Here is a 72,089-nt window from a genome sequence, read left to right as displayed (position 1 = left end):
TTTATAATATCATAAAAATTTGTCACTTATTTTGACAGGCGCAAAAAATACTATTCCTCTTTAATAAAATATGATAAGATACTTTATAAAGAAGTCAACAAAGTTTTGAATGTCAATAATTTCTAACTGCATTGACTCTGGCGCATTTTCAATTGAAATTGTGAAAGGATTGCTGAATATGTCCAACAGAGGTTTCACTTTTTTAAACTACGAAAATCTGTTTTGAAAAGATTGAATCAAAATATCTAGCTTTTCTACATAACTGAAATTAATCGCAGTTTTGTTGAATTTTTCTGCCTTTTTCTTATAATTCGGAAAATGATTTTAATTTCCAGAATTCAATTGTGATCTGAAAAGGGTCAGCTTGCATTGAAAGGATGATACATAAGAAGCGTAGAGCTGGGATATCAGTTGATTTTTGCCTTGAATCCGTGTGTTTAAGACATTCAAATGATTTGTAATGTCAACTAAAAAAGCCAAATCACACAACCAATCAGGATTTTTAAGTTCCGGAACATCCCTTTGCTTTTCCGCCAGAAATATTCCTATTTCTTCTATTAAATTTAGAAAACGTTCCAATGTCAATTCACGACTTAGCCACCTTACTTCTGTATATTACTGTAAATCTCCGTATTCGCTTTCGATGTCATCGAGGAATTTACAGAGTTACACTTGACGGGTTCACACTGCAACAGGAAATCGACGCTGATTCTGGATCAAAATATATGACACCGGCTAGTCGACTTAAAACTTACACTAGAACTATTGCCTTCCCAAAACACTATTAAACTGCACTTATTCTCAATAACTTATTATTTTGTTTTGTATTTTCGCGCTTATTTCTTTCTGTTGACACTTTACTCTAATTAAAACCGAACTGTCGGTCGTGCGGTGTGCGTTAGCGTGGTAATTTTAACGTAACGAACGTAATTTTAACACATTCAGAGTGTGGAGCAATAGTACTTGGGAGATAAAAAAAAATATACATGCTTTAATTTACTTACTTGGGTCCTAAAATATTTATCTTTAAATTCAAGTATATCCTCTGTTTCAATTTCTGGAAAATCTAATTGCTATATTCTATTTTAAATACTTAAATATGTTATTGTTTGTAAAATTAGCGTTGCAAAAATGTTAATTAACATAAAATATATTGTATTTCGTAAGTGAATAAATAAAGAGTAATGAGAGAGTTAACATAAAAATTATATAAAGTAATAATAAGTGATAACACAATAAATACACTATATATATATCTGGCTCGAAGGACCAAATATTCGGGGGAGAACTGCTGCCCCCTATATTTGGCTTCTTCACCTAATATATGGGAGCCCAATTGTTTAATTTTGCCACTGGATAGTACTAGTGGACTATGTTTATTTAACGTTTTATTTTCGTTAAATTAAACAAACTTGTACAATACAAAAAGTGAAAAAGTTGTTCACTAGGGTAGGTGTAAAAATTTGAAAATATAATGGAATGTCTTTACTGTCTTTACGTATACTTAAGTTATTATTATAGTTTAAAGACAAATAGGTATTGGTCCTGAGCCACTTCGACTGCGACTCGCGAATCGACTCACATACTTACCAACACGTCTCGGCGACAGTGCCTCAACTTGATTGTAAATGCCACTGAGATAGACTTTAACAACTCAACATTGACCGTATTTCTTTTTACCACCTGTTTACGTTGTGACTGCAAAAGTGCTCATTGAGTGCATATTTCTGAGTCTATCTGAGAGAGTTTTATTGAAATTTCATGTCTCTCATTCAATTCTTATGGTATTACCGTTTAGGAATTACTACTTAAAAATTATTGTTTCATGACATGTGAGAACATTTTAAGGATCGATGATGTCCTTAAAATTGTGAACAAAAATCAAATAATAAGAAATACATTCTTATGACAGAAAAGGTTGTTATTGTGTTATTTCCCAACACATATTTTAAACCGTAATCTTGCTGGACTGATTTCGATAGTATATTTTTCAGGATTTTTGCAAGAAATATATATAAATTTATTATTGTCTTTATTAATATAGCTGTAAACTTAAACTTTATGAAATATATTAAGTTATTAGATATAAACGAGTATTTTTAATTATTATTTTCTTACTAGGTTCCATACCATCCATCAACTACACCTGTGTCAATGGCAATGGCAGCCGTACAGTCTTCACAACAAATTCAAGGATCATCTCAAGCGCCAGATTATCCTTCAACATTACAAAATTGCATGACATTATTCTAACACATACAGATCAAAAAATAATAAATAGGATTGTTTGATTTCTAGTAAAAATTCTTTTATTTCCTGTGTGAGAAGAAACTAATTATTGAAAAATATATAAAGTTTGTAAACTTAAACAAAAAAACATCGAACAATGTTTTATAAGTAAAAATATTTGAAATAAGAATACCGAATATCCAGGGAGACTAGGGAAGGTTGATTTATTTAACATAGTATTTAAAAATAATGTTTCATAAATGGTTTCAGAACCAACTAGCTTGAAAATAATTATACATAGATAAAGTAAGAAAACTCAGATCATGGATCATGATACTGAGGATTTTTTTTAAAACTGCCAAGTGTATCGATTCTCCCATAGTCGAGGAGGTTTGATACAGTGACTGGGAGCCTTGAAACAAGTGATAACTGATACTGTAAAAGACTGCGAATTACTTTAAAAACATTTATTATTGTTTAAATTAACTACATAAAAAAATTATTTACTAGTGAACATTATCAAATTTCTCAAATCGTACAGAAACAGCTAATTTCTTTGTAGGTCTGGTCGTTTCACCAACAAAATTTAGAGGTGGCAACTTCATGACATCTTGTTTTGATACTTGAGAATATCTCTTATATTATTTACAAACGAGACCGCCCAAAGTAACAAATAAAAACAAACGGCAAAGCATTTCTAATAATAATCGTCGCGGCAAGCCGCCAAAGGCAATAACATGGAAATCGAAGCGTTTTTAAGAAACGGCTTTCTTTGCGGTAGTTCCAGGTATTCGAGTTCGAAGCCGAAATGTTGATGTAAGAACAAAATCGGGGGTTTTTAGTCTCTGTTTAGATTTGAGTAGCGAAAGTTGCGCGGCGGGACGTTAAAAAATATTACGACGATAACGTCGAAACGACGTTTATATATTAAAAGTTTTTCCCGAAAAGACGGAAAATCAAGAGACGCTTGATTTATTATCGGGAGTGCTTTTATCTGTCTTGACATCATAATCTAGACGGGGTTTTGGTGTTATGATTTATTTAAGATATAAGACGAATAAATTTAAGAGGTTACTCAAGACGTGAGTACAGAAGTATTCTTTCTTAGATGTTTATTTCAAATAATCATCCGTTGTTCATGTTGGTTTGGCTATGTTACCGCTGTGTCGAATCTTTGTTAGATTGTTTGTGCTGCTGTTTGTAAAATATATAACGTATATAACCGTATAACTTTTGACTTTATTATTAAACCTTATTTAATTGATACCAGAAACTTTTATTATCATAACCCTAGACATTGATAAATTCCTACATTTTTGGGGGCTCAGCCGGGATAAGGTTAGATAAAGTTAATACGGATTTCGCAGGACTGACATGAACGAAATTTCTGTGCCGAAGAAATTAAAGACGGTATATCACGGTAGTGACTTTTCTGTGGACACTGCAATGCTGGAGCTTCGTTGCATTTTTTTTATTATGAACTTGGACTGAGATAGGATCAGAGCGGTATAGCCAAAAGCTTTGTGACGTTGAAGCTTTATGTGTCATAGTAATTGGGTAATGAAGGTAAAGCTTAAGAAGATCCTTGACGTCGTAATAAGGTATGATGCATGCCCGTAGAATTTTGCTTGTAGCTGTTGTTTTTTGCTGGATTGTGCCAACAAAGAAAAATACCAAGGAAATAGGTATCGGAACTATATTTTCTTCTAAGGACAAATATTGTTTTAAAATATAGGTTAATCTTTAGGTTTTACCACTTTTACCTAAGATATTTTATGACTTGCAATTTTATATACATTGCAATAATTGCTGTTTTATTGTAAGTTTTGTAATGCATGAGATATTTTAATTATTTGTTTTTGTGTTTAAAAGACGTGTTTAATTTTAAGATTAAAGTAAGGCGCGAGGTTTTATTTTTGAGAATATTTTTAGCTTTTTTTTTTTAAGAAAAATACCGTGATCTTGTAACTGTGTGTGGTGTGTTAGATCTAAAATACAGTGGTACCCATGGTGAAGTGGCAACTAGATTGTGTTCTTTTCTTAATGACTTAAAATTTGACGAGAATAATGACGACGGCGAAAATGAGGGCCAGGAAGAAGACGAAAGTTCTGACGATGAGAACGCGATAGAGTTAGAAGACGATGAATCGTTAGAGGAATATTCTACAAATCATATTCCAAAAAGGACAAGTAAGAGTAAAAGCTCTTTTTCTCTGACATTTAGAGACATAGAGGACAGTATCCGCATTTTTGATGGCAAGGACGATTACCCCATCAATAAATGGATCACAGATTTTGAAGAAATAGCTCATATAACTGGGTGGAATGAGCTTCAAAAGTTGATTTTTGCAAAAAAATCGTTATCAGGTCTGGCTAAGTTGTACATTCAGACTGAGAGTGGAATTAAGTCGTGGGATGCATTGAAAAAGAAACTCAGACAGGAATTTGAAGTTAAGGTCTCGAGTGCTCAAGTGCATAAAATGCTTACGGCAAGGAAGAAGAATAGCTCAGAGTCAGTACAAGAATATGTTCTTGTTATGCGCGAGATAGGCAGTAGAGCTAATATTGAACCTGAAGCTGTAATCCAATATATAATAGATGGTATACAGGATGAGTCATCAAACAAGATAGTGCTTTATGGAGCACGAAACTTTATTGATTTTAAAGAGAAAATAAAGTTGTACGATCAGATTAAGCGAAAAAGCACACAAACTCATGGATCAAGTACACATATGAGTGCAAACTCAACTCAGAGGAAAGTAGGAAATAATTTTAATAAAGGATTTCAACGTGATGTAAAGAAAGAAATGAACTATGATGTAAAAAAGAAAGAGGTAAATTTTAGTTGTTTTAATTGTGGAGATAGAGGTCACAGATCTAAAGATTGCCCAAATAGGAGTAAAGGAGCGAAGTGTTTTAAGTGCAATGCTTTCGGGCATATAGCTTCTCAGTGTGCGAACAAGGATGTGAAATCTAAAAATAATGTTGCCATAGTTAATATCAAGCCAAAAAGTGCCATTTGCGTAAATTTTGGTGATTTTAAAGTTGATGCTCTTTTTGATACCGGGAGTGACATCAATGCTGTACGTGAAGATATGTTTAACAGTAACTTTGTAAGTGATGTGCTCTCAAAAGATGTGATTACGGTAAGTGGTTTAGGTGCAAAGAAAGTTTACACGTTAGGATCATTTTCAAGAACTGTAGACATTGGTGGAGAGGATTTTGACATTCTATTTCACGTTGTTCTAAAAGATATGCTTAATTTCCAGGTGATTCTAGGAAATGAATTGCTTGAACAAGCGCATGTACACATAGGGGAAGATGGAGTAGTGGTGTGTAAAAAGGAAAACCAGAATTTTCTAATGAAAATATCGATAGACAAAAACGACGTAATTGAGAATGCGCCTGACCTGACGCACCTCGAGTCGGTAGATCATAAGAAGATGATTAAACAAATGATTGAAGACTATCAGCCAAGAAAAACCAAGACGACAGATATCCAAATGAAGATTATATTGAAAAGTGAAGAGCCCATATATCAAAGACCTAGGAGACTATCTGTAACAGAGAAAATAGAAGTCGACAAACAAATTGCTGAATGGTTAGAGGATGGAATTATTAGAGAAAGTAGTTCTGATTTCGCAAGTCCGATCGTTTTAGTTCGGAAAAAGGATGGTTCTGTCAGAATTTGTTGCGATTACCGAAAAATAAACAAGACCATAATAAAGGATCGATTTCCTTTACCCCTTATGGAAGACGTTTTAGACCAACTAGGGAATGCAAAGATTTTTACCACGATTGATCTGAAAAATGGATTTTTTCACGTTGATGTGGCAGAAGATAGCATTAAGTTTACATCTTTTATAACACCAAGCGGACAGTACGAGTTTCTCAAATGTCCATTTGGGTTGTGCAATAGCCCGGCCGTATTTCAGAGGTTTATCAGTTTTATTTTTCGACCTTTAACAGCAAGGAATATAGTGACATACTACATGGATGATCTGATAATACCAAGTACGACGTATGAAGAAGGGATTCAGCGGCTTAAGGAAGTTTTAGAAGTAGCTAAGGATTATGGTCTGGAAATAAAATGGAAAAAGTGTCAATTTCTAAAGAAGAGAGTGCAGTTCTTAGGGTTTATTATTGAAGACGGAAAAACTCAACCATCGGAGGAGAAAACCCTAGCAATTAAACATTTAAAAAAACCCTCAAATATTAAACAGCTGCAATCGTATTTAGGTCTTACAGGATACTTTAGAAAATTTATTCCATCGTATTCATTAGTGGCTAAACCATTAAGTGATATGTTAAGGAAAGACGTTGTTTTCGGATTTGGAAGGCAGCAGGAACAAGCGTTCGATACACTTAAAGATCTGCTAACAAGTTATCCTGTTCTACGTATTTTCCAGCGAGGACTTCCCACAGAGGTGCATACAGATGCTAGCATACATGGGTATGGTGCATGTCTGATGCAAAGATCTAGTGACGATAACCAACTGCATCCTGTTTACTTTTTAAGTAAAAAAACGACGCCTGCAGAGGAAAAATATACATCGTATGAGTTGGAAGTATTGGCGGTAATCACTGCTGTCAAGAAGCTTAGGATATACTTGCTTGGTTCAAAATTTAAGATCATAACAGATTGTGCTGCATTCCAGAAGACAATGGATAAGAAAGACTTGACCACAAGAGTAGCTAGATGGGCGCTCTTATTGGAGGAATACGACTAGAGATTGAACACCGAAAAGGAAAGCGTATGCCTCATGTGGATGCACTAAGTCGTTTTCCTCAAATCATGATGATAACAGATGACGAAAGCACAAGACATAGAGTCAAGAATGCACAAGATCTAGACGAGCATATAATTGCTATTAAGAAGATTTTAGAAAGTGAAGAATATGGTGACTATTTTGTAAGAAATGACCTGTTATATAAATTTCAAGACGGCCTTGAATTATTGGTAATACCGAAAAAAATGCAAACTGAGATAATCAAGACAGTGCATGACGAGGGACATTTTGCGGTAAAGAAGACTGAGGAAATATTAAAAGGCCAATTTTTTATTCCCAAGTTAAAAGATAAGATCCAGTCTGTAATTGCGAACTGCGTACCCTGCATTCTAGGAAATAGGAAAGAGGGTAAGCAAGAAGGACTGCTACATCCTATCCCAAAGCAAGAAGGTCCATTGCACACATATCATGCCGACCATTTAGGGCCCATACCATCAACGAATAAAAACTATCAGTATATTCTAGCGATCATTGATGAGTTTACAAAGTTTGTGTGGCTGTACCCTACAAAATCAACATCAGCTAAGGAAACAATAAGTTGTTTTGTTAAACAACAGAAAATTTTTGGAAATCCCAATAGAATTATCACAGACAAAGGCACTGCATTTACTGCAAACGATTTTGAGGAGTACTGTGCTGAAGAAAAAATTTGTACTTTAACCATAACAACAGGAGTAGCTCGCGGAAATGGGCAAATAGAGAGAATTAACCGAATAATAATAGCAGTTCTCACTAAGTTGAGTATTGATGACCCAAGTAAATGGTACAAGTATATCGATAGAGTACAAAGGGCACTGAACTCGACTTATCAGAGAAGTATAAATACGACTCCTTTCGAAGTTTTAATAGGAGTCAAAATGAAGAGAAAGGAGGACTTAGAATTAAAAAATTTGATCGAGGAAGAAGCAAGAATACAATTTTCTGAGCAGAGGAATGAACTCAGGAAGGAGTGTAAGAAACAACTAGTAAAGGTTCAAGAAGAAAACACAAAAGGGTATAATTTGAGAAGAAAGAAAGCCAAGGCGTATAAGGAAGGTGATTTGGTCGCCATTAAAAGAACGCAGTTTGGAGGGGGATTGAAAATACATTCAAAATTTCTTGGACCGTATGAGGTGACAAAATCAAAAGGAAAAGAAAGATATGATGTTGTTAAGGTCGGTATCCATGAAGGTCCTATACGTACCACATCATGTGCTGAATTTATTTCTCTATTTGTTAGATTGTTTGTGCTGCTGTTTGTAAAATCCGTATAACTTTTGACTTTATTATTAAACCTTATTAAATTGATACCAGAAACTTTTATTATCATAACCCTAGACATTGATAAATACCTACCTTGATAATATATATATATATATATATATATATATATATATATATATATATATATATATATATATCAAAACTCTAAAATATATATATATATATATATATATATATATATCAAAACTATAAAATATATATATATATATATATATAACCGGCCTTAAGCCTATATATATATATATAGGCTTAAGGCCGTATATATATATATATATATATATATATATATAGCGGAATATATATATATATATATATATTCCGCTTACAAGCTGAGAAGGAATTGGAAAGCGCTGGAGCTGCCTTCCTCTGTGTGGCTGTAGTTCGGTTAAGACGAGATCCGTCAATCGCGACAACGTTACTGAATTATTTTTTTACTGCACGCTCGGATTTTTATGGGCTTTATCTTCTATTTGATGTTTCACAATATATAGGGACATAAATTAATATTTTTAGTTGCCAGCGTTTTCCAAAGAAAATTACGATTCAGACGAGATCTGTCAGACCAGCATGACTAATGTCTTTTAGCGGGTGATAAAAGTATAAATAGAGGAAATAAACGTTAATTCTCTAGAACTAGAACTTTTTTGCTTTTTACTCAAAACAATTGAAATTCTTAAATTTAACCATTTCGCGTAAAAACATTCTGGCCTAAAGTTCTGAACTAGAGAGTGGTTTTTTCCAAAAAAAAAATCAAATAAAAATAACTTAATCAATCAATTAAGTAAATTCGATTAAATGAAAATTTCATTTAATTTACCTACGTTTTGCCACATTTGGAATCTAAAATAATATATATATTTTTTAAATCCTGTACTTTAAAAGTTAAGACGTTTAGTACATATGTTTATAGGAACTTTCTTTTTTTTTTGCATCCAAGAAATCAGTACTAATAAAAAAATTTATGTAGATTGCCAAAAAAAGACGAAAGAAAAAAAAATCGATCTCTGTTTGGAGCACTCGATATTCCTTAAATATTTCTAATAATTTGAAACATTAAAAATTTGAGTATGTAAACCGATAAAACTTTTTATGAATTTTTATGGTATGTCCCATAAAAGATGCAAACTGCTCCATTTCGTTCTCGCTTATGTTCAAAACTTATATTATCGTCGCTATTTGTTTTCGCAGTCTAGTCGAAGTGAATAGGGACTTATCGGTAACATCTGATTTTTTCGCCAAGTTCTTTAATGTGTGATAGCCACTAAGCTATACATTTTCTGTTTTTGTATTTGCAAATAAATATTCATTTTTACTGTGTATGATTTCTGTAGATTTCTTATTTTTAGCAGCACAGAAATATATTTTTGCATATCTTGAGGAAATAAAATTGGAACTGGTTTGCTGCCCTTTCCAAGAGTAATAACTCTTTTAAACTTTTTGTTAAGGCTCTTTCGCACTCCGAAAGAGATTATTACATAAACTCTTCTTGTTGACTTTCTAATGTCGTTTGTGTATATGTGTTGACTTTTAGATACCGCACCTCTCCCATTCGTTTTCTATTCAATAATAATGTTAATCCTAAGACCAATTTTAATAATCGTCTGTAGTTTGTTTTGCAGTGAGCATCGTGTTTTAAAATATCCATCGCGTCATAAAAGTATCATTGTTTTCAGAATATTATTTTCTATCGAAATACGTAATAATATACCAAGCGTTCCATTTAAAATAAGAAAGTTAGTGTCTCTTCCTGTTAAACCGGTAGCGATGGTAAACAATAGAATATGTCAAAAGATGCTCTTATAACTATTCTATCGATATACCAAATTTCATTTGTTTATGTTGAAAAATAAAAAAGGTTACCACCCGGTATATTTATCAAGCAATCTTTTTTTTCCGCTGTCGTATACCAAGATTTAAACTTTGTCATATTAATTATCATCCTCCCTCATATTACTGCATTTTCGAGTTCTACAATTTTATATTTTCGCATCCTATGATGAATTCTGTTTCACGTGACACATTTTGTGTAATTTAACCATTTTCGAAATATTGACACTTCACAAATGCCATACGGGACTTGAAAGTGGTAAAGCTGAAACGACTTGAAGTAAAGCATACCGGTTTGCATATGCCTTCCTCTAGATTTTAATGAGCTAATCAATGGGACTAATAATAATAATAATAATAATAATAATAATAATAATAATAATAATAAATATTTTTTATTTGCATAGAAGAAACAAAAAAAATACAAGTTTACAAAATCTAGCAATAAATTTACGCAAATAAAAGGCCTACAAATTCAGAATTCTGCCATGGCAGATTCTGGTCTTTAACATTGTGGCCCCACACTTCATAAAAAAAATGGTAATTTCAGTAACGCTCATTAACAGTAACGCTTAACTAATAACTGATTAAATACAGCTTTTTCTTTAATCATATACCTAATAAACCTACATATAAGAGTTCTAAATTCTAAATTTGACAGTTTAACATCAAGCAAAACAATACACACTGCAAATACCCAAAAAACAGATTAAATTTTTTGTTAAATAACAAAAAATAGAAAAATTATTGCAGACAATAAATAAATAAAATGATCCCAATTCCAAAAATTGTAATAAATAAATTGTAATAAATAAAAACTAAATTCCGTTAATTAAACTAAAAATCCTAAAATAGTCTTTCCTTTTCATACCACTGGATACTGTAATAATAACTAAAATACAATGTGCAAATCATTTTATTTTACCTCAATAGTTCAAAAACATTTGAATTTTGGTACAGACTATGTCACGTGAAACATAGGATACGAAAATACAAAAATAAATATGGCACTTCATTTTAAAAAAGCCTATACGTTTCCATCAATAAGTCGAAATAATTTTAAACTGTAGCATTAAATAGGCCCTGCAACTTTTGTATGATTTTTTTCTAATTCCTATAATGAGCAAGCTATTTTACTGAAATGTCTATTGCACCACTTATACGTGTCGAGCAGCAAATGGCAAAATTATACGGCTATTTCTTGAAAAAATACTCTTAAATATCAGAAAAGTATCGAAACACTCCCTGCAATACATGAAATGATTTTATTCTGCTCTCCAAAAAATATAAAAGAAAAACTTTCCCGAAATAGGTATTTCGGCAGTTCTTTTATTTCATGCTGTATTGTCTATCAATAGGCCGACGAAGTATTACATTTCCGATTTTTTATCAAGAAAATGGTATATTTTTAAACAAACTTTATTATTAATGACAATAAATATTCATTCTTAAGTACACATAGTGAACGCATAACTAAATAATTAATTGTAGTTTTAATTTTAATAATTAATTAATTGTTTTAATGAAAAATAAAATGACATATATATTTTTGACAACAACTTACCAATCAATGACAATTATAAAGTACGTCATAACCAAAAATATAGCGTTCAACAGTTTGCATCAAAAGGTTGCTCTATTAAGCGCCAGAAATAATTAGTTTGATAACCTGTCAAAAAAACCTGCTTCCCACCAGTCAAAAAATGGTTGCTATATAAATAGCTAGTGGCAATTGATATATACCGGGTGGGGTGCGTCGCCGAGCGGAACATAGAAAAACCCATGTAAATTTTAAGGGGGTCAATTATTGGCTTCCCTGTACATTTTATAGAAAAAATGTTAGAAAGAAAGAAGATAACTTTTGTATAGAAAAAAGATAACTTTTTGAAGAGACCAATCTGGCAAACCCTTGTGCAAAGATTCAAAAAATTTTAATAAGCGAATCTTGAATTATTCAATTAAATGTAATTGCAAAATTAGCAAATTTTCGGTTGAGGTAAAACCAAACGGGCACCAGTAAAATGAATATTGTCACTGACGTGAGGAAAAGTGTCAATAAATCAGTGACAGTCGATATTTGAAAACAAGTATGAATTATTCAATCTACGAAAAAATAGCCATAATTAAGTGGCATTATGCGGGAAACAGTCTTAGAGCAGTATCTGAAATGTTTTCAGTTTATTTCCCCACCAAGCCCATGCCGTCCATTTCAACTATTAAACGTATTGTCAATAAGTTCGAGTCCAAAGGTACCATAATAAATAATTGTAAATGCTCAACTCAGGATAGCGAAAATTGAGCCGAAGAAAGAGAGAACAGAGATCTTAATATTCTACTGAGTGTGGAGGAAAACAAGGGCCCGGTAAAGTTAAAGGGGCGCCTAGAAACCGATTTTTTTTTTAATTTTTACATAGAATGTTGAGTGTGGTCAAAATATTGATACAAAAGTGAGGATGATTGGAAAAAATACAAAACTTTGGAAATTATGAAGGTTTTTCTACATACGTTAAATACGTAATTATTGCCGGCTTGCACAAGGTTTTTTAGCTCTTGATTTTGCTATAATTAAAAAATATATATATTGGGGCAATTTTGGAACTTTTTGGGGGCTATTATTGTAAATTTATAGCATTTTTTATCGCTTTGTACCTCTTTTAATTACATATTTTTTAATTTACACACAAGAAAAATAAAACAACAACCTTATTGACAAAAATGGCACTGGCTTCACTATGTGCTCAGTACTATTTTTTGGTTTTGTCTGGAACACTTTTTAGTTAGATGGGTTGCCTGTGGACTCAATTTTAGATAATAAGGCTTTATATTATATATAATATAAACGCATATATTATTTGATATTTTATGTAATTTAATATATAAAAACATAATTTAAGATATTTAATTATTAATAGGTAAATAATAACGATGAGGTTTAATGTACCGGGTGTACAACTAAGAGAGGTCGCCGGCCATATCTGAGTAACTACTCATCGCACAGCGTAGGGAAAAATTTTTTTTTAATAAAAGCGACAAAGAGAAATTGCTGGAAATTATTTACAAGTTCGTACGATGACCACTAGGGGACGTAATACAACATTGAAATAGAAAAATTTGGTTTTATTGAAAATGTTCAAAGTAAATAGAAAAGTAACTAGAAAATAATACTGCCATTTAAAAGTATTATAAATTCTAAACATTTTTTATTTCAAACTTTTTTTTCTAATCTGTCAAATAATAGGTGGAGGAAGGGTTGAATATTTATATCTAAAAATCTTGATAACTTTTGATTGGCCTAACCAATTTTAACGGGCTTACTTTTGTTTTCAAGAATAATTATCAGGCTTCTATGTGGCATAATTACTTAGCCGACTTAGTTGTTTTGTTGAGCGCTAGAGGGCTGTTTGTGTTATTTTCGACTTTTTTAGCGATTTTCTGCCAAATATTAAATACAACGATATAATTTTTTTTACTTAGGCTAAAAGAGCATGAAAAAACATAAAAACTGGCGCAAACCGCAACTTGATATCTTATTTTATTCCGAAATTATTAATTAAAATGTTTTTCAACAATAAAAATAAAACTCCAGAACTCAAATTTTTGCAATAAATAAACTGTTTTATATTTTTAATAGTATTTTAGATGCTCAAACTGTTTTCCTTCATTTTCAATACACAGTCAAAGTCGTTGCGTCGTTGACAGAACCGCTGTCTGGATTTCTGCTGTGGATAAGGAATTTATTGCATTACGTATTCGGTCCTGCATGTCGTTCTATGTTTTGGGTGGGGTGGCAAAAACTAAATCTTTAATTACAATCCTTGAAAAACTAATCCTTCCCCACAGAGATAAACCGAAGATCTTCTCTAACCATGTTCAACAGCCAATAACAGGAATTGAGTCTGTTATCAAAGTCTTTTTCGAGAAGCGCCTGGTGCAGAACGACGTGATATGGATGAAGTCTAAGTAAAAAACAATAAATATAAGATAATAGGATGCTTATTAGTGTTGTAACAAATAAAAATAGGTACATGTGCTCTTTCAGAATATTTTCTACTGTACCGAGGGACACTCCCAATTCCCTAGAAATATTTCGGATGCTTATGTAAGGGTTTATTTCAACATATGCAAAAATATTTATAACGTTTGCCTCTATGCGCCCTCGCCTTCGTCTTCGATGAATATTGCCGCGAATAATTTCTGGTAGCTAAACCGGTAACGACTCTATGATTATAGTGTCTTGTGTGTGATATAATGCATTTTGCATTAACTCAAAATACACTGCTAGCATATCAAAAGTTATGTCGGTTGCAATTACGTTTGGCATTTTTAAAAACTTACATGATTTCAAAATCTGTCTTCGACGTTACATTTGACATCTATTGTAAACGTTTTATCATGACCCCGAAAATATTTATCAAATTCATTTGTTTCCAAAGCTTACTATTGACTATACGACGCAATAATGCCAGCGCGGCGACAAATTTAATTGTTCAAAAACATTTTAATTTATAATTTCGGAATAAAATAAGATATCGAAATGCGGTTTGCGCCAGTTTTTATGTTTTTTCATGCTCTTTTAGCTTAAGTAAAAAAAATTATATCGTTGTATTTAATATTTGCCAGAAAATCGCTGAAAAAATTCAAAATAACACAAACTGCCCTCTAGTGCTCAACAAAACAACTAAGTCGGCTAAGTAATTAAACCACATAAAAGCCTAATAATTATCCTTTAAAACAAAAGTAAGCTCGTTAAAATTCGTTAGGCCAATCCAAAGTTATCAAGAATTTTAGATATAAATATTCAACCCTTCCCCCACCTATTATTTGACAGAAAAAAAAAGATTTTGAAATAAAAAATGATTAGAATTTATAATACTTTTAAATGGCAGTATTCTTTTCTAGGATTCACTTTGAATATTTTCAATAAAACCAATTTTTTTCTATTTCAATGTTGTATTACGCCCTCTAGCGGTCATCGTACGAACTTGTAAATAATTTCTAGCAATTTCTCTTTGCCGCTTTTATCAGAAATATTTTTTTCCCTACGCTGTGCGATGACTAGTTACTCAGATATGGCCGGCGACCTCTCTTAGTTGTACACCCGGTACATTAACTTAGTCAAAACAATAAATATCTTTAAATTCATTATAGGCATTAGGAATAGGAATAAGGCATAGCAATTATAAGTACAAACGCGGGGCTGCCGCCCCATGTGCATATTTTGTCCCCCACCCAATAAATAATATTTGTCACTCCCAATAAATAATGGGTATGTACCGTTTTCAACTGTCAGTACAGGATTGTACTGTGCTGATTTTACTGTATTTTGTCGTTCCGATTTTATACAGCGTGCTGTTTTGCTCCAAAAAAGGAACAGTTTTCAGCACTGTTTTCACAACCACAACATAACCTATAAAACCAAATTACCTGTTTCTGTTTTGTTTTCCGGTACGGTGTTTTGCTTTATTAAAACCAGACCACATTTGTTAATAAAATAAATATGACTGAAAAAGCAAAATGGTAAGAATAATAGACGCAGAAAATAATTTTGAATACCACATTGAAGTTACACGGGAAGAATACGTACACTAACCTGTTGGTGCGTTGTATGGGAGCTTTTTAAGTGGTAAATTTTATTATTGTTAAACATTTTAAAACCACAATTATTATTTCAGACATGATCTTTGCAATCAAACTGCTTGAAAATAATTCCCACAACGTAAACAAGAAGATTCAAGAAATCAACATTAACAACACTTCTGACAGTTTTGACATTCCCCCACTATTTTACTGTACCTACAGTATGACCCTGGGAAGCAGAGGGTGAAAGTGGGTGAAGTAATTTTAGGTTAGAAAATTGTCCCCCTTGACAAGTCTTTTGACGTATTTCGGCGTTTTTTTTTTAAACAGTGGTTTTCGATAAATCCTTGGTGGGATTTTTTCAAATGAACATCCTCTATATATAGGGTGTCTCCTTTTTATAAAAGATACGAGGGCGGTTAAATTAGAAAAAAGTTGCGGCATTTTATTTTGATTAAAAAAGTGTATTTAGATTTTTTATGCGACGTTTCATTTTTTAGATATCATCATGAACTTTTTTTTTAAACACGGACCTGGATTTTTTATTTTATATTTAAAAAGAATTTTTATTTTCCTTTTCAACAATGTATAACTTAAATGTCTGTCTCGACGTTTCGGTATAAAAATAGCAGTTTTCAAGCTTTTTTCTTTAATACGGACCTGATTAGTATTTACAAAATTAAAATATCTTTTAAATGCATATTTACCTATTTATGTTCAATATCAAATATAAAATTTTAAAACTAAAGTGCCCTTTTTTTTGTGGGTAAGAAAAAGAAATTCGAAAATTTGGTATGGTTCTTTTAATTTACGAGTGCTTGCTTTAGATTTAGAAGGGGAACAATAAATGTGTAAATAAAATAGAATTTTACACTTTTAATAAGAAATATTTTATTTACTTTACAAACAAATGACAAACGTGAATTAACCAAAAAAATAACAAAACAATACGATTTAACTAAAGAAACAACATTCTCTTTACCTACATTAGGCAAGAAAAGTTGCTGTTTTTCTTGCTTATAAAGCAGTTTTTTAGTTCTGAGAAGAAATTAAGCAGTTGTTTACAAATAAAATTTACACTATTTACAAAAAATTTTCGAAGTGCCCCCCATTATGTTCAATGCATTTTACGGTCCTTAATTCTAAATTCTCTATTGAGCGGGTTAAGTATTCGGGCTTTAAATCTCTAAATGCAGCAGTGACCCGATGTGTTAACACCTCCATATTATTTATTTCACTGTTATTGACCATTACAGTGAAACAAATTTACACTACAGTAATTAATCCAACATTACAGTGATTAATCCAGAGGATTAAGGCATGGGGAACGAGGAGGCTACCTTACAGGACCGTTTGTTCCTACCCAGCAATTAGGGAAATTTGTGTCGAGAAAATCTCGGGCAACAGCGGAATTGTGAGCGGCACAGCCATCCTGCATAAACCACCGAATACTTCTTAATGTTTCCAATGGAATTTCATCCATAACTTCTGTCAATAGGTTAAAGTACCTTTCACCATTTAAATTTCCATCAATAATTTTGGGACCTATTAGCCTATTACCGATGATTCCGCACCACATATTAAGACTAAATCGATTTTGAGGCTTAGTTTTTTCTACTAAATGTGGGTTGTTTTGCACATAGAAATGCTTATTTTTTCGGTTAAACATGCCACTATTAGTGAATGTAGTTTCGTCGATCCATAAAATGGTCGTAGAGAACATCGGGTCTGCATTTAACATCTCTTGATACCAACAGCAGAAAACAAGTCTGCGTTCTGAATCACCTGGATGCAGTTTCTGAACCGGTTGGAACTTGTAGTCATGATACCTATGTTTCTTTAAAATTTTTCCGACCACTGAAGGATGTATGCCACATTCAGAACCTATAATTCTTAATGAAGACTCTGGATAAAGATGAATTTGAGCTAAAACATTAACATCGTTGTGTGTATTCTTGGCACGGTATTTTCCGCGTTTTTTTGATACACATCCAAATTCGGTGAGGTTTCTTGAAACCAAATAAAAAGTTTTTTGCGCTGGAGCAGTTCTGTTTGGATATAATCTAGCATACTCCCTTACTGCATCATCAACCTTTCGACAACATCTTATAAAAACATCGTACATGTCCTTTTTTTCACTATCACTATACCGTACCATTTTACAGCTTGTATTTATTTTGTTAATATTGAACTAGGAAATTGCTAAGGAAACAACCAAATCTTTTAAACTAATTTAAGAAACTAACTTACGGCAAAACGTTAAAATATCAAAATAATATTTTAATAATTTTATTGTAATTAATAATAATAATTGTTGTCGTAGCTACGACATATTTTTGTTTTCATGGCCTACCTTAATAAGTCACAGCCGTAATAAATCTGACATTGTTATAAAGTTTGAACCATTCGGCAAGCACGGTTCCATTTTCATTAAAGGTGGCTCTCCATGCAGCTTTGAATGAATAATATTAGCAGCTAACCCAACTCAACCCAAATCTGCCGTATTTTAATTTTGTAAATACTAATCAGGTCCCTATTAAAGAAAAAAGCTTGAAAACTGCTATTTTTATACCGAAACGTCGAGACAGACATTTAAGTTATACATTGTTGAAAAGGAAAATAAAAATTCTTTTTAAATATAAAATAAAAAATCCAGATCCGTATTTAAAAAAAAAAGTTGATGATGATATCTAAAAAACGAAACGTCGCATAAAAAATCTAAATACACTTTTTTAATCAGAATAAAATGCCGCAACTTTTTTCTAATTTAACCGCCCTCGTATCTTTTATAGTCTAGGAGATAGCAATACTGTCCCTATGAAAAAGGAGACACCCTGTATAGAATAGATATGTTTGTTGTCATAAAATTAAAATTATTACCTATCTTAAATTTCCCCAGCAAAAGCCTGTTATTTGGTGTCACCTATAAGCGCTTTAACCGGTCAGAGTCAGGGTATATTCAATTAATAGTGTAATTAATAGTAAATTAGAAGATATATACTAGTATTGTTTAATAATTTGAAAATAGAGTTGCCATTGTAATCAAGCATATAATTTAGTTATGTTTTAAATTTTTAATTTTTTGCTGAACATTTTGCACATTTTTGCGAGACCACAAAATTTATGTGAATTTATTTAAGTTGGTGTGAACAAGTTTTGTTAACAAAAAAAAATTTGTGCGCGTAGCATTTATGCTGATTAGGTCCTAACCATCTTAAATTTTTCGATATAATTTTGTTCTTTATTTTAGTACCAACAAACTCGTGGTGTTGTATTTTATTAAATTAATTTCGGGAAATCCGCATAGATTTTTCGACAATCAGAGCGACATATTTGCTTGGGCTAACTAAATATGTTATTTCGTGTTCACCGTAATTCTTATTAAATAAAAATATCTGAGAGGATTCGCTTGAACATTTGCTTGAGTTCAGTAAAGTGGCACAATCGGGACAATTAAAATTTTGTAAAACTTTTTTTAACTAAATATCCGGCATAGTACACGTTTGCACAATCTTCCAAAGAGTCTTACAAATATAATAATATTATCTTTATTATTTAAATATCCCGGACAATAAAAATATATAATACTTAAACCTAAAATTTCAAAATCTAATTGCAATTTAATAAATTTACCCTTTTGAATATTTTCGATTATTTTAAGAGTTTCACAATTAGTGCTATCTCAAACTACATGATTAATATATTTTTTTAAAAATACTTCTTATATAAAACTCCTAAAGAGACTGCTTTGATCTGACTATTCTGTGATTTATCAAATACAACACCGCTAGTTTTACACCGTCTGTACTTAACCCAAGGGGCTTGTCACATTCGATCGTTTGTATATATTTAGACACTATAACATAGCCGTTATAGCTTGGTGCGTACTATTGTTTGAAATGTATATATCTGATATATATGTGTTATAAACCGTAAATACGGCATGAAAACCGATAGAGCAGTATATCGTTGCTATGAATTCTGTTCCTGTTACCGCTATACATCAACTATCACTATCAATTTCGGACAGTTTCGAGAAAGTAAGCCCCGTCACCCCAAGTGTTGGGACCGGCTTAAGCATCGTTTTTCCATGCATCTTGGTATATTCATTGAAGAAACCGGGCATGGATTATCAATTAGAATTATTTGGACTATCTACGGAAGGACCATAAGCAGGACAACAACAAAGATTAGCATCGTTTCTTATAAAAGGCGCCGATCACCGAATCCGCTGTCCGCAATCACTAGCATCGCACCCATTATCGCCTGTGATAACTCAGTCACCGCGCAGTTCATCGTTAGGTTTATTAATACGGTCAGCGTCATCATTTCACCCTGTACATCAGTAATCACATTTCCAATCACCAGTTGAATAGTTAGCTCAAGAGAATATAATTCTGCAGGAATTAATAATATAACATGCCCGCCACCACAAGGTGTGAACAATTTTTTTTTTCTACAAAAATCGTCAAAACGTAACCTTAGCTTTACTAGGAAATTAGGTACAAAAATAAATAAAAAAAGATGTATTTTTGATAAACAATAAACAAACCTGGCAATAAAATGAGACCAATTGTCTCCCCTAAAGGATCTGCAACTTACAACATTTTAAAGTTTAACTAAATTAATTTCAGACTTAAAATTACCTTATGAACGTTTATCAGTCAAAAATAGCCAACAGTTTATTTGAAAAGTCAATAATTTCATTCTAAGTGAAAATGAAATTCTTGTTTCTTTTGATGTATCTTCTTTGCTTCCAAGCATTCCTGTACCAGGAACTTTAGAATATTTGATCGAACTTTTAGAAAGTAAGGTTAATCGATAATATCAAATAAATAATTAAATTAATAAAACTTTGCATGTCGCAAAATATTTTTCAGTATAACAACTCGTTTTATGAACAACTGGAAGGTATAAGGTTTTACAGCTATGGGTTGCTCTGAATAACCTCTCTTACTTTTTAGCAGTTTAAGCAGAACCGTTTTGAGTTCAAGGTAAAAAATACTTTCCACGAGTTAGGTTAAGATATGTTGATGATGGGTTTGCCGTATTCGACAAAAACAAATGCAATATTAATAATTTTGTAGAACAAGTCAATAACTGTTTTCCAGAGATTAAATTCACCTTAGAACAAAAAACAAATAACCAACTTCCACTCTTAGATACTCTTGTCATCAAAAATAATAATCCGCTAGAATTTGATATTTATAGAAAAGAAATATGTAAATACTTTTAGATTTAACTAGTGACTCTAATCATTATTTTCAATATTAAATGGCTAGCATGCATTTATTGGTACGTCTTTTCTTATAATTTCCTCTAAGTAATAACATATTTAATAAAGAAAAAGTTACAATTAAAGTAATTGTCTATAATAGGGTCAATGGTTATGGCAATAGGATTGTTGGTAAGCTGATCAGAAGACATGAGCTTAAAGTTAATCTTGAAAACTCTACCACATCTCAGAAAGATGAAAACAGCAACTTTAGTTGCAATACTATATGATCCTATTTTAAGTCAAAGAATGGTCAAACGGAAAAAATAAAATAAACCCAATGAAAATGCCGAGATCTAAAACATTAATAAATTGTAACGATTGTAATAAGAATTACATAAAGAAAACAAGAAGATCGATTAATGTCAGATTTAAAGAATTTGTAGCTAATATGAAATATGGAAAAGATGAAAAGTCAAGTTTGACTAAACATGTTTTAAATACTGGTCACTTTGTAGGGATAGATAACTTAAAATTACTTAAACCAGTTAATATCAATAGAAAATTAGATGCATACGAAAGTTTAGCAATATTTAAAAATCAAAAATCCATTTTTAACAAGGATAAAGATCCAATCCTTTATATTCAATTGTATAGCTTAGTTAGTGTTTAAGATTTGTGTCCAACCTTAGGATTAGGAAGTTTAGGTATTCAGAATAGGTATATGAGGAAATGTTAGCATTCAAATCAATCTTAAAAATTGGAAATAATTTTTACGTGATATACAAAGATAAATAGTGTATATGAAGATTTAGTTTACCTATATTAAAAGTATTACTTAACTCTATATTAAAAATGACTTATTGTGTTAAAAAAAAACATTCAAAAGGTTATTACTTTTTCTAAATAAAACAGTATGGCTTTTGTACTAATTTCCATCACCGAAAAAAAAGTTTTAGCCTTTTACAAAAAATGATGAAGGATAAATAAATAAGTCCCTTATATGATTCAAAAACACCAAAACCTTTAACAAATTTTGAACGATACAAAACCTTAACCACAAATATTTTATAAAAATCCCTAAATTTTTTATCAAATATTCGCAGTTCAATAGTGTATTTAAGAATAACAACCAGATATATGTACAATGGAGGATGTACAACAGTTAGGGGAATTGTTGATTACACATTGTCCAAAATAATGGTAGCACCGCTTCTTTTCGTCGACATCCAATAAATCTAATCCCAACGAACATGAATATCCGTATACCGATAAAAGATGGTGTGAATCTACCTACAAGAATAATCACAATCTGTACCAGACAGTTAAAGATAAATATCAACAAGAAATTTGAAAAATAGTGCGATATTATATTTATAGAGGAAGGCTTAAACAAAAAAATGCCTTTATCCATTTAATAAAGCAGCTTGTTGTCTTAAAAATGCATGCGTCTTTAAAATATGAAAATAACATAAATATTAAAATAAGTAGGTTCAATGATTTAATTTTACACCTGTTTGACTCAATTTATAAATGTTCGTATAGAATATGTAAATGACTTTCCTGATGAATGAAATACTTGAATAGGAAAATCTTTGCCTGAAACTTATACTCCTGCTATTTAATGATCTTAATGTTATTATACACGTATTATGTTAACACTAAACACAATGCCTTAAGACTAGTAGAAGCATTTATATACACTTTATTATAGCGTACTATTTATTTCCAGTTAACAGTAGAAGTACACATATTTACTTATCTACTTACTAGCAGCAAGGGCTCCTTATACAGTGTGGTGACTTTAACTGGAATAAATTCAGTTAAAACTAATCAAATTTTATCTCGCAAAATTCCTGAGACCCGTCGGCTTTTGTTTATTTTTTTTTCACATTTCAAGATAGTTTTTGTATTTTTTCACCTACAGGGTGTCCAAATTAACCCAAACTTTTTTTTCAAATGGAAAGCCACTTTTTTTAAACTCTCATTCAAAAGAGCCCTTTTTTCTGATTAAATTGCCCTATTTACTTTTGTGATTATCTAAAGGAGAAATATGAAAAAAAAATAAAACCCATTAAATTATTAAAAATCTCGAAATATTTTGTGTTGGTAAATTTTTGGCGTGTTTGTTTATTTTATTGGTATCGAGACATTTCCTGACATTGTTGTAGTGTCACTGTTAAAGTGAATTTCAACCAGTTGTTAAATAAGTTAACTTATACTGAAAAAATGCCTTATTTATCCGAATCCCACAAGATTGAAATCTTAATGATGATTGGTTATGGGGACAGAATTCGTACTCAGCTTGTTTAGGTTGTCCACTTATTCAGGCAAAAATATCCAGATTTGCTACCTATTAACCAAGGTACGGTTAGTAAAATCGAAAGCAGACTTCGAAAAGTTGGGCACGTGAGGGATGTTTCAAGACAAAGGTCTTCTAAAATCGATGAAAACACCCAATTAAATGTATTGTTAGCGATGGAAGAAAATCCGGTAACTGCAGCCAGAAGAGTAGCTCGCGAAAACTCTATTCATCATAAATCTGTGCTAAAAATTTTAAAAAGTGCAAACAAACGACCTTATAAAATGCAACCCGTTCAAGAGTTATTGGAAGACGATCCAGATCGCAGAGTTCAGTTCTGTGAATTAATGATGAACGCCATTGACAAAAATCGCATATCTTCGGAGTAGATCCTTTTTTTCTAATGAGGCTACATTCACCCTAAATGGCCATGTTAATAAGCAGAACTGTCGCTACTGGTCTGACGAGAACCCACACTGGGTAAGGGAAACTAATAACTACACAATATCCCCAAAAAACTAATGTTTGGGCTGGCATAATTGGCAGGCAAGTTATAGGGCTCATATTCTTCAATGATACTTTAACTGGGGAAAGATATCTAGAATTTCTTGAACATGAACTAGTTCCAGTCTTACGTGTCTTATATCTGAGTCAGTTTGATCCAGATTTGTATGATGAAAGAATCTGGATGCAACAAGATGGTCCTCCCCCACATTATGCCCGTAATGTACGCCAGTATTTAGATGACAATTTTCCAAACAGATGGATTGGTAGAAGGGGTGCAATCGAGTGGCCAGCACGTTCTCTCGATCTCACCCCACTTGATTTTTTCTGTGGGGACATTTGAAAAGTCAAATTTATATGAGCAAACCAGGAAACCTAGACGAACTCAAAGAATGTATTAGGCAAGAAATCCGACAAATATCTCGAGAAGTGTTAGAAAATGTCAGAAACAAATTTTATTATCGTCTTGGGCCAACAAGTAAATGGTGCTCATTTTGAGCATCTTATACATTAAACACAACTTTTAATAATTTAATGGATTTTTTTTCGTATTTCTCCTTTAGATAATCACAAAAGTAAATAGGGCAATTTAATCAAGAAAAAGGGCCCTTTTCAATGAGAGTTAAAAAAAAGTAGCTTTCCATTTGAAAAAAAAAAGTTGGGGTTAATTTGGACCCCCCCTGTAGGTGAAAAAATACAAAAACTATTTTGAATTGTGAAAAAAAATAAACAAAAATCGACGGGTCTCAGGAATTTTGTGAGATAAATTTTGATTAGTTTTAACTGAATTTATTCCAGTTAAAGTCACCACACTGTATATTATTAGCGTTGATCGAATATTTGGGAAGATACGCAATCCTGTGTTATACCCGGCCAAAAAAATGTACCCGGTCGACTATCGGATTGCAGTTAAGTTTCGTCAAAGTTTATTGAATAAAATATTAAAAATATTTTTAATATTTTATTCAGTAAACTTTGGTTTCGTGCACCGTGTGGTGCTGCCGGAAATCTAGGACATAGATAAACAGTTTATAGGGGTTTATATGGTTATAGTATACGGTCCGGAATATTTCGGTGCCAACTTGGCAGCAAAACCTCTTACGGCGGAAGACAACGGATTTTCTTTTTTCATTACTTTGTCCCCTATGTGACAACGCCAAGCACGGCGTCGCAGATTGTAGTGGTGACTCTGACTGGTAAAAGCTCGGCTCAGATTAATTCTCACCAGTTCAAAAAGTCTTTGTAAACGGTCTGTGTGATAGCTAACATCTAGCTAACTCTTCGGGCTGTCGGTATAAGGCATTGGGAGGATCAATCTCTCTGCCAAAATTTAAATATGCTGGAGAAAATCTGGTAGCATCTTGTCGGGAGCTGTTTAAGGCAAATACTAACTCTGGTAAGTCTACGTCCCATTTTTGATGATCTTCTTCGCAATATTAAGCAATCATTTTCTTGATCGTTTTGTTGGTGCGCTCTACTGGATTGGCCTGTGGGGTATAGACGGGGGTAAAACGCTGAGTGATACCCATTTCCTGTAGGAGCTCCTTAAATGGTCGGCCAGTGTATTGGGTTCCATTATCGGTTAGTACGGTCTTTGGTCATCCAAACTTTGTGACAATTTGCTCGTAAAGGGCTTGAGCCACAGCTCGGGACGTGGCTTCTCGGATCGGTCGGCACTCTACCCATTTTGTAAAACGGTCTTGAAATACTAGCAGGTAGTTGTTACCTTTGGAAGATCTCGGTAACGGTCCAACTAAATCACTCGTGACTATCTCCCACGGTTGTTCGTTTCGCGATAGCTGCATCAGTCCTGGTGTTTTCTGCTGCGATGGCTTGTACCTTTGACATGACTGACAACTCCTGACATAACGAGCGATGTCTCGCATCATTCCTGGCCAATAATATTTCCTACATATTCGGGAAGTAGTCTTGGCAATGCCACGGTGTCCTGCCACAGGAGAATCATGGTTCTCCTTGAGTACCGCCTCACGAGTTTCTTGCGGCATGCAAAGCTTCCATTGATCTGCCATTTCGATCTCGGTTAAGTCGGAGAGATCCCAAAAATGTATCGGTATAACTGTCCATTTTTGATGCAAAAATCGGGGTAAGCTGCGGGATTACTTTCTACTACAGCTTTTTTGGCTCTGTACCAAGAACAGGGATTAAAGTCACCCAGACTTAACAGCGGTTCAGGTTCGGAGTTATCTATGGCACTTTCAAGCGGGTCAAGGGATCGGGCATCGGCAACCTTATTCAGTACCCCCTTACGGTATTTGATCTCGAAATCAAACTGTTGGAGGTATACACTCCAGCGAGCGAGTCGGCCGGACGGGTTCTTCATGGAGTGCAGCCATTTAAGACTCTGATGATCGGTCACAACGGTAAAATGATATCTTTCTAGGTACGGTCACAATTTCTCAACTCCCCATACTATTGCCAGGCATTCCTTCTCTGTAACCGAGTACTTCTGTTCGGCTGCAGTAAGACTGCGGCTGGCGTAGGCAATAACATGGTCACCATCGGAGCTGTGCTGGATCAGGGCTACTCCCAACCCATGGTCGGATGCGTCGGTTTGAAGTACAAAAGGCCTTGAGAAGTCCGGACATGTCAAGACAGGCGCTTCGGTTAAGCGAGTTTTTAATTCATTGAACGCCGTTTGTTCGATTTCGGTCCAGCCCCAACGGTTTCCATTTTTGAGTAGACGGTTAAGAGGGCTGGCTATCTGTGAAAAATTCGGTACGAAGCGTCGGTACCAGGAAGCTATTCCCAGAAAGCGTCGAAGGCTCCGTAAGTTGTTAGGGGGTGGTAATTCGAAGGCGGCTACTTTTTCCGGGTCAGTTCGAATCCCCTCGGACGTGACCAGATGGCCTAAATATCGCAACGATTTCTTTCCAAATTCACACTTATCTGGATTTATTCGCAAATTAGCTTTCCTTAGTCGGTGGAAAACTTCTTTTAAGTTGTTAAGATGCTCTTCAAAGGTCTCTCAAAGGATGATGATATCATCAAGATATGCGAAGCAAAAGTTGTCTAGTTCTGGTCCTATAATTCTGTCCATTAATCGCTGGAATGTGGCCGGTGCGGAATATAACCCAAATGGCATTTTGAACTGGTACAGCCCCATCCCAGGCACGGTAAATTCGGTTATTGGTTTGCTACTCTCGGAAAGTGGGATTTGCCAGTAGCCCTGTTTCAGATCAATACTGGATATATATCGAGCCCTACGTAGTTTGTCCAAAATCGAATTAATAAAAGGCAATGGGTATGCATCTTTTTGGCTAACAGAGTTGACCTTTTGGAAGTAAATACAAAAACGGTACTTGTCGTCCTTTTTACGCACCATGATGATCGGTGAACTCCATGGACTACCTGAAGGCTCAATGATTCCATCTTCTGGCATTTGTCGAATTTCGGTATTTATAATATCTTGCATCTTAGGGTTCTGCGGTCGATATCTTTGCTTTATCGGTTCTGGATACCGAATTGGTCTAGCTCTTGCTGCTCAATAGACGTCAAGCTCAAGCGCTGAACACTATCCACTGAGTCTATAGGGCTACATGGGGTTGGAGGTGGTAACAAACGGTCTCCTAGGTATGTTTGGCCTGTGCTGAGGTGTAATTTGACGTCATGTCTGTTTAGAAAGTCCATTCCCAAGACAATATCGGAAGTCAGGTTTGGAAAATAACTGAAGGTTTCAGTCAACGGCAGGTCTCCAACGATGATCGGAATCTTATATGCTTCAGTAACAGCAACTATCTTTCCATTGTCAACCTTGGCTGTTGGAACTATAGGTAGTATTTTTGGGTAATTATTAAGGCGGCAAGTTGCTACAGCACGGTCTCCTATAAACGAGTGGGCGGCTCCAGTATCTATCAAAGCCAGGTACGGTGCGTCGTCTATAAAAATCCGTATATGCGGTCTGGTGTCGGTTGAAATTGGTGGTAGATTGTCTGGCCGAGGTATTCGGGATTGTGTGGGTTGAGTCGAGGTTCTATTACGATAGCGGTGCTGTGATTACCTCGTTCTAGGACAGCACCGATCTAGTTTCCCGAATATGGACGGGAGCAAGTGCAATGGCATGACATTATTCCAGTCTTTCCACATCTGGAACAAAACAACCTGGCAGGTCCGCGGCAGTCTGTTCTAAAATGTCCGTCTTCCCCGCATCGCCAGCACTGCTGCTCATTGTTGCTTATTGTACGGTTGGAATTAGGGTGGCGGTTGTGCATAGTATTGATGATGTTGTTCCTTGTAGACCTCTGAATATAAGTCGAGGTGTTCGGATTCATGCTAGTCCTAGCGGCGCCAGACGGTGCTCGATTCCTGCCACTGGATTCGGCTTGCAATTCCGCTAGCAAATCTTCGGTTTCTCGGATAAGCCTCGACAATCCGGCCACGTTAGTAAAATCAGTCTTTCTGATAAACTGGCGATATTCTGGGAGCAAGTTTCAGTACAGCAAGTTTCGGTAACTCTGGCATATGTGGAAGCAACCGGTCAATCAAGATCCCTTGAGATACACATATTTCTTGTGGCCTCTCTATGAAAGTGACAGGGTCGGTGTGACCGTCGAAGTATACATTCCACTTATGAACCTTAAGTGGTTGCATCGGGCCTGATAACGGACTTGCGGACTTATGGACGGTAGGGGGCCAACAGTCGTAGCTGCCGTGACCGGTGGTGGTAATATGGAGGTCGGTGGATATACGGTCGGAAATATTAAAGCCTGGTGGTTCGGATCTGGAGTAGTTTTCCCAGATTTTATAAAAGTAGTCAATCGTTTTCTTAGTAAGTCTACGGTACCAGAAGTGTCCAGTCCGAACTTGCTTAGCTCACTCACTAAATCGTCCTCATTCAGGAGGTATATCCAGCTGACGCGTGTGTCGGTAGATTCGGACGTGCCGGCTGCGGATGTGGTCATGTTCCCGGTCGATACGGTAGTCACTGAAGTCGTGTTCTGGGACGTAGTCGGTTCTATATTGTCGCTAGGTAGTCGAAGAACGGATTCCTTTCGGTAAAAATGCGATGGCGGTCAGCGATTTAGGCGTTGTTAATCTACTGCCTTCGGTTAATAAGTCGATATCAGGATCTCTTTCATGCGGACGGTAAAACGTTCGGTAGTAGGCACCCTCATATCTGAACGGTCTTGAGGACGTATACTTCTTTTCAGTGCGTGCCGTCTCAAAGTCGGCGGTATCCTGTTTTTGATGCGAACGGTACCGATGTCGGTAATAAAGTCTTCTCTCGATGTGAACAATGCGGCATTCTGTAGTCGACTCTTTTCTCGATATGAACGGTGTCGAAGTCTGTAGTCCACTCCTTCGATGTGAACGGTACCGAGGTCTGTAGGCAACTCTCTTCTCGATGTGAACGGTGTTGAGGTCTGTAGGCGACTCTCTTCTCGATGTGAACGGTGTCGAGGTCTGTAGGCGACTCCTCGATGTGAACGGTGTTGAGGTCTGTAGGCGACTCTCTTCTCGATGTGAACGGTGTCGAGGTCTGTAGGCGACTCCTCGATGTAAACGGTGCCGAGGTCTGTAGTTGACTCCCTTCTCGATGTGAACGGTGTCGAGGTCTGTAGTCGACTCTTCTCGATGTGAACAGTGCCGAGGTCTGTAGTCGACTCTCCTCTCGATGTGAACGGTGTCGAGGTCTGTAGGTGACTTTCATCTCTTTGCTCTCTTCAACGGAATGAATAATCAGAAAATAATCGGGTGAAGACTATTCGTTCTTGCGCATGCTCATCTCCTCTTCATCATTGACTTATTGAAAGGTGCGTACGGCGATCCAACGGATTTGGCTACATCAAAATATTGCTTTTGCAGAAAATAATGTATTTGAACTGCGCAGATACTAAGGACGGTAAGCCAAACAGTATGTTTCCTGTATATGGAGTTTCAACTCTAAACATATGCTTTCGGTGCATAAACGGTACTACAGGGGCGGACTGTCTGAAACTCTGTTACGCCACATGCGCAGTACTCTTAGATCGAAAATGGTCATTCGGGTTAACTGCCAAACCGGGTTAAAAAAACGGTTCTCAACAATGTAAACGGTCATGTTGACGAAAAAAAAAAACGGTCCAGTCTCCAGGCGCGTTAACTCAACTTGACTAATCTCTAAAGATGGTAACGGATCTTGTGTTTTCTTAGCAATATTATTGTGTACACTTGGTAAACGGTATCTATTGAGATCTGACAATGTTAGTTTGGGTAGGGATGAAAAGCAGGTCACATTTCGGTATTCGAAAAAAAAGAAAATGTCCCTGCTCGGGGACCACGGCCTATCGGGTAGCCTTTAGACAGTGGAGAAAGTAATCCATGTCTTCTGTGTGAGTAAAACTATAGGTAATATTGTAACAAAATCACATTTATTCATCCCAAAACCCAACATGTCATCTCTTTGCTAACACTTCTCAATAAGCCTTACATACGGCCAAATTCTATACGGTACGGTGCGGGAAGAGGAGGGGTGCAATAAAGAGAACCCATGTCGGTAAGCAAGATGTAAAAGCGGTACGGTAATTTATGGCAGTGAATGAACGGATCAGATACAGCCCAGAGAAAATAAAGTATGAAACGGTCGGTATTAATCGGAATGGTAAGCGGTAAGTCACCCACAGGATATTTAAGCGGTCTAATATGGAAAATAAATGCGGTCGCTCGTAACCTTGGCCAACTCTGTTTAAAATGTCGGTAGACGCAGTCTTAATTATGTAGGTAGAAGATGGCAAGGTTGTCAGGTTGGGAATAATGGGATAATATCCAATGCAAGGTGATACCTCGTAACGGTCTGACACGTAGCCCCCTAGCGCTTTTTTAAGGAATACACAGTGTTACCCCGTAACGGTCCGGCACGCAACCCCGTGTATCCTGTGGATATTAGGAATAAGGAGAGAATGGTAGGAAAAAGGAATTTGCCTAACTTCTTACCTATTATACTTACATGCTGACAACAGCGGCGGAGTGAAGGAGCTGGCGGCGGCGGAGCGATGTACGGTACTGTGGGGCTTACCTCGGTCGGTGTTCTCGGTCGGACTGCTACTCTCGGACTGCCACTCAACGGACTCAGCAGTCTGCGGACTCCCGGTCAGTGCATCGCGTTATATAGAGCACGGATATGCGCGTTACTTAGTAAACGTGGTAACAGTAGTGGTGGTACGGACACGAACGGTACTGAGGTATTAACGCGGTGATAAATTAATAATTAACGCGGTCGCGCGTTTATTAACTAAATAGAAACTTTCCTAACTTTACTGGGCAAATCTTAATTGTCAATATGAATCTTTAAAATGATTAATTTAAGTTGGAAAAAGAACCGAGTAATTCTATAGATAAATAAGAGAATTACAGAAAATTTAGTAACTTCGTTACATATTGAATTGACAACAGAGGCCTTTCTAGCCTCATTTAGAAGATTTATTGCACGAAGAGGTAAACCATTGAATGTTTATTCCGATAACGGAACCAATTTTGTGGAAGCTCGAAATGAGCTTGAAGAGTTTGGTAAGTTTTTAAGGAGGGATGAGGTGAATTTATCCGAGTCAGTTGCAAATCAGGGGATAACTTGGCATTTTATTCCTAGTATGTCACCTCATTTCGGGGGTATTTGGGAGGCAGGCGTAAAGGTCATGCAAAACACATTTAAAGAGGGTTCTAGGAAATGCTTTATTAACTTATGAGGAGTTAGTTACAGTTTTGACAGAAATAGAAGCTATCTTAAACTCTCGTCCTCTTACCCCAGTCTCTCCGGATCCTAATGATTATACCGCATTGACCACCTCACATTTCGTAATTGGGCGACCCCTTACTTCCTTACCAGAGCCAGACCTAGAGGATGTTAAGGAGTCCAGACTTTCCCACTTTTAACGTTTGCAGCATTTTTGGTCGAGATGGTACCTAGAGTACGTGAGTGAACTTCAGGTTCGAACTAAGTGGCAAATTCATAACAATGTTCTTCAACCTGGAGCCCTGGTTGTCTTAAAAGATGATAACCGACCACCCTTACAATGGAGTATGGGAAGAATTTTCTCTGTTCAACCAGGCCAAGATAGGGTAGCAAGAGTAGCCTCTATCCAGACCTCTAAGGGAATTGTGAAATGTTCGTTTTCCAAAATTTGCCCTCTACCAATGGAATCATGTGAGACTCCAAAACCAAGTGATACGAGTTAAACTATAGACCAGATTTGTGCTTGTGCTATAGACTAGATTTAGTGGTTGATAAACTGAACTAAACTAAACCTAACTTACTTATTAAGAGTTCTTAGTTTTAAGTATGCTTTATTTAATTATTGTGCTAGGTCTATACTAATTAAGGATACTATGTTGATTTAAGTCAATGTTAAACTCTTCTTTTGAAAGTTAAGCCCTTTAAGGTGGGGGGCATGTTTACATTCCTTTTGTCTTCTTTATTAGACTTAAAGATTTATAATTTATATAAATCCATATTTCTTTAACATGTAGTATTTATCACCTTTGTACATATTTTGGTGAAGCATACCTTGGCGCTGCGCCGCTAGATTAAACAAAACATAATTAAACAAACGTGTTTTGGAGATTCCCGAGTTTTTTTTGAGTCTGAGTATTCTAAACAATCGTTATTATTTAGATGCTTAGTAATTTCCTATATTTTTATTAATAATTCATCATGATTAATATTTGCATTATGAAGAATATTAATTTTTGAATATGTCGAAGCTACTTCAATTTTGTCTAATATACTATAAATTGATTGTAAATATTCGTATACGTAAATATTCATCTAATATTAAATTATGTTACTCATTTTTCTTAATTGTTTCGTCAATCTGAAAAATCCTTGTTTTTAATATTTGTTCATTGTGTGTAATATTTAAAATCATATCTTTCTTTATTGATTTTATATTTAATTTTTATTTTATTATTATTTATTTCTATAATCGATTGATTGTTTTATCTAATAAAGATACTCGATTGAGTGCGTTGATTTTTATCTATTAATCAAGGCATAAGGGAAAATTTGAGTTAGTAAAACTGTAATTTGTTTTTCTAATTCATGCAATGGAATTAAAGAATTGGGTATTCAAGGTAATATTCATTATTGCTTTTTATATTAGATAATAATACTTTAGGATGAGTTTTCAAGCAGTTAAATTAATCAATTTAAATGTTGTAGATCAATTACTGGGATAAAAGACCAATGGTTTGTCACTAGTTGGGCGGTACCTAACTTAAAGAATAACATTCCGGGATTGTTATTTAGGTCGTTGAACTTGACGTTGCTTCTGTGAACGGTCCAGGTCCATCTGTAATAATAGATACTATTTTAGTCTCATTGATATGGATTATTTACTTTTTTTTTGTTTTTGGGTTCTCGATTTCTAATTTATTGTTTTCTAAGATTTGAATCACTTTAAAGGGTCCTAAATATCTATCTTTATTTTTTCCGGATCGTTTGTCGAGTTTTTTTATAAATTAAGGCACCTAATTGAGGGGTTAATTATTTTTATGATTTGTTGACTTTATCTATAATTTTGTCTATCTATATCTTTGTTTTAATGCAGTAGAATTTTCTGCGATTTCATCATATAAAATTTGAGTTTTATTTTTGTGGTTATTTACATATTCAGTATAAACATGGGAAGCAACTAAATTCATGGGATCTCTATTATCAGTATGACCATATACTAATTCAAAAGGTGTAAAATTAGTATTTGAATGAATAGTGCTTATGTAAGCAATAATAGCGTATGGCATTAAATTGGTGAGGTCATTATTTGGATCTGTTTGTCTTAATAATCGAATGTGTTCGATAATGGTTGAATGTAAGCGTTCCACTGGTGAGTTTGACTCGTGATGATTAGGTGTGGTAAAATGAATATTAATATTGTGTGCTTTTAATAATTCATTTTATTTAATAATTTTATAAGTTGTTCACAACATGATACTGCATTTGCATGGTAAGGTAAAGCTTGTGCAAATTTAGAGAATTTATCAATGAAAGTGAGAAATTTTATATTTCCCATCATAAAGGTGTCAATATGTATTATTTCAAATGGTTTACTTGGAGTTTCTGTTAGAACTAGTGGTTGATTAGGGGGTTTTCTATTATATTTAGCACGTTGGCAATGGGTACAGTTGTTAATGTAATCAATAACGTCCTTTTTCATTGATCTCCAGTAATAATTAGTTTTTAAAAACTTCGGTGTTTCGTCAATACCTCGATGATTGGTTTTACCTTCGTGTCTATATTTGATCATTAAAATTTTCAACGTTATTTACTAATTTAGTACATTCAATTAATTTAAAGTTTTGAAAATGGTTGATTAATGCTTGGTGGAAGTATTTTCTTAATTCTTCTGAGAAAAAGTATAAATAGGAGGGCGAGTGTGTTAAATATTCTTTAAGCAATTTTATTATTGGTGTCATATCAGTTGGAAGGGTCGCGTGAATGATATTATTACCATCAAATATTTCATGTGATATTTTTGTATAAGGTGAATATGGAGATTTCTTAATAATAAATTGGTGTGATTTATTGTTAATTATTTCATCTAGTAGTGTCATAGAAACATAATTTTGGTCAGAATTAGTTGTATGTATAGTTTGATTGTTTTGGGGCAAGTTTAGTTCTTTGCTTTCTTGTTGGTTAAATTGAGGTCTTAATTGGATATCTTCTAAAATAATAATCTTTTTTTGTTTTGGAATTTCGAGTTTTCCTAGCGTTTTAGAAATTAATTCAGGGTTAAGAAGATTCGGATCAAATTGAGTTTCGTTATTTAAAAATTGTTCTATGTCAATATCAATGTCTTCTGGATTATTTATATTGGATTCAGTTTTAATTGCATTTAAGGATATGCGAGAAAGAGCGTCTGCATTAGCATTTAAAAGCCCTTTTTTATAAATTATATTGAAATTATAATCTTCTAGTTTGCATTTCCAATGCACTGATTTACTATTAGGTTCTCGGAGGTTGCTCAACCAAACTAAGGGTCGGTGATCTGTATAAATAGTGAACTTTTGACCATATAAATAAGGTCTAAAATATTTGCAGGCCCATACAATGCCTAGAAGTTCTGTTTCAATTGAACTATATCGTTGTTCAGTTTCATTTAAGGTTCAAGAAGCATAGGAAATAGGAAGATCATTGGGTACTGTTCCTTGTGATAAAATTGCGCCTAAAGCTACATTAGAAGCATCTGTAGCTAGAATAAAAGGCTTTGTGAAATCTGGATATTTTAGAATAGGAACATTTATTAAGAAATCTTTAAGATGGTTAAACGATTTTAAAAAGGTATAGGAATGTTCAACTTTTGTATTTTTTTTTGCATTTTCTTAAGGCAAGATGTAAGAGGTTTACAAATTTTCGCAAAATCTTTTATGAAGCGTCGATAGTATCCTGCTAAGCCTAAAAAGGATTTAATACCTTTTTGTGTCTTAGGTAGAGGGAAATTTTTTACTGCTCTTATTTGTTCTGTATTTGGTTTTACTTCATCTTTAGTGATTTGATGTCCTAGATAAGTTTGGTTTAGATAAGTAATTTTAGTTAAGTTCGGTATCTGTAGAGAAAGCAGTTTTTTGTGTATCGTTTGGGTCCATTTCAATTTGATGAAACCCGTTTGCTAAATCAAGGGTTGTGAAATATTGTGATTTACCTAATTTATCTAATATGTCTGAAATATTGGGTAAAGGAAATTGTTCGTCTATAGTTTTGTCATTTAAGTGTGTATAATGTTTTTAGGACTACCCATATGGGGCTACTCCATGGGGATATGGATTCTTTTATAATACTTATATAATACTATAAATTTATTTTGTGTTTTATTTGATTAGTAGAGGTAAGAGGTGTATTTTCGCAGTAGAAAATATCACGATATTTATAGCATAGATTTCGGATAGCTTTATATTCTTCAGTATTACAGTGATTTAAAGTTCTTCTCAAAAGTTTTTTAAATTTTGTTTTTGAAGTTTATCTAAGTGTTCATTTAATTCAGTATCAGTTTTCATTTTTTCAATAAAATAAAAGTCTGGTTCATCTTGAAGTTCTACTTGAATAGGTTCTAACAATGTCATTTTTATTTCTTTATCGGATGTGTTTGTTATTATTGTATAAGCGTGAGAATTATTAATGCTGACTAAAGCTGCAGGCATTTCCGCTGGTCCAAAATTGCAATAGTTTATTATACCTACACCTGAGATGTAATTAACAGGGATTTTAACCTTTTGTGATCTTCTAGCGGGATTATTAATTTATAAGGTTGGAATAGGTTATTCTGAATTTTTGACAAATTGGTATTTTGAAAATGTAACGGCATTATTACATTTTGTGACTCAAGTGTTGAATTTTTTAAGTTAATATTAGCTTGTTTTTTGGGTTCAGAAGTCGATTCCGAATAGTCCGTCGAATTTTGGTGAAAAATCAATTAAATAAAACTTATGATATTCATTAGATTTAAATGAGGGATAGATGAGTATTATTGAAATTTCATTATGACTTGAAGTTGCATGTGCTGTTTTAACAAGAAATTGTTCTTTATGTATTAAATCGGGGTACAATTAATAAGCTAGTTCGGGATTAATAAAACTTTTACCACTACCTGTGTCTATTAAGAATTTTGCTTTTATTTCTGATAAATATATTATTGGTAAGTCAGAATTTTTATATGAGTTTAACGAAATTACGTTATGTTGTTGAATTGTGTGACATCTTGAATCATTTTTCAAGTATTGGAGGATTATTTGGTATTTCGTAGCTATGATTCTTGTAACATGGATCTTCATAATTGTTTGGAGGCTGGTTATAATATTCAGGATCTGAATTAGATTCTTAAGGGTAATAAGAATAATCTACTTCACCATATTCTTGGTCATCATAATAGTTATCTTGTTGAGTAAACATCGGGTTTAATAATTGATTTGTTTGGCTACATTGAGGTGTAATGGATTTATTATTAGGTAGATTTGGTTCTCTATGCGAATCTTTAATCATGATTTTAGGATTTGCTTGCGTTTGCATAGCGTTATGGATAACTGTATTTCCAGAAGAGGTATCCATAGGATCAATTCGCTTTTGGTTATAGTTTCTAACAATTGATGAAGTTGCAGGTCATTTATTATTCTGGTTAAATTGATTGGTATAATTATGATTATTATTTGGGTTGAATAAGTTTTGTTGCTGTTGATTATTTATTTGTGGTGGTCTAAATGGATAACCTGGATGGAAAGGTCTTTGATTATAAGAGATATTTGGATTTTGACTAAACGTATTATGTCTTCTGAATGGATTTGGAGCGACCAATTGTCTATTTTGTAGGAATGATGGTCTAGCACTATTCGTGTTAGATTTATAATTAATTATGTTGTGGTTTTGGTATATTTGGTTGCTGTTGTGTGGGTCTAAATTTCTGTTTTTATAACTCATGAAGTTTTCTTCTTCACGGGCTAAACTCATGGCTTCTTCAAGAGTTGTGGGGGCTTTTAATCGGATAACTAACTGCATTTGATAGTTTAAACCATTAATGAATATTTTAAGAACGAGTTTAGAATATTCTGATATTTTGAGAAGTTTTAGTTCGTTTGAATCAGTTGTTTCGTTTATTTTTGAAAATAAGAGGCTGCGAATATCTTGGAGTCTTCGACCAAATTGTTGGGGTGATTCATCTTTCTTCGGTCGCGAATAAAGGATATCTTGTACTACACAATCACAAATATTTTATCAACTAAAATTCAATGAATGTTTCCTTAATAAAATAATTATTTTTTTTTAAATAAATATTTCAATAAAATAAATGTTTCAATGTTTTTCCTTTTTGTCAATATACAAGATAAACAAAATTCAATTTCACTTACAATACTAGAAAAAGGATCTTCATTCCAATAGAACGAGCCATGTTTGTCTCTTCCCTGGAGACTACGTATGAGGGTTGGACGATTTTTGTTCCTTGCCTCGTACCAATAGGACAACTTTCCCTGGAGTTTGGATCAGACGATGCTTGTTTTTCACCTTGTGCCAATAGGACGATCTTCCCTGGTCGGTTGAACTCTTTGTAGTTTACTACTGTGTCGAATTTTTATGATTTGGTATACACCACTAATCATTGAGACGAAAACGGTTATTTTTTTCGCGATGAAATAATTTTCTGTTTGGTGTATCCTACCGACTGCGCTTTTTACGGTGCAAAAAACTAATTTTTAAAAAACAAATCTTTATTTAGTACAACAGCAATTCGACTAACAAATGAGCTGCCTTTTCTTAATTCTAGTTACATTTATAGTTTTATAAAGCTTACAGAAGCAGAAAGGAAATATGATAAAATAAACTTAACTAAGCGTCTGGTAACAATGTAGGTAGTTATAAGGGGGTATATAACTGAATTCATATTTTTGTGCGAATTTATGATGTTTATCTGCATAATAGATTCTATTTTAATGTGAATAGTGATTAGTTTATTATTATATACTGTTGTCACAATTTGTGTTGTGTTTTATTATTAAAAAACAAACTAACAGGACATTATAGTGAGTAGGACATTATAGAGTGCTGTAACCTGTGGTAAATTTTTAGATTAGGGTTGCAATTTACAAAACTATTATTATTTATTTAATAAAGGTCTAGTTTTGAGGTAAGATTCTATATACTCTTTTTTATTTTAATATTAAGGTTTTAAAATTATAGTTTCTTTATAAATAAACATGTTTTCTACTGCTCCACAATTACACCCAAAAAAATGTTGTGTAGCTGGGTTTCTGAATCAGGATGATTAGAGGCATAGATTTCCAAAAAATGACCCAGAAATATACAATGTATGGATTTCCATTATTAATCCACCTAATTATCATTGTTTATCCTTGGAACAAATCTATAATCGTTTTTATGTTTGCAATTGTCACTTTGAAGAGTACTGCAAACTTCTGATCAGTAAGAGAGGTCTCAAAAGAGCAGCAATACCTACTCTTAATATTGAAGGCAAGTAAAGGAACGATTTACTATTAAATGAATATCTATGTAAATCCAAGTTATTTTATTATCTTATTTTTTTCCTTAAATTGGTGGCAAAAGGTGGCAAACCTAAAATATAGGGACCAATATTTTTAAATTTTTTTCTTCAATGAACAATAGGGTTTTCAATATTGAATTTATTGCAATTAAAATTTGCACGTTTTACTTATATCTATCTACATATAGAATGATATTACTATTTTATTTTTTAAATAAAAAATGATGGTTAAAAAATCTTTTGCTATTTTTTAAGTTCAGTCCTCTTACCACTGGGGGCTTTGGGTATAAAACATCAAACTGAAAAACTGTTTTTTTTTTCTTTTTTATACTAATAAAACAGAATACTGGGTTATTAAAAAATATTATTAAATTATTGATTATTGGGTTATTTTATAAAAAAATTCTTTAATGCCCAATAACCAACAATTTATTTAAAAAGTGAGAATTGCTTGTATCTTGTACTCAATATTAGCTTTTGGCTCAGGGGAATAAAATAATTTGATATTTTAAACCCCGCATCTTCAACTGGGGCTTACATAATATATAGCTACCTCAAATTGTTGTTTTTCCGAGAGCAGTTTTTTAGAAATATTTTTTTTTAAATTAACGTTGAGAAGACCATGATAATTTATAGGCGTCGACCATGCCTATAAATTAATGCATTTTGATATTTAATTATGTTTTAATTAGATTGGGATTTTGTTTATATTTTAATTAAAACCTTTTCATTTTACTTTACTTTTTCTATTTGTTAAAATAACAAGTACCTACTGCTTATTGCCTTTTCCCAAAAGTTTTTTTCAGCACTTTTCATCAAAACATTATTTGACCTTTATATGTATCTAAAAATATATGTATCATTTTGACTTATCCCTTATTTAAATATTTTTTACAGGTTCCATCGATGGGTTCATATGTTCTAAAGGTACTAATCTTTTAGAACCTATCAGCCAAACTCGCGGTAGAAAATATCTTAGAGATGAGAAATCTAATGGAAAGTAAGAAATGGAAAGATATTCCAGAAAATACCTCATCTGATATGGAAATATTTGTTGCTATAATAGAAAATTCCAACAATCAAATAGATATTGAAAAAGTACCATTTCAAATTGTACCTAATGCCTCAAGGAAATAGGAAACTGCTAAGAAACGTGAGTATACTTACATATGTATACATTTATCATACCTATTTTATATAAGTCATTTATTATTATCATTATTATTTTATTTATTTACTCCTCACTAGTTCTTTTTCGTTTTTTTTAATGCCAATTTTATTGATATTCCTTTAAACAAATGCATTAATTGAATATTTAACAATTATGTTTTTATGTCTTGAAAAAAGGAATTTAAAAGTTTAAATGTTCATCGTTCCAATGAGTTGACACCAAAGGCCAAAAAATTATATACCAAATTAACATCTTGGAGGAGTGAACTATATGGAATGGAAAAAGAAAATAAATTACAAAGACAGAAGTCATTTATTATTATTATTATTGTTATTATTATTATTATTATTATTATTATTATTATTATTATTATTATTATTATTATTATTATTATTATTATTATTATTATTATTATTATTATTATTATTATTATTATTATTATTATTATTATTATTATTATTATTATTATTATTATTATTATTATTATTATTATTATTATTATTATTATTTTATGGATTTACTCCTCACTAGTTCTTTTTCATTTTTTTTAATGCCAATTTTATTGATATTCCTTTAAACAAATGCATTAATTGAATATTTAAACATTATGTTTTTAGGTCTTGAAAAAAGGAATTTAAAAGTTTAAATGTTCATCGTTCCATTGAGTTGACACCAAAGGCCAAAAAATGATATACCAAATTAACATCTTGGAGGAGTGAACTATTTGGAATGGAAAAAGAAAATAAATTACAAAGACAGAATAGGTATTGCCGAAAAACATGTCAATTCCCCAGATTTTGAAAACCTCTTAAAACATAATTATAGTCCTACTTATAAGTTCATTAAGTGCCAAGTTACCAATTAAAAAAAGTTACCGCAAACTAGAAGGTACACTATGGAAAAGGCAATAAATCTATCTACTCTTAGATGAAACTCTTCAAGAGTTTAACCGCAAGAACCAGGAAGAAAACAATTTTGGATTTTTAGTAAATGAGCAAGAATTAGTCCCATTGTTTGACGTCCCGCATTTATTTAAGGGCATAAGAAATAACCTTTTAAACAAAAATTTACATTTTGTTCAAAAAGGGTAAACGAAAATTGCTAAATGGGACCATATTACAACTTGTAGAATGATAAGAGTAAAAAATTAACAGACCAGCATATTATTATGAAAGTAAAATGCTGTACCCAAGTGTTTAGCCACACTGTTAGAGTTCTGATGAAAAGAATTTCTCACTAGGGTAAGAAAATTAATTATTAATTATTCATATATCAATACAATCATATACAAGACAACTGTAATCTACCACATGAAGCCGAAGACACTGCGGACCTAATTCTTTTTCTTGACAATTTATTTGATAGCCTTAATGTCAAAACCAGATCAGCACAATGCAAGCCACTTAAGAGGATAGTAACTCACAAATCCAAACATGAGGAATTTTGGCGCAGTGCTTCACCTATAGTAAAAACCATGCAGTTTCATTGCCTTAAAAAGAACAAGTTTGTTAATATACGCACTCATAAAAATTTTCAATTTACGTTAAATGGTTTCTTGCAACTAAGAAGGATTCTATTAAATGTCTTTAACTTTAAATTTATTTTCAGTGCTTCATTCAATCAGGATCCGCTGGGAAATTTTTTTTAGTTCATTCGCAGCCATGGTGTTAGAAACAATAATCCAAATGTAAGTCACTTCACAACATCTTTCAAGACATTATTAGTTGATAATTTTTTGGCTGCACACTCTCCTGCATCTAACTGTATTAAACATTCTTGTGAAGAATCTTTAGACGACTTAAGATGTTTCTTAATAAATGAGGTGGAACCTGATATAATGCCTTTGGAAAATATTGATTCCATTGAGATAGTAGAAGTTCCTAAGGAAATACATTTAAACAGACAAACTAAGTAAACTTCGAATATAATAGTTTATATAAACGGCTATATTGCAAATGTTCTTTTTAAGGGAAAACCTAATTTTTGTCTTATTTGCAAAAACAACTTATTATATCGCGATGGATGATGAGGTACTCGAGTGTAGACAATATGGCACATTTAGTCAAACCTCATAATTTTTTAAATTACCTAATATCCATATCTCTTGGAATATTATCTTATTTGATTCCAAGGAATTGTATATCGACCCTATTAAAGTTCTAACTCATCAAAAATACTTATCTCGACAAAAGCAAAGAAGTCAAAAACCGTATTAAAAAATTTTGAACATACATAGGATTAAGTGGAGTAGCTGTAGGCTAGACTTCTAATATTATAGTGTTTTATTTGTTTATTCAATTTTTATTGCATTTATAGACTATGCATTTATTAGATTATACAACTTAATAAAGACGGCTTATTATTATAAATGCAAAAGATCTATTTTCATATATTTATGTTCTGCATTTATGCATACTTAACTTTCTTATTTTAAATTGACCAAATTGTATATTATTATTATACTAGTTTTTAATTCTATGTAATTATCAGCCTGGATAAAATAATGTATATTTTTATATCTACGTCACCAATAATAAATTATTATTCGTGAAATCACAGAAACCGTACATGTATCAGAGACAATAACTCTTTTTTTGCTGCGTGTATGTTTTGTCTATTTGGCATAGACATAATGCAAAATAGACAATACATACAAAAGGTCGCCAAGAAATGATGAGTCGAAAATTCACCTCCGAAATGTAATAATATTTCTTCAGGTGACCTGAATATTGATTGAAATATTATAGGAAAATTAATTAGTATAATTAGTATGTTCATTTATCAATATTTGGTGAAGGGGTCGGGATATATTTTTACAGGCATCTCTGCTAGTTCGGATCGCATCCACCGTTTTTGTGGCCTTTTGTTCCGCAGAACTTTATTCAGAGGTTTGTCTTCTATCCTTGGTCTGTTTTCTGTGGACTAGCGGTTGACGGTTACGATTGTCGATTGCCGTTGAGCAGAGGACCAATGGGAGCTCAGCTCGCTCTGGTTGCCTGTTCGGTCGCCAGTTTAGCCGCGCATCTATTTCCAACCATCCAGTTTCTAATTGAAGCCAATAGCGAGCAGCATAGAGATCACGAGATCAAGTGATAAACATTAAACTTAACCTTCAAATTATTCAATGTTTAGTTCAAAAACATAGAAATTTGTGATAGAAATCAAGAAATAAATTATTTCTTACACGAGTAGGAGTCTAAAAAATGCCACCAAAACTTAAATCATGGACTTTAGATAACGAATTTAACCTAATCAATAAGGTCAAAAACAGACCTCTTTTGTGGGACGTGACTTTGGCCGAATATCGTCGAAACGATTTAAAAGAAGTTCACTGGAAGGAGATAGCCAGTGTATTGGGTCCCGGTTTTACCGGTAAGTTTTGCTACACATAGGTTTAAAGTTTAGTCTTTATCAATACATAGTGAGTGGCGAGAAGAGCAATCATATGATTGCTCTTCTCGGGTGAGTGTTTACACATGTCAGTATTAAAAAAAGCTTAAAACATTCAATCACAGAACAATATTCAATAAAAAGAAATTTTTAAGCTTTATAATAATTATTAATGTCAATTTTATTAGTGTTTCGCATAGTTCAAGTAAAAAATAAATAATCACTGTTTTTCACAAAGTGAATTTAATATTCAGAAAGTGTTTTCCATTTAAAGAGGTTATTATTATTAGATTTTTAGGCTGGGATTCAAGTAGGCAGGTTTATTCTTAATTTATTAATCAATTTTGGTTACAGGGCCAATTGTAAAAAAAAGATACCTACATATGCGAGATATCTTCATGGATAACTACAGGAAAGTAAAAGAGTTTAAGCGTAGTGGAAATGGGACTGATAGTGTTTATATCCCCAAGTGCACTTTTTACCACTCCCTTTCATTTTTACTGAAAGTAGCACATCAAAGTGTAAGCATATCAACAATGTAACCCATATGCTTTACTGCAGCCACTACATCCAGCTTGGAAGCTCGGAGTAACATTTCAAGCAATGTCATTGCATACTTTGATGAAAACATGCAGGTGAGATAATGTGATATTTGTTTTGCAACATGTTGATTGAAGTGGGATTTTAATATTTTTTTTGTTTACAGAGGTTCGTGGCAACTCCTAAAGATCAATCGTCATCTCCTTTTCCGTTGAACATTACAACTGCGGAAAGCTCGAGTGCTGCAGAACCGCTGGCTTTATAGTAGCTCATATGGTAATTCTAGTGACCGCAATTCTGGTATTGTTCCTTCTCCATTTCCGTCACCATCGTCACATTTAGAAATGAGAGAAAGTATGTTTAACAAAAGGGGGGGGGTCAAAAGACGAAAAGGGACCGTCACTGAGGACCTAGTAAAAAAAATTGCATCAGAGCCTGCAAATATTATACCAAATGAAGATTCAGCAGATAAGTTTAGTGCATTTGTGGCATCAAAATTGCGAGAAATGAAGCCAAACAGACGAAACGCCGTTGAGGCTAAAATAGTACAAGCTCTTTACGAAGAAGATAGTAATATATATGATATACAATAAAAAAGTATTTATCACTTGCTTTCATTAATTTTACCATATACAAATTCATTTTAAAAATGCAAATCTCACTAGCTTAAATCCATCTAATTAAATACAGATCCTAAGTTGATATGAAATATAAATATACAAATATGGCTACGTAAATACATATTTTTTAAAATAAGTAAAATACAGTTATTATTAAGAGGTCTAATTAACAGCTATTTCAAAATTGTTGTAATTTTTTATGTATATTAAAGTTAGGTTTTTTTTTAATTTTAAAAAGTTAAAAGGTTTTAAAGAATTTTTTTCAATTTTTTTAAAGAATATTCTAAATATTTGTTGTGTGTTGTATGTATTTAGTGTGTAAAAATGTGCTCTTTAGTCTCTTCTTTTTATATTCTTTCTCACCCTACTACCAATACAGTTTACAATAAAATTGAGTCTACCAAATCAAATTACATCACTTATATAATGATAATAATTATAATATAGCTGTTCTTATATATTATACACACATAAACCAATTAATAAATCTAACGAATTATCCTATCTTGCCAGGATACTGCACCAATAGTATTAAAATATTCGCACTATCTCTAAGCTGCAGGGCATTATTTGCATGTCTATTGCCCCCTTGATGAGCGACATTCACTATTGCATATGCATGGTCTTCTCTCCACTCACCTGGCTGCACTGCACACATCCATGGAGTTCATCTTCTGTGTCGAAACGATAGAGGTGTGTACATACTTTGACCCACAACTCGGTTTCTCAGCCAGTATGTAAACAAATTGTAGCTAAAATAATAACAGCATCATCTGGATTATACCGGATTGATGCTTTGTATATTTGGAACCTAGCACCCAAAACTCCAAATGCATTTTCGGAGCATCTTCTTGCCCTTGAAAGTTTGAAAAAATCCAAACAATTTTACTGTTTAATTTTTATTTTTGTAAAAAACTCTTTTACAGTGTGTTTGATTTAGTCTATACCTGTAATTACATTTTCTATGTATTTGTAATTTTATTATCATTAAAATCCTGGTAATTATTCCGTCCATCCCTGGACTACTATCTGATTTTAATGATGATATAAGTTCCTTGACTGACACTAGTTTTATAAACATAGACAAGTTGGGACTTTGGTTTGCAAGAAGTTAAAATTAGTTCAATTAATGAATTTATAAAGGTAATGAAAAGAATAGGTCCCATTATATTCCTTTAAGGAACGCCGATTTTAATTATTTCTGGGAAACTTAAGTTGTTATTTACTTTAGTGTATTGCTTTTTTGAGGATAAATAAGTTTCAACGGGCACTTTTATTTCTTGCTCTAGTTCTGTACAGACATCCACAAAGTATTTGTTGCAAATGTTTGACATCACCATTGAGGATCATTAAAAGGTTAGTCTTGTTCATCCTTAATAACCAATGTATTGCTTGTTTGCCCTTGGCTCCACCGGTTATATTATTTATGATTTTATATACTTTTTTCATATCATTCTTGTTTGTATTTATTTTTCTATTTACTATTTAGTTTTTATAAAATGTATACTTTGTTATATTTATTACTTTATTTAAATGATTTCTACAAGCTATGTAATTCATGATCGTAATGTTTTGAAGATTCTTCTATCCCTGTACGTGTTTAATATTGTGTGGTCAATCGTGAGGCAATCAATCCTCTTGTTATCCATTCCTTCACTTTTTTTGTGTTTTTAAACACTTCTATTCTCTCAGATGCCTTCATAGTTTTTTGTTTCAAGTTTTTTAACAAAAATATATGGTAGCGTCTTCAGAGTTCTGAATTTCTGTAACCTCCAGTCATAGCTTATGAAGTTTAATGTTAATAATTCCAAGTCACTAATTTTTCTTTTGGTATATTTATCTTGTTTATTTGTGAAAAGAGAATTTTGAAGGTTATGTTGGGATATATTGAACATAATTGGATAGTGATCGTACGACACAAGTATGTAATATATAAGAATTTATTTGTTTTGTTGTTGGAATGGATGTAAGCAGGAGTCTGTCATATCTAGTTGTTAGTTTAATATAAGGCAAAAAAAACACAATTTGACGTGGGACAGAGATATTCATTTACTGTACTGCTATTTACGTCCTTTAAGTCAGTATTTATATCCCCTGTAAAGATTTCTATATTATTTTGCAATTTGCCGTCAAAAAACATTATCAGCGCATCATTACTATTAAAATCCCCTCCATTATAGTATGTGCTATAACCTTTAATATTAAAATATTCAGAAGATGTTAATTGAAAACAATAATACAATACAATTACAATATAATACAAAATTAAAAGTATTACAAAATAATACAAGTAAAAATAAACACATCACAATAATTCAATTTCAAGTAATAATTTATCAACATTTTCTTGGTGAATCTTGATGAAAACTAGTTATTACTTAGACCGTAAAATCAATAAATTGATTTAAGATTTCCATAAATAAGTAAAAGAAAGAAAAACAGAAAGTGGCTCTCATAGAAAGCTGAGAAACAATTTTTGTCAGACCTTGATTTAGTTCTTGTAGATATTAAAATGAATAATTTTTGGTGAGGTTTATAATTAGATTTCTTTTGAAATTTGCTAATAAGGTTTTGAGTTTCCCATTTTCACTTATTATAAATCAGAATCTTAATTAATAACTGTAAAAATTTATCAATATGTCTATGATAGGTTTAGTATATTTATTTTTATTTTATCTAATTATATTTTATAAATTGTATTATAAATATTACAAATTAATTTTGAATTCAATAAATGATTTTATTGTTTTGACATAAATTTAAAAAATAGTTTGATGATCATATTAGAAAAAATACATTATTTAATTTAGTAATTTTTATGAATTTTAAATATTTCTTTCTTATCGCTTATTTCTGACCTATACTTTTTTTAAAAATGTTCCCAATTGTGTAACATTTCGTTTTCTCTATTAACAATGAAAAGAGTTTGTCAAATATTCAAGTAAAACAATGACTGATGAAGGATTTAATTAAATGTGATGCAGTGAGGATTTTTTTTTACTATTTTTGAATAAGTACTTCAGTTGAGCTAAAATAATTAAGACCAAATTTACAAAAAATAAGAACTTAAATCTGAATTACTTTAAACAATCCATGGACGATCAATAAATCTACTACCTTAATTGACTGGAATAAGTATAATTCATTCTTTATAAAAGTACCTCTGAGGTACTGATCTAATACTCAATTACACAGTTTTAAATTTGCTTTTGTAAACCTTAATTTTTTATATTTTTTTAAATCAAATTAGATCAGAAAATATTTTCGCATATCCATTATTTTAAGCAGTGTGTTCCCCATCAAAAAAATCTCCATATTTCCACGGGTTTGAATCCCCTCATAATCCACTCATCCACTTTGATTTAGAACCTGAGATTTAAAGTAACTTAAATTATTGTTTTTGTTTTTTTTTATTATGAAGTCCTTTATAAACAACACTTAATATATATATTATGCAAGCGAAGCAGCTTTTAACTACGCTACTAAAGAAAATTAATTAAAGTTAATCACCCAAAATGTCCAGAAAAAATTAAATAAATAAAAAATTAAATCTTTCGAAGTAGACCTGTCGAAAACATAGATATCAGCTCAAAGCGCCCGAGTTTTCAGGGCCGATGATGCAAAGCAGGCAGACAGTGCATAAGGTTGCACATAAGGTTCCACATCTCAAATATTCAATCAACGATATTAGGTAGAATCATTGTTCCGGAACATTCGCCAACTGTCTACGTTCTTTCTGTGTTCCGAGGAGATGCCGCAAGGTGGACTAGATCTAAAAGACCGTAATTTTTGAAAGAGTTCTTCATATTCAGATATTTAATTATTGTATATTTACCAATATAGTACCAAATACACAATGTAGCTGTAGTAGTGCTGATATATTTAGAGCCTAGAATAAAAATACGCATAGCGTTTTGGTAGTGCTAGATTTCTCGAAAGCGTTTAACAGCGTTAAGCATGGTTTGTTGTATGCAAAGATTAAATACTAGGGTTTCAATATTGACATTTCAATTTTACTTTATAATAGCGCTATGTTTTAGAGATTTCTAATAGGCTACCGATAAACCTAATTGATCTATCATTACAAAGTTTTAATATAAATTTTCAAAAATATTTACTAACTTTGCAACTTAATGGGAAATTATTTTTAAGTAAGGCTTTATGATAATTTAACTAGTTGAAAATATTATATAAGAATAATAGATGTTCTGTAAGCTTCTGAATAAATTTAGTAATATTATTTTAAGGCCAGCTTTGGGAGCGCGGTCGGTATACACCTGTCTAGCAGTCGTGTGGCCCTGGGTTCGAGTTCCATAGTCATTTGTAAGTATTTGATTTAGTTTATAACTCGTGACTAAATGTGCTCAGCACAAGGTTAATAAAAAAAAATTTAATCAAATGTTTCAACTTATGATACAGATCTTATTTTATGATATAGGTGTATGAGTGGTTCAGAGAACTAATAAAATTAAACTGCGCTAGTTTTCTTCATTTAATTTTTTTTGCTCCGTAAAAAATTTGGATTAAAATTAAAAGGCATCAATAAATTTAACCATTTAATAAAATCAATATAAAATTATTCCAAAGCGGTAAAGACAACATGGGGTTAGAATTACAATTTCCACTGAGAGTAATCTAGAATCGTCTTTTTCAAAGAAAAAAAATACTGCTAAAATGAAATATAGAATAATGCATTGATCGCATTTAGCCATAACATCTTTATAATTTTGTGCCGCTGCAATTTATTACCTACATAGCAACAACACTTGCATATTATCATATATTTGCAGCTAATTTAACATTATTGACTTGACGTATACAAGTTTTATACAAATGTTTTACCTTTTAATGTTATTGTGTAAAAAAAAATGGAAAAAGGTCTGTCGCCTCGGCGCTCCTTCAAAACCAACTTTAGAATAACTTTCCGAGCTACAAAAGGCAGATTCTCCAAATAAGGACACAAAACACTTACTCATGTCGCGATGCGAAGACAAACTCGAGCACGTGCCCATAATATTTGGCAAAGTATATATGAATAAAACATTTTGCGAATTAAAACAACTGATTTTGTTTTTGCTCATTTAGGTCTACGTGCTTCTGCTAGTGAATTTTTCTGCAATGAATTTAACGCATCAATTTAAAAGCATTTACAATTTTAGAGACTGATCAAAGATTGTATGCTTAGGTCTCAGACATTTATTCATATTTCTCAGTCATATTCTGTTTGAACCACACATTTATTTAATTTAGTCTATTAGTTTCTTTCTTAATTAATGACGCAATTGGATCGAAGTTCCGGAAATATAAAACCACAATCAATTTATTTTCATTTTGATAAGTTAACCTTAAAAACAGTGTGGTGCACGTTAACATTTATAACATATATCAAGCGGACTTCCAACGAGTACGAAATCTAAAGGATCCCAATGCATATGTATAAATGCCATCTAAAACTTTGCTTTTTATTTATTGTGAATTAAAAAAAAATCTGATTTCATTAAGTCGTTAAGAATATGATTTTTCTAAACCCTCATATCTTGTTTTTTTGTTAACTAAATCTGTTGTGTTTTTAAATAATAATAAGCCCACTAACTCAATTAATTAATCATTGCATTAAAGTAGGGGTATTTCCATCTGTACTCAATTTCTAAAGTTATTCCTATTTACAAAAAAGCTCCAAGAGACACAGTAAACAATTATAGACCAAGATTCTGATTTTTTTCTGCTGGGAAAAGTGATATCTTGCACTTTGACCGCATGTGACGCTAGTTGCATTTATGTGATAGCGAAAAATCAGTACTTAGATATGTAATCTTAGGAAGTAAATTTTTTCCTCAAATCTTAATTTTTTGTGTTAGTTGGTACCTGGCCACCGGCGTATATCACTTCACTTTTTTTAGAGCTCTACGATACATCGCTCTTAATTCCGCCTGTCATTTTTCACATCCTTCACTAGCAGAAAAGTTTGCACTTTTGAAGCACCTTGTATAAACTGTGGTACCTGATATACCTAATTTCGTTCTTTTTTTAGGGACTTGGTGACAGAAACAGTTTTAAAACAATAGTAGAAGTAATGTGCAAAAATCTTTAGTGATGTCCACACCAACCAAAGCAATGTAGAAAAGTAGCAAAAAACAATTTAATTCACTTTGGAATTTCCACAACTGCATAGTTGCCTTAGACGGTAAAGGATAAAGGCAGTTATAGAAAAAATAGTGATGGTGGAAATTTCTCATGGTCGTGTGGTAGTATGCAATAGGTTAAAGACCCTTAAAAGTAGTTTTTAAAAAAATCTGCGATGGCTTATTGTTTCTATGCAAAAATCATAAAGGAAGTAAGTGTTAATGTAAGGTTATTGCCTCTAGCCTATAAGGAGGTCGATTAATTATGATAGCATAAGTAAGTTAGCTATCGAACAAAAGGTTATTATACTTGAATGGAAATAATATAGTTTTGGTTTTAGTAGAGAATGTGTGTTTTAATTTGAGTACGTTCCATTCGAACAATATATTCTAATGTCCGCAAACTAAGAATATTATATGGCGACCCTGCCAGCCGCACGTGCTTAAGTTAAGTTTTATAGTGGTAGCACAATGCCTACAGTTCCAAGTTCCATCACAGAATAAAAAGGCTACTAGCTAGAAAGTTTGCTATTTGTTGTTCCATTTGAAAAGAGTCCAGTTTCCCTGAAAAGAAAGTTAAAAACGATACTTAAAATGGGTAAAACACAATCCAAGGAAGAAGTTATAATAGCCCAAAGTGGAAATAGCAGCGGCGTTACTGCTGATGTACGTAATGGCGTATCGGCAATGGAAGTTTTGGAGTTGGTTGGTGGTACAGTCGTAGTAATCTGTATCCTTTGGTACTGCTGTCGTCGGGCAAAGAAAACCCTAGAGACTAAAATAAGACGTGAAATTACGCGAAGTCAAGAACTAGTTTAATGAACTAAGCAGAACCTCAGTGAGTAGTGAGTGAGTAGTGAGTTTAGTAGTTAGTGAGTTTTAGTGTTAAGTGGATAAATATGGAGAAGTCTATAGTTATGGATTCTAGTAGAATGGTCTATATGGAGGTTAAAGAGTAAGAGCAGATTAAATGTTTTAGTAGTATATACGCTTATTTTTATATATTTTTTCCTCAAGTAATTATCAATGGTTAGCGAATTTAAAGAATTATTAGGAAATATTGTACAGTTAAGACGTAATATTAGAAAAGAACCTCAAGGACGTAGAGAAAATATTGAGTGCGTAAATAAATTTCTTAATGAATTAAAAAACTTGATGATCAATTTAATGAGTTAAAAATTAATTTTGACAAATCTGAACACCAGGACGATGTGTTTAAGTTAGCTAGTAAATTTGTTAAAGAAATTACTTTAAATATTAATGAGTGTAAGGAAGTTTTGTTAGGAAGAGTAGAAATCATTAATGCATTAAAATTAAATATACGAGTAACTACAGAAGTGGTCGAAAAGAGTAGTGTTACAGGCGAAAAATCAGTGACCAAAATGACAGACACTTTTGACATAAAAACAGCAGCATCCACATTACCTAACATGGATAGATCGGAAGATTCCACCAAACAGCTAATTGATGCAATTGAGATGTATAGCGAAATGCTAGGTAATGAGGGTAAAGCTGGTACTTATCAAATATGTGCTTAAGGTAAAATTAACACAAAATGCTAAAATACGCTTGGAACCAACCTATAACACTATCGAAAAGTTAATTTATGATATGAAAAAACACCTTCTTACGAAAAAATCATCGGCTGCTCTTGCAACCCAATTATTTAACTCAAAACAAGGTCATGAAAGTATTGATGATTATGGGCGTAATATAGAAAAATTAATGATTGATTTAACCATCTCACAAGCTGACAATAATAATTCGTTACAAATTCTTAGGTCGGTAAATGAAAAACACACTATAAATGCTTTTACGAATGGCTTGCGAGACAGTAATTTAAAAACCATAATAAAAGCTAGAAATTACGAGAATCTAAAAGACGCTATAACAGGAGCAAAAGATGAAGAAGTTGCAAATTTTTCGAGTGTCCCTTCGTCCAATCTATTTTATTCTCGTGGTCGTACCCAATATTTTCGTGGAAATACTAATATTAATAGGGGTAGATTTAATAGTTCTTTTAGGAGTAGACAAGGTGCAAGGCACTTTACTCCGGGAAATAATAGATTATTATTATAATAGATTAGGGAAATAATAAATTATTATGCAAACCGAAATTATCAAACTAACCAGCGAGCAATAAATCGCAATCAAGGTCGGGGTAGAAATTTTTCTAGGAGACCACAAGGCGGAAATTTTACCAGCACCAGGAATAATATAGGTCGCGTATATGTTACTGAGAGTGCAGAAAATGCAGGTAACGATGGCGATGATCCTACAAGTAAATTGTTTTTTCGAGTCTAATTTAAATGCGAACGTAGGATTTTTAAATAGCATAAATGGATTAAATACTATTCGAGTAAAATGTGGTTCAAGAGATTTATTATTTTTATGTGACACAGGAGCAAGCTTAAGTTGTATTTTTTCAAATGCATTGAATAATTTATCAAATTATACTGACGAAACAAAAAAGATAAAAATAATAGGAATCTCTGGGTCTACCGTTTTGCGAGGATCAGCAAATACTTTATTTACGGTAAACAATGTAAATATTAGTTACGAGTTTTATGTTATAGAGAGCTTTGATAGTAGTATACAAGGTGTCTTAGGATCGGATTTTTTCGAAAAATTTAATTCTACAATTAACTATGAAAATTTTACTTTTTCCTTATGGATAAATAATAGGAAAACTAGTATTCCTTTGGAATCAAAAGACGATAATTTTATTTTTGATGTGAAATAATTAAATATATTGACACTAACTTAGAGGGTGAATGGCTAGTTGTGAATGATGAATTATGCGAAGGAGTATTGGTAGCAAGTATGATAGTGAATGTTAAAGATAATAGAATGCCAGTTCGAATATTAAATGTAACTGAAAAGGAAATAAAACTATAAAATTTTCATCCTAGAGTACAAAATACACAAGATTATGACGTATGCTATGCGATATATTTGAAAAAACAAACATATCTGTTGAACGTGTAGAAAAATTTTAAATTTAATTAATACAAAGTCACTTAACAAGGAAGAGAAACTTTCAATCGATAAGATATGTTCCAAATTTGCAGATATTTTTCATCTAGATAATGACCCCTTAATAGTAAACAATATTTATAAGCAAACAATTCGAGTAAAAGAGAATTCATCTCCGATGTATGTTAAACCTTATAGGTTACCTCACTCTTAAAAGCAAGAATTGAATAACCAAATTACAAAAATGTTAAAAGAAGATATAATTGAACCATCAATTTCGGAATATTCTTCACCACTATTACTGGTTCTAAACAAAGCTTATTCCAACGGTGAGAAAAAATACAGAGTTGTAATATATTACCGATTATTAAATAGGCAAATTCAAGATGAAAAATTTCCTCTCCCAACTATGCCGAAATTTTGGACTCTCTTCCGGGTTCTATTTATTTTTCTCATTTGGATTTAGCTCAATCTTATTTTCAATTAGAACTTGAACAAAGTAGTAGACCTGTAACAATTCCAAATGAAACGGCTACCAATGGGGTTGAAAATTTGCCCTAGCGCTTTTTCAAGACTCATGACTATAGCGATGTCAGGGTTGAATGATGCCTTTTTTGTCTATTTAGATGACCTTTGCATTTTTGGGAATTCCCTTCAACATCATAATCAAAATTTAATTAAAATAATGCACAGACTTAGAAGTAGAAATTTAGCTTGCTTAATCCTAAAAAGTGCGGATTTTTGAAGAAAGAAATTTTATATTTAGGTCACCTAATATCTTCTGAAGGTATACTACCGGATCCTGAAAAGACCAAGGCTGTTATGAATTATCCTATTCCTAAAAGTGGAGACGAAACTAAACATTTTTGTTGCGTTAAAAAATTACTACCGCAAATTTATTAAAAATTTTGCAGACATTGCATATCCCTTAAATAGGTTAGCAAAAAAAGGTGTAGTCTTTTTAAAAAGTGGTCAAAAGAGTATTAGGAATCATTTGAAAAATTAAAAAATTCTCTTATTAATCCACCCATTTTACAATACCCAAATTTTTCGCCAAATCATGAATTTATTTTACGTACCGATGCTAGCGGATTTGCATTGGGAGCGATTTTGTTAAATTTCGATGACAAACCCGTAGATTTTGCATCACGGTCACTAAACAATGCTGAGAAGAATTATTGTACAATAGAAGAAAAACTTCTGGCGATAGTGTGGGCGGTACAGCATTTTCGTCCATACTTGTTTGGTAAAAAGTTTAAAATATTATCTGGCCACAAACCATTAATATATTTATTTAATATGACTAATCCATCTAGCAGATTAACCAAATTTAGATTAGTTCTAGAAGAATACCAATTTTCTATTCATTACGTGCCGGGTTCGGAGTATGTAACTTCAGATGCCCTATCTCGTGTGTGTATAGATGTTGATGAATTAAAAAGTATGAATGAAAACGTGAGGGGTATTATGAATGTGATGACTCGAGCACAATATAAGGAACAAGAAAATTGCTTAGAAGTGGAAAGTAATTCTATGAATAATAGGCCTGATCAACCAGATCAACAATAATATAGTATATGACGTCCATATGCAAATTATTTATATTATCCAGAATGGTCGACCAACGTATGACTTAGCTACTTCGTTGGGACATCTGATAAGATTTTGCAATGAATATAATATTCCGGAAGTCGTTATTTTAAGAAATGAACGTTCAGAAAATTTTTTAAACGACTTAAGAAAAAAGAAAAATATTTAAAAAAATAGCGCACTAAAAATTATAGTTATAAAGGATAAACAACGCGTTGATAATGATGAATAAAAACAATTGATTTTGAATGATAACCACATGCTACCTACAGGTGGACATGCAGGTACAACTAGAATGTGTAAAAATATTAGGAAAAACTATTTTTGGTCCAACTTGGAGAAAGATGTAGCAGCTTTTGTTAAACAGTGTGATGACTATCAAAGATATAAACATTCAAATAATGACAATCACTACAACAGCTACTTCAGCTTTTGAAAGAGTTTTCTTAGATTTAGTAGGTCCGTTACCTGAAGACATACAAAATAATAAATACATTTTGACAATCCAATGCGATCTTTCTAAGTTTGTCGAATGTTATCCATTAACAGATAAGGAAACAATCACTGTAACTAAGGCTTTCGTAGAAGGATTTGTATTGCGTTATGGTATCCCACGTGATATTATCACCGATCAGGGAACTGAATTTATGTCAAAAATCTTTAAAGAAACTTGTCAGTTCTTAAAAATTAATCAATTATATTCCACCGCATACCACCATGAAACCTTAGGAGCTTTGGAAAACTCGCATAAACATTTATCAGCATATCTTAGAATGCAAGTTTCCAAAAGTTTAAATAATTGGAGTGCTTGGGTTCCATTTTGGTCTTTCTCGTATAATACCAGCGTGAATACAAGTATGAAATATACACCATTTGAACTTGTTTTTGGAAAGCCTTGTATAATTCCAAGTAATGTTAAGCATGGTATAGATCCCTTATATAACTTTGACAATTATCCAATGGAAATCAAGTATAGACTGCAAAAAGCTTGGAATGATGCAAGAGATAATATTTTAGAAATAAAATGTAAGCGGAAGGAAAATTTTGATAAAAACTGTAAATACATTAGTTATAAACCAGGTGAAAAAGTATTGTTACAAAATAATAGTAAAGTGAATAAAATGGACACATTGTGCCAAGGACCATATACGGTTATTAAGGAAAGAGATGTAAACATTATTTTAGACATTGACGGTAAAAGTGTGGAAGTGCATAAAAATAGAGTAAAACGGTATAGTGATTAGATTAAGTAGAGCTATAATGGTGTTTATTATGGTTATAATAGTTAGTTATAATGTTTTACTTTAAGAAAGTTTTGTTTTTTTTTAGCGGGAAAGGTGTGGTAGTATGCAATAGGTTAAAGACCCTTAAAAGTAGTTTTTAAAAAAATCTGCGATGGCTTATTGTTTCTATGCGAAAATGTAAAGGAAATAAGTGTTAATGTAAGGTTATTGCCTCTAGCCTATAAGTAGGTCGATTAATTATGATAGCATAAGCAAGTTAGGTATCGAACAAAAGGTTATTATACTTGAATGGAAATATAGTTTTGGTTTTAGTAGGGAATGAATGTTTTAATTTGAGTACGTTCCATTCGAGCAATATATTCTTAATATCCCCAAACTAAGAATATTACAGTCGCCTTCAGGAAAAGGCTTAAAAAAACAATACTTTAGATATGCCAGATTCTAAGATTCTTCCGGGTATGCAAGAACCTTTGCGAACCACATGTTATAATTAAAAATAACTTTCAAATATTCAACATTGTTTATTTACATTATAATTTAACAATTTTCTTCGACATTGTTTATTTTTAGTAACTATGCATTTATTAGTGTTGTAGTGTAGAAAATGGAAAACTATACACACAAAATTTTAAATACATTTTTTATAACCAATTTCGATTTAGTCAAAAATAAAAGTATTTTAATTTTAAGGAAAAATAATATTTATTGATATAATTTTATAACAATGGTTGCATTTTAGATTTTGGACCATACAGACGTTTTTAGAACTAAAAATTTTTTTTGTGATTTTTTTTATGATAAAAAAGTTCTCTACATGCTGCGAATATAAATCTAAATTCATATAGAAAAAAATGTTACTTAGTTTATTTTGCGAATATAATTTTTACATAAAAAAATATATTTATTTATTTCTGAGGAATGATGAAAGTAATTCAACACTTAAATACAGTAAAAAATATTTATTTAAAACATTTTTATTATTTATTCAAAAAAAAACTCACATATACTACTTCAAAGGTAATAAAAATATCACTTTGCAGTCTTTCGGCCTCCTGTTACTGTTACCTGTTAAACAAAACTAAGATTTGTTTTGTTTACCATATGTAGTTAAGATATGAGGAGCCATATTTTGGTTTCTCCTAAATTTCGCAGGTTTTCTACCAGACTGAATCCGCCTTCTGCCGCTGAACTTAGTTTTTCTTTTAGCTACACCAATTGGCTGTACAGAAATTTGTATGTCTCTTCTTCTTATATGGACTATTCGTCTTTTTAAAAAAGAACAAGCGTCCGCAATATTAAAAAAGATACACAAAACACAATATATTTTACAAAATTCAATAAAAATATAATACTTTTATCAACCCAGTACATTATAACTTACTTTAGCCAGCAGGAATAACATATATCGATTTAATACATACGTGGGTCATTGCAAGTCGATGATTTGAAAAAACAAGTTGATGTAAACGATGGAAATATTAAATCGCATAGCGGCAATGACGACACCTGTATCTGGGTCAAGTTCTGGCCTAGTTGAAATGGGTTCAATGGAGGGTCAACCCGGCGACAATTCGCGGTGCCTCGCTTTTTCCAGGAACCACAGCATCCCCGTAATCCATGGCTGCCGCTTTAATCCGGTCCGTAAACACCGTCTCGGCCTCAACCTAGGCATTGGCCACCCCCACAGTGGTCCATCCAAAAGTTGTTAAAAACCAAATTATCTTGCGATATAGTCAGCATGTGCGTAAAAATTTAGATTTGAATCAAATATAACTCCTAAATATTTCATTTAATTTTCGTAACTTATTCTTTAATATTAACATTTTATTTTTTTTCCAAACAAACAAAATTTTGATTTCAATGTATTAATACTAAGATTATTATTACAAAGCCACTCAAACAAGCCTTTAAGATCATTATTAATGTATATGATTTATATCATTTCCTGAGAAATAAATCATTGTATCATCAACAAATAATTCTATTTTGTAATATAATATAATTTGTGTAATGTAGAAATAATAGAGGACCCAAAACAGTATCCTGCGGAACTCCAAACTCAACATTTAATGACTCTGTTTTTTAAATTTAACTTTTTGTCGCCTACTGGATAAATATGATTCAAACCAGCTTAATACGGTCTTTCTAATACCAAAAAATTTAAGTTTTTTCAATAAGATCTTTCTGTCAACTGTTTAAAATGCCCTTTGGAAATATAAAAATACTGCTAATATATAATTACCCTTATCGATATCCTTTAGAAAAGTATGACAGATATTAATAATTACAGATTCAAAGCAGTAACTTTCACGGAAAGCAGACTGATTTATAACTAAAATATTGTTTTATTAATTATAAATTAATTTTTGCAGTAATTCAGAATTTTTCTTTTACAAGTTCCAACACCCTTTCATATATTTCTACTATATTTATGGGTCTAAATTGCATTTACAATATCCAACAACATCACAAACCTCGCACAACACCCGTTTTGAGATACCATTCTCACCACTCCCCACATTTTTTTTTAGTTTTTTTTTTATATTTTGAGGGGATTGTTTTTGTTTCTATCAATTCTTTTCTTTATTACATTTCTCTATAAAATACCTTATAAGATATGTTTATCGTTCATAACAATGTAATCAATTAGAGTTCTGCTACTATCAGTAATGCGCGTGGAAGTATCAACAATTTGATTAAAACCATTTGCATAAATTTGGGATATAATTTTTCCACCACAAAATGAAGGCTTCAATAAATCAAAATTTAAGTCTCCCATTATTACGTTGATACCCTCAAACACAGTGACCTGCTCGAGATAACTACCGAAATAATCCAAACATTTTGCATTTACTTTTTGAGGAGAATGATAAGAATTTCATTCAGTTTCAGATAAGAATAAGAGCTTTGATTGCCAATTATTTATAAATACGATTATATTATCCTTGTTATTTAAAAAACCGTGACAATTAATATATACAATACTTACGTTTTTAGCCATTTCATTATCTGTTATTTAAAAAACTGATTTTTTTGCATGTTTTCCATCCTCTTCAGTGTTTCACACTGATTTATATCCCAAGTGACGTGATTGACATTTAGAGACATTCCATACTTTTTATTTGATAAGATACAATTTACACATTTATTAAAATTATTTTGGCATTCCTTAATGTCGTGTTCTTTACTACACTTGGAACATACTTTTTTTTTATTTACATTCGTTGTTGAAATGGCCGAATTGACAACAATTATAGCATCTTATTACTCCATATTCATCTATTTATAAACAAATTATAGGTTTTATCATTAGCTTCGAATATTAAATTAAATCTATGATTTAAAAAGTTGGTTCTACGCAATATTTTTAACCAAAAATTATTACAATTACTATTTACATCATTTTGTTTGATTACCTAATTTATAATATCACTATCACTTATCGCATGCTCCTTCTCATTAAGTTCGATTACCTCAATTCGATGTTGTAAGACTTTAGGCCTGTCGACACTGTAATTTTCACCAAGTTTAGACTAAATTTCTGACTGTACATTAGTGATCTCTTTTTCGTAGCCATAATTTAAAATCAAACCGCCCTTTTTTGTTACTCGTCCTATAGTTACCCCAATTCCGATGTCACTGGGATCCACTTTAGTTTTTAAATCATTCTTTATTTGTTTCGCGTCTTTTTAAGTACCTTTTTGATTTATTACTAGTACCTTATTTGTTTGTGCAACATTGCTCTTAATAGGTTGGGGTAGTTGAGTTTGCAAAAGAGTAGAACCATTTTCGGTCTTGCTCCCTTTTAAGCTAGATATTTCATCTCGCGATTTTTTATTCTCAGCAATTAATTGATCAACTTTTCGGTTTAATTCTTGCCTTTTATTAACTAAGAGTTCCGCGTTGAATTCATCGATCAATAATATTTTGATCCACGTACACATCTTCAACAGGGCTTCTCTTCCTCGATCTTTCTAGCTTGACCTCTTGACCTAAAGCTTCAGAACATGCCTTACATTTCCACGAACCCTTCCAATCAATATCATAAGTCACGAATTAAATAAAAAAACTTGTTAATTAAAGTTTTTTTTTTCTTAAATGTATTTAAACACAACTTTTTTACATTAGATGGTTCTACACATATGTTATTTTTGTTTGTTAGAAAATCTGTGCCTTCATGTAAATGTTTCGCACTAAAGCAGACAGCAATGAAAGCTGTGATACATTTGGCATCTCAATTCCTTCTTGTCCATGAAGTATTAACGCCCATGTAAATTTTAAGGGGGTCAATTAGTGGCTTCCCTGAACATTTTATAGAAAAAATGTAAGAGAACTTTTTGAAGAGACGAATCTGGCAAACCCTTGTGCAAAGTTTCAAAATATTTTAATAAGCGAATCTTGAATTATTCAATTAAATGTAATTGCAAAATTAGCAGATTTTCGGTTCAGGTAAAACCAAACGGGCACCAGTAAAATGAATATTGTCACTGACGTGAGGACAAGTGTCAATAAATTAGTAGATATTTAAAAACAAGTATGAATTATTCAATCGACGAAAAAATAGTCATAATTAAGTGGCATTATGCGGGAAACACTTTTAGAGTAGTATCCTAAATGTTTTTAGTTTATTTCACCAAGCCCATTCCGTTCATTTCAACTACAAAACGTATTGTCAATAAGTTCGAATCCAAAGGTACCGTAATAAATAATTGTAAATGTTCAACTCAGGATATCGAAAATAGAGCCGAAGAAAGAGAGAACAGAGGTCTTAATATTCTACTGAGTGTGGAGGAAAACAAGATGGTTAGTACGAGGGTTCTTGGGCAAGAGGTAAATAAACATCATACAACGGTATTGCGCACTTTAGAAAAAACACAAATACTATTCGTATAAATTCGAAAAACATGAAGAGCTGCATGAAGGAGATGAAGAGCGAAGAATGGCATTTTGTTTTGAAATGATGGAAAGAGCAAATAATGATAAGAATTTTTTAAGAAATATATGTCTTACCGATGAATATACATTTACCCTCAACAATGAACCAAATGTTCAGAATTGCTGGTATTGGAGCCAAGAAAATGAACATCGCTTTGTTCATACTCGGACACAATATCCCCAAAAAACAAATGTATTCGTGGGAATTATCGGACACCATATCATTAGACCCTTTCTTATGGACTATAACCTAACAGCTGAAACCTATTTGGACTTATTTCAAAATCAAATTGGACCCGCCTTGGAAGAAGTTGTTCAGGAAGATCAAATGATCTGGTACCAAATGGATAGTTGCCCGGCCCATAATGCCCGTATGGTTAGAGAGTGCTTGGAAATTGCTTTTAACGGCAATATTATTGGTCCACGGTACCGAATACTTTTTTTGCGATCAGGTGACCGCCAGCCAGGTCACCTGATCTTTCACGGAATGACTTCTTTTTGTGGGGTCATTTATAAAAGTGTAAAATTTAAGAATCTAAACCAGTTACAAAACGCTATTTCCTTAGAATGTAATAAAATTTCCCAATATCAACTTAGTAACGTTAGAAAGGAATTTTATGATCGGTTAGGATATTGTTTAGCTGTTAATGGGGGGTTGTTTCAACATTTGATTAATTGATGTTTTTATGTAATTCTCTATTATTTTTAAGTTATTGTATTTTATTTTATTTTATTTTCTTTTTCCACACTTAGTAAAATATTAAGGATTCTGTTCTCTCTTTTTTCGGATCTATTTTTGATCTTCTGAGTTAAATATTTACCATTATTTATTGCAATGTCCTTGGACTCGAACCGAAAATTTAGTAATTTTGCAATTGCATTTAATTGAATAATTCAAGATTCGCTTATTTTTGATCTCTTCAAAAAGTTAACTTACATTTTTTCTGTAAAATGTACAGGCAATAATTGATTCCCTTAAAATTTACATGGGATTTTCTATGTTCCGCTCGGAAACGCACCACCCGGTATAGAACATAGTATACCACTAGTTTTACAAAAGATAGATAACTATTCCTCTTGTCATGATGATGTTGGTACCTCAAATTTGAGTTTTTGTGATTATGCTTTATCCTAAGGCTTACAAGTTTTTAAAGTGTCAGTAGTTAAGACCTGGTTCTTCTAAACTTGTGTAATTACAGCATTAGTTATATGCTACCACCCACAGACCTTACCATTATGGGAACTACGCCTACAGATGAGTTCCCGTGGAAACTCCTGATCAGACAAAATATATGCAAGCGCATTTATATTGAGATTATAAATACTATTGTGAACGATTTCAATGAGCCTTATTTTTCTTGACTACTTTGTGTATGTAGAAATAAAGTCGTAATAATTTGTAAAGTGTTGTTAAAGTGTGGTGTTGTTTTTAATAACGCTCTTTTCCCGTTCGACCGTACAATTGGCGCAGTCGGTAGGATTTGCTAAAACGCTTCGACAAAAATCGCGAATAGTTTCCGTTTCTACGGTTAATTTGGCAAATCGAACACGCATCGTTGTGGGAAGAGAGACATGTGCAATTAGCAGCACTGATGCAACACAAACATCGCGGAAGCCAGCATAGCTAAGAAGACCAGAGACTAGAAGACAAAATCGCTTCTTTTCTATTGGACACATAGATTAGGAATTCCAGGGTCACCGAAGACAGCATCGCTTCACTCCTATTGGCACTAGGTTAAGCAAGAATCCAAAAGAATGATACGAATCTTCATATTACTGTAAGTAATTTTACAAGAATTATTTGTTTTGATATTACATACATTTTGCTCGTTTATTTTTGACAAGTGAATGTTTAATTTTATTACGATAATGTTTGAATTAGCTAGGATTTAAGAATTTTTAGTCATAACATAATTTCCATTTTTTGAACGACTTATTTTAATGTCTGATACTGATGATTCTGACGTCTCAAATTAGTCAAAAAATATAAATTACCAAATTTAAGAAATAAAACTAAACACACATTTAATTTAAGAAACATGACAAGAATTAAGCTAATTTGGAACAAACTGCAAATGCCAGTACAAATGGGAACAGTATTAGTACCAATAATATGATCGAAAACTAATCGCTTTTAAAACAATATGTGGATACTATTCCTAATTTTGGTGGAAATCCACATACTTTGGCTGTTTTTATTATTAATTGCACAAGTTTAATTAATAATTTTTATAGGTGGGTGAGATTCATAACAATTTCATATGTAGGGCAATTATTAAAAACTAGTAGAGCTTTAACATTGATTGGTTCGAGATTAAATGAATTAGAAACATGGAAACATATAAAAAAATGCAGTAGAATTAAGTTTTGGTAATTAGAAAAATCTTGATTGTTTAGTTCAAGAGCTAATCACATTATCTTCAAATAAAGGTATCATTTTAATTAATAGATTATAAGTTCGAACCAAAGCATTTTTAGTTACCCATTGACATATTAACTCCACTGCAAGTATGGACTTTTAACTTAATTCTATTTGTCGGTGTTGTTAAGGTCTTAACTTTTTTTGTAATACATTTTCCGGTGTTGCGGCAGACTGCAATTAACCAACTAAAACTTTTATTTGATACTCGCGCTAAAACTAATGATAGTTAGCATAATAAATTTAAAGTGGCTTTTTCAAAAATTTTGAAAAGTTTTGAAAACAACAGAATAATATTTTAGCCTTAGTTGCTTCTGATAATGCTAAAATCGAAAAAGAAAATGCAATTTGGAAAGAGATCTACTTTACAAGGTCCTCCTTTAGAATTAATTTCAGATTTGCCCGTAACAAATGAAAACTACCCAACAGCTTACAATACATTAATCGGCAGATATAATAACATACGTTTAATGGCCACGTCTTACTGGAAAGCAATAGAAAATTGCTGTCCTTTGACTTCTTTAAATCCAACCTCTTTACGAAATTTACTGGACACATTTAATAAAAATTTGTCAGCTTTAAAAATTCTAAAACTCAATCAGATAGTTGGGATTTTAGTTTGTCTCATATGCTCCTAAAAAGAGTAGATTCGATTACGCGAAGGGCATTTGAACAGGAGCATGCGTCAAATAAAATTCCAACTTATGAAAGTGTTAAAACATTCGTAACCAAATGATGCTGGCTTTGGAATCAATTTCTAGAAAGCCTCATCAAAAATTTACACTACTCATAGCCCACGTAGTAATAAGAATTCGAGTTCCGGTTTTAAAAGTCGATCTGCATTTTTGGTTAATTCTTATTCGACTTGTAGTGCTAGTTTTTGTTTTTTTTATAAAGAAAAACATATTATTTTTAAATGCCCTTTGTTTTTACAAAAAACACCCCATGAGCGTTATTACATTATTAAAAGGCAAAGCGCTTATATTAATTGTCTTGCCACTGCTCATACTTTTACGCAATGCACCTCACAAAAAAGATGTCGTATTTGTTCAAAAGAACATCATTCATTATTATCATCATTCATCAAAAATTAGCTGAAAGCCAAAAAACACATTTTATTGATGGTTTGCCAGGCCCCTCTACTAGCACCAATTCTGAAAATATTGATTAAATTATTCAAATTCAAAAGGTCTCAAAGGTCGGCATGCTACTGAATAATCATGAAATTTTGTTGTCAACAGTTTTAGTAAAAGTTAAAGATGTTTCAGAAGTTTGGCAAATAGCTCGTTGTATCCTAGATTCAGGGGCGCAAAACTCTTTTATAATAAGATCGTTAGCCAATAAATTAGGACTTCGTAAATATCATACAAATATGAGTTTACACGGTCTTGATTCTATGAATGCCATTGCGCATTTGGGAATAAACTGTACGATTTTTTCACTCCGTTACCACGAATTTACTTTAGATATCAGCTTTATTATTTTGGATAAAATTTGCGATAATATACCAGCGGTTTCATACGATAAAAGTTGCTTTACTTTTATTCCTAACTTATCCCTTGCAGATCCTTAATTTAATCAGTCTCACAAAGTTGATATGTAACTCGGTAATGATATTTACCCTTACATAATGAGAGAGGGTAGAATTCATTTCGGTCCTAAGCAGCCTGTGTGTTTTAATATATGTTTTGGTTGGACAATAATGGGCAAATTTGTTACGAACCCTTCATACAATAAAGTTGTCAATAGCTTTTTTACGTTAACTGAGAATTACTGTCTGGATTCTATTTTACAAAAATTCTGAGAAATTAAGAAGATGCTTTCTTCAAACCACATTTCCCCTGAAGAAAAGTACTGTCGCGACCATTATGCTTCTACAGTATTTTGGGAAGAAAATGTCCGTTTTGTTGGATCAAGGACATATGACTCAAGTTTCATTTCTCGCTGATCTTTACTATAATTATTTTTACATTCCACACCATGCGATTTTCAAAAAGATTTCCAGTACATGCGGCTGGAAAATTATCGCTTAACAATGCTGTTTTCACGGGCCCTAAGTTACAACAGGATTTCGGAGCCATACTTTTGCCATTTCTTGAAATTGTCTTTACATGTGACATTAAACAAATGTGTCGAATGATTAAAATACACCCGAATCAACGCCGCTATCAACGCATATTATGGCGATTTTTCTCCTTTAAATTCCCATAAGAGAATATGAAATTAATGTTGTGCTTTTTGGAGTTGCTTGTTCTCCTTACTTGTCAATTCACACTCTTCTACATTTGGCTGAACGATATTCAGATCTTCCCCTAGCTTCTGAAGTACTTAGGAAGTCGACTTTTATCGACGACGTTACCTCGGATAGTATGAATCTAAAAGGTGTAAGTTTATTAAGAAATCAATTAATTGAGCTATTGGCTAGGGGTGGTTTTGAGGTCAGAAAATGGACAAGCAATGAACCTAAATTACTTGCCGATTTTCCAGAAAGCCAACAAATGCTTTGTCTCTTGACCAAGAAACAGAAAATGTCAAAAAAATTCTGGGTCTAAAATGGAGCCCAATAAAGGACTATTTCTTCATTTCTTTTGATAATTCTCAAATGGAATGTTTTACAAAAAGAACTATGCTGTCTGATCTTGCCAGAATGTTCGATTCTCTGCGGTTTCTAACCCGGATCTCTATTTTTGCTAAACTTATTATCCAACATCTTTGGTCACTAGGATTACAATGGGATGAACCTTTACCCCTGGATGTCTTGGATAAGTGAAAAAAAATTAAAGGCGAGTTGTCGTTACTCCAAGATTTTCACATGTCAAGAGAAATTGATATTTCTTCTGTACAAGCCAGACAGCTTGTAGGATTCTGTTATGCGAGTTTACGTGGAATGTGTTGTGTAGTATACTTACGTATATTTAACTATTCTTCATTTGCCAATATCTACTTAGTTACTGCTAAATCTAAATTAGCACCTCTTAAAAGACAAAGTAATCCCCGTTTTAAATTGTGCGCGGTGGTAAAAGGTGCGTGTGTTTTACTTTCTTAATTGTTAAAGTTTGTTTAGGATAATTTACAAGATAAGGTAGAAATCAATAATATGTTTGGCTTTTCCGATAGTCAAATTCGTTGGATTAAAATCCCTTCGCACAATTGGAAAACATTTGTGGCGAATCGAGTCGCTTATATACAAGAGTAAATTAATTCTAAATTCTGGTTTTATGTACCCTCCGGACAAAATCCTGCTGATTATGGTTCAAGTGGTATGTATCCCTCAGAGTTTCTAGATATTTCTCCCTGGCATCAAGGTCCTGACTTTTTATATCAACTAATAAAAAGTTGGAATTTTCCTAAGACTGATTTGCCCTTAAATCTCGAGAACATTGATATTGAGAAAAGAACTGCAACTTTGACGGTCTCTTTTTCTGCCATAAAAAAAATTGTGGCATACTTTTTACGTACTGTAAATACATTTAAAAGAATAAATAATAATAAACATAAATACATATTTAACAAACATTGAGTTACACAATGCAGTTTTATTTATTGCTAAATATTTTCAATCTATATACTTTAAAAAAGAAATTATTTTGCTTCAAAGTAAGTCTTGCCTACCAAAGTCCTTTTAAAAGTTAAATCCTTTTCTGGATGAATCAGCTTTTTGCGAGTAGGTGGACGTTTGACTCATTCAGATTTATGTTCTGACCAAAAATTTCCTGTACTTTTACCTGGAGATTGTAAATTAACTAATTTACTGGTAACCTATATTTATTTGGTCATATTTACATTGTAGTATTCAAAGAACAATATTTTTACTTTTACAAAATGTTTGTGTTTTATCCGCTAAGCGCGTTGTCAAAAAAATTTTGTATCGATGTTAAGTTTGCTGGAAAACTAGACCAGTTTCTTTTCAACCTTTTATGGGTGATTTGCCCAAATTTCGAATTTTGCAGGCAAAACCCTTTTTACATATTGGCGTAGATTTTTGTGAACCTTTCACAATTACATTGAGCAAAGTACGAGGCACAAAATCCAAGAAGGCCTATGTTTGTTTGTTTATATGCTTCGCAACTAAAGCTCTTCATTTGAAGTTAGTTTCCGATATGAGTTCTGACGCATTTTTGGCAGCATTGCGGCGTTTTTTGGCTAGACGAGGTCACATTACTTGTATTTGTGCTGATTATGGAACAAATTTTGTAGGTGCTGACAAATACTTACGACAAATCTTTGCAGACTGCGTTGGTCAAGAAACTTTATCTTTTCATTTTAGTTCACCTGCTAGTCCTCATATGGGAGGAATCTGAGAGTCAAACATTAAATGTGTAAAAACTTATCTGATAAGGGTAGTAGGATTACAGATCCTTACATACGAAGAACTGTCTACAGTCCTAACACAGGTTGAAGGTGTTCTTAATTCTAGGCCGATTAGTCCCATGAGTAGCGACCATAAAGACCTTACCGCCCTTACTCCTGGCCGTTTTTTGTGTTTAGAGCGTTTGACCGCCCTCCCCGATCCCGATTTGTCTCATAAGTCGACTAGATAGATGGCAATTATTAGTACATTTACATAATGTTTTTTTAAAACATTGGAAATCGAAGTATCTACATACTCTCCAACAACGAGCTAAATGGTATACGAAAACGGATATCGTAATCGAAGGTACCTTAGTGCTAATTAAGGAGGAAATTGCATTACCACTTAAGTGGCAACTCGGTCGTATAATGGAACTTATTCCCGGTCCCGATAAAATTTTTCGAGTGTGTATTAATAAGACGGCTAAGGGTGTCTACAAACGACCCTTGGTTAAGTTAGGTCCTTTACCACTACCAATTCAAATTCAATGATTTGCTGGGGCATTCATGGGGGTGGGAATGATTTGATCCCATGCATCTTTTTATTTCATTTTATTTTTTTTCTTTAATACTTTAGTTTCTCTAATATTTTTTAACATAGTCTGATAAAGCTATACATTCTGGTATCTACAGTAGGTAATTTGCAATAAAATCGGAAGATTAATTTTTTTATTTTTATACGATGTTTATTCACATACTTTTTACGCTCGACAAACTTTATTTGTTAATATTTTCCCGATATTTCCTTTTTGCTTCCTTATACTTTCCTTATTCTTATCCAATTTTCCTGGTATCTATGCTGGAATAAGCATGTTAGAAAAAAGTATCTGAGCAGAAAAATATTGACAACGAGCTACTGCTACTGCTTTTACGGCTGCTTATTTTAATGTGCTAAGGGTCCGACCCATTTTACTCTCCTTTCTGCTAACTTATGGGTAAGTCGAGCTTTATTACATGATAATTACTTATTACTTTATTCTTTATACATTTACCGCGCAATATAAATACTGAGGACTGGCTCAGGGTACAAAGAAAGGCTGCAGTACTAATATCAGCTTCCCTTCTCAAATACAGTCTACTTACCTCATTAGATCTTTACATAAGATCTCTAAATTATCACATCTAATATTCAAGAAAATATTAAAACTATTGTCAAAGATCAAATCTCATTACTCGAAAAATTTATGCAAATATTTGAAAATAATGTGAGAAACCAACTTAAAATCAAAATATCTTAAAGGATAAAATAAATCAAATCGAAAATACTATTCGTAAAATGGAAGTATAGTACATAGTCAGCTATAATTATCTATTTTTAGAAAGTTTGCTTTCTTAAATAATAGCACAGTTTCAATCAGTATATGATATTGTCGAAAAGATAGAGATTGCCATCACTTTTGCCAAAATAAATATTTTCTATAACTCTATGATAGAATCAAATGAACTTTTGAAAGAAATTAGTCAAATTTCATAATACCTGACACGGAGTAAATTGCCTTTTGTTGCACAAACAGAAAATCTTATACTTTTCGAAATAATATTAGAAATTAAGAGCTATACCAAAGCAAATCTAATTTTATTTATTATCGGTGTACCACTAGTTGAAAAAGCCAAATACAACTATTTTGATCTTTGCCCTCTACCGATAATGAGTAACGACTCTTTTAATATGATAATTCTAATTTCCAAATATTTACTATTAAATAAGCAAAATCATGTATTTCTTAAGAAATCTTGTAAAGAAATTATTCCGAAGGAATTCCTTTGCTACGAAACCAATCCTATAAAGCCTGATGATAATTCTTCATGTAAAATTCAACTCTTAAAATTTTCACAAAAGCTGTCCAATTGCCAACCAATCCCAGCGCATATAGGAAAGGAACAATTCCAGAAGTTGGAAGACAACAAATGGATTGTTATATTCCCTAAGCAGATGCAGTAACAATATCGAAAACATCTCCTTTAGAGAAACCTACCTTCTGGAACTAACTCCTGATTGTGAAGTTCAAATAAAAAGCAATATCTTTCGCAACTTTGAAACAATGAACACTAATTTCAAAAACATTTTATTACCTAAGCTTAATCTAAATCTTGATTTTTCTCCTTCTATTAATCTAAATAATGTTAAGTCTATAAAACTAGATAACGTTAATTTAACCGAATTAAGTGCAGTAAAAAGTGCAATTGAAAATCAATAACAAAAAATTGACTCTATTGATTTATACATGTATACAGACGTGAATGGCTAAGCAATTACTATTTATATAATAATTTTATTTTTGAATATATTCCTCTTTATAAAATTTCATAGGAATAAGCTAAATTGTAGACAGAAATGAAGCAACCCCCGAATTTTTTTCTATAAGGCGGAGGAGTTATATGCTACTTCCCACAGAACTTACCATTATGGGAAATTCGCCTACACATGAGTTCCCGTGGAAACCCCTGATCAGATAAAATATATGCAAGCACATTTATATTAAGATTATAAATATCTATTATTGTAATTGATTTTAATGAGCTTTATTTTTCTTGACTACTTTGTACATGTAGAAATAAAGTCGTGGTAATTCATAAACGTGTTGTTTTTAAAAACGCTCTTTTCTCGTTTAATTGTAAAAATCATTTTATTTCTCTTCACCTAGCACCCTTTGTGTAATATAAAAGTATTATGTTGGATAAAAAGTTAAATTTCCTGATCGAATTTAGCCTAGCGTGTGCTCCTTGGTAGTTTTTTAAGCTACTTCAAATTTTCGTGTATGTGTTTTGTTTACATTTCGTGAGGAAGTTAGGTTAAGGTAATTTCAAAATAAAGAAATGTGATATGCTCTATTTCTATTAGTTCAAGCTTTGGCCAATGAACTAGAGATAGACTTATAAACGTTATAACATGATCCTCTAATATATCTATCTCACCATGTTGCCTTCATTTATCTCGCTATGTTAGCAGTATTGAGTTTATACATATATGGGTGCATCGCGAGTGAGCATATTAGGCCTCAGCTACGATGCAAGCGGTGAGCGACAGGGCGGCTAGCGTCAAAACGGTGCCGCTCATCTTTATATATGCATTAAATTATTTGTGTTATTAAATCAGGTGGCTAGTTACGTGACCAGTACCCCTTACCAAGCATGTTAACCAGACCTTAGGTAGTAACTTTTATGCTTATGTAGCCAACGCCTTTTTAATGTTATAAATATGTCTTAAACTAATTTTGAAAACAGTTCTCTTTCTTGTATCAACCTTTGTACATTAAAAAGTCGCCCTGTATAATAAAATTGTTTTTTTAAAAGAAACCAGTCTAGATTAACCACAAAACTGGCGCAGTCGATAGTAGGTTTTTTCCGAGAAACTGACTAACCTTCAAAAGAGTTTCTTTCAAACGAACAGTTTTTACAAAAAGTACAGTCGTCTGATCTATCGTAGATCACCGGTCAATTGAGACAAGATACCTGTACAAGCTGTAAAAACTACGCGATCGAGGCGGTTTCCTCAAGAAGAAGCAACAAATGCAGTATCCTGGGAGTCATAACCTATAGGAGCCCTAGACGTAAGCTAGATTAAGAAGAAATCTCAGAAAATTCAAATCGTCGTGATAATGTGAGTAATATTGTTTATTTTCCATTTGAATTATCTATTTCTTTTGAGTGATTTATATTTGTATTTTTTTTTCAACCATATATTGAGAATTTTCAAACATATATTAAAAAATGTATTTTAATTTTTAATTTTAAGAAGATTATTTTTAAATTTAAGTTGAAATTATTTAAATAATAGAAAAAAATGCCACAAGCAAATAAGGCTGTAGCAGCCGCTGTTGAACCAGCCATAAATTATCAAGAGCTTTAATGATGATAGGTTCTAGAGTAGAAATTAGAAGATTAGAGTTATTAGAAGATTGGCAACAAGTAAAAGATTCTTTAAACCTTTGTTTTAGAGACCAGCGCGACATAGATTACTTAGTTCATGATTTCATTGCTTTAAGACCAACTAAAAACGAGAGTCCATATAATTTTGGCATGAAATGCCAAGATGCACATAGTCTGGTAATT

The 72,089-nt window shown here is 32.5% G+C and overlaps 1 protein-coding gene and 1 long non-coding RNA gene across 5 annotated transcripts in view; both read left to right on the top strand.

Annotated features, from left to right (window-relative positions):
- The window catches only part of LOC126741951 (zinc finger protein 675-like), a 252,011-nt gene extending 249,707 nt beyond the window's left edge, over positions 1-2,304 (top strand). For all 3 annotated transcript variants that reach the window (XM_050448431.1, XM_050448429.1, XM_050448430.1), the window contains one exon: positions 2,122-2,304. In XM_050448431.1, the coding sequence (XP_050304388.1) occupies positions 2,122-2,253 (132 nt within the window). In that variant the 3' untranslated portion in view covers positions 2,254-2,304. The remainder of the gene's footprint in view (positions 1-2,121) is intronic.
- Positions 2,305-39,590: 37,286 nt separating this feature from the next.
- Positions 39,591-44,494, top strand: LOC126742098 (uncharacterized). Of its 2 annotated transcripts, XR_007662486.1 has the most exons (5): positions 39,591-39,832; positions 40,468-41,091; positions 41,459-43,222; positions 43,595-43,875; positions 43,947-44,494. It is a non-coding gene; the product is annotated as an uncharacterized LOC126742098 (long non-coding RNA). The 2 variants fall into 2 exon arrangements; XR_007662485.1 differs by having other exon boundaries at positions 40,468-43,222.
- Positions 44,495-72,089: the final 27,595 nt, after the last annotated feature.

This window comes from Anthonomus grandis, chromosome 11 (assembly GCF_022605725.1).
Source record: "Anthonomus grandis grandis chromosome 11, icAntGran1.3, whole genome shotgun sequence".
NCBI lineage: Eukaryota > Metazoa > Arthropoda > Insecta > Coleoptera > Curculionidae > Anthonomus > Anthonomus grandis.
This window is presented reverse-complemented; position numbering and strand designations above follow the sequence as displayed.